This window comes from Lemur catta, chromosome 19 (assembly GCF_020740605.2).
Source record: "Lemur catta isolate mLemCat1 chromosome 19, mLemCat1.pri, whole genome shotgun sequence".
In the NCBI taxonomy this organism is placed as follows: domain Eukaryota; kingdom Metazoa; phylum Chordata; class Mammalia; order Primates; family Lemuridae; genus Lemur; species Lemur catta.
The window spans coordinates 17,114,537-17,175,484 of record NC_059146.1 but is presented as its reverse complement, the minus strand read 5'-3'; the positions used below and the strand labels follow the sequence as shown (position 1 = coordinate 17,175,484).

The 60,948-nt window shown below is 44.9% G+C and overlaps 1 protein-coding gene across 1 annotated transcript; it reads right to left on the bottom strand.

Annotated features, from left to right (window-relative positions):
• Positions 1–918: 918 nt before the first annotated feature.
• On the bottom strand, positions 919–56,088 carry SHROOM3 (shroom family member 3). Its single transcript, XM_045532863.1, has 9 exons — positions 55,961–56,088; positions 41,397–41,528; positions 31,162–34,378; positions 24,630–24,703; positions 20,018–20,887; positions 18,429–18,932; positions 15,830–15,980; positions 4,845–5,117; positions 919–1,904 (listed from the first exon to the last, which is right to left on the bottom strand). The coding sequence occupies exons 2-9, from the start codon at positions 41,453–41,455 to the stop codon at positions 1,536–1,538; spliced, it is 5,517 nt and encodes a 1,838-aa protein (XP_045388819.1). The 5' UTR covers positions 41,456–41,528; positions 55,961–56,088; the 3' UTR covers positions 919–1,535.
• Between the last annotated feature and the right edge of the window lie 4,860 nt (positions 56,089–60,948).

The following is a 60,948-nucleotide window of genomic DNA, read 5'->3' as shown; positions in this document are numbered from 1 at the left end:
TTTTAATAGGCTTAAAATTAGGGCTACTGTGTGCCCTCTGAGATCTTACTATTGAAACATGATAGTGGAAATCAGTCTTCAGAGGTTAAAGAGGGAGGTTTTAAATCTAAGTATGGTTGATAGGTTTGACGTTTAGGAAAAAAACTTTTTTTAAAAGCCTCATTAAGGCCAGGCGCGGTGGCTCATGCCTGTAATCCTAGCACTCTGGGAGGCTGAGGCAGGCGGATTGTTTGAGCTCAGGAGTTCGAGACCAGCCTGAGCAAGAGTGAGACCCTGTCTCTACTAAAAATACAAAGAAATTATACGGATGGCTAAAAATATATATAGAAAAATTAGCCAGGCATGGTGGCACATGCCTGTCATCCCAGCTACTCGGGAGGCTGAGGCAGGAGGATTGCTTGAGCCCAGGAGTTTGAGGTTGCTGCTGAGCCGGGCTGATGCCACGGCACTCTAGCCTGGGCAACAAAGTGAGACTCTGTCTCAAAAAAAAAAAAAAAAAAAAAAAAAGCATCATTAAAACAGCTTGATTACATCTCTCACGAAATAGGCCATATTTAGCCTCAACCCTGTGGGGAAGGACAGCATGAATTCAGGTTTGAATGGGCTTGGATTCTGGACTTCCTCCTCCTGTTAAATAGGTTTGAGAGTACTTGTTAATAAATCTGGCTTTGCTGCACACCACCACAGTGATGATGACAGGAAGCAGCAGAAAGTGATGCAATAACCCTGGTGCACGAGGCCTTCCTACTGGGGAAGGTGTGAGTACCTGTTTGACACATAAGAGGGGTGAAGGCTGGCAGCAGTGACAGCCTGGATCCCCATACTCAGTCTGAAGCGTGTGTAGAAGGTCTGCTCAGATTTGTGAAAGTGAGACAAGTCAGAGGTGTAAGAACAAACAAGCCTCCACGCTCAACGGGCTATCTTTGGAATTCTTCATTTCATTAAGATTTTCACAAAACACAAAGCTCAAACATAATTGTCTACGTCCACCACAACACAGAATCAAGTAAGTGGTTAGCACACAAACATAATGATCTTTGTCATTTTTAAAAATATAAATAACAACGTTCAAGGTTTTACAATTTTCTTATCTGTGTATGTGTGTGTGTCTTTAAGGCTTTATGTTGCAGACCCTTCATTAATGGTTACTTGTACCCTGTTGTCAGGATACACTGCCCACCAGCATGGAAGGCCACTGTGGATACATTCCTGAGGGTGACACACTGATCTACGTTGCCTCCGCCTGTTAAACACTAAACGATCCAACACCCTCTAGTCAGTTCTCAGAGTTTCATTAACTTTCTACTACGAAGCACTAATAGAAAGGGGCGCGTGTCCAGCAGCATTCAAGCTCTCAGATCAATCATGAAGGGCAAGAAGGGAAACGGGCTTCCTCCTGGATAGAATCCTTTTCCTTTATCCAGCAGAGCCCCGATAACTCCTAGAGTTTACATGGTGGTGTGTACTGAAATGTTTTTCAGATTAAATAGTGTTCACAGACATGGTGATCTTTTGGTCGGCTACTTTAGAAGAGGCTAAAGCGGAGAGGTTAACGTTGGAAAAGTGCTGCTCAGAGCGCACCCCGCTGCAGGGGCGGCCTCGCTCATGAGGTCTGGGGGCAGAGCGAGGGCCCCCGCCTTGGGAGTGAAATCGGAGGGGAGGCTCTCCAGCAGGCACCTGACCTGCTCCCGGCCCAGCTTGATCTTGTCGTCCAGCTTCCGCTGCTCGATGAGGAGCGTGGACTTCATTTTCACAAAATGCTGGTAATCCTGGAGCTGCTCCTGCGACAGGTAATTGGCCAGGATGTCCAACACCACGCGCTCCCGCCGGTCGAGGTTCTCCTTGAGCTCCCGGGCGTCCTCGTGCTGCCCGGCCAGGACCTTCCTCTTCTCGTTGAGAGAGCTCTGCCGGGGCAAGACGGGACAGGTCATCAGCACAGGCCCGGGGAAGGCAGAAAAGACCCAGACTCCCTGCAAGGAAACCTTACGGGCCTGCGACTTACCTAAGTTTCTATTTCAATTGTCACTCTAAAGTAGATTTTTTTGAAAAATCAGCTCATTACCCTTTACGTTGCATATTCTATTGTTCTCTGACTTGTAAAGTCATGTGGTAGCCTCAGCTGGAGAGGGGTTACATTGAATTGGGGTAATGGCTTGACTTCAGCGTTCTGAACTTAAGACGAACCTGAAGGAACCCTGAGTATTTTAACACGGTTGGTCTCAAAGTGCAGTTGCTGGAACAGCATCACCCGGGAACTTGTTAGAAACGCAGATGTTCAGGCCCTATTCCTCCTACTGAAATCAAAAACTCTAAAGAGGGGCCGGCGCGGTGCTTCACACCTGTAATCCTAGCGCTCTGCGCCTGGCTGATGCCAAGTCTTAACAGGAACACTTTTTCATATTTGCTTCAGATTAAAAATTAGGGATTTGGTTGAAGCCTTATAGATACTCCTCCCCCGTCCCAATCCTCCCCACCATCCCACTGATTAGTATTATCCTGAATTTGGCATTTACCGAGCCACTTATTCTTCCTTTTCTCATTTCTATTTATACTTTTAGTTTCCTAACAAAGACCAATCATGATAAAAACGAATACTGATGTAGTATTTTGCAGGTAGGTAATCACTTATTTGTATTTAAGAGTGTGTATATGCATTTAAGTATTGAGTTTAATTCTAGAACAACTCATCCTCCCCTAACTAGAAACTGCTCCACTATCTATCTACAATGTCTGCAGCGTCCATCCAAGTGGCCCAACAGAATTACCTTCTGCTCTACCCCCCCCCCATCTAACATGCCCCCTGCTGATTCAAATGCATTCTCTATCCCCATGACAATTGGCTAAATCAACAGCCTAAGCCCTTGTGGTCTAGACTATCACAGTAAGTCTCCCAACTGTTACTCTAACATCATTCTCACCCTCCCCGGGCTGAGTGTGTCATGCAGGTAGTTCATGGCTCTTCCCTACCTACAGTCTGAAGTCCAGAGCGTGGCCAGAGGCAGGACTAGAGGTAATAATGGCTGCCCTGCTGACGCTAGCCCTGGGTACGGAGTGAGGGGAGTCTTCACCTCAATCCTTCCTCCAGCTTCTTTGGACTTTCTTTTTTATCCCTTTTGATGGAGCCATCTACTCTGGTCAGTTTCCTGGCTACACACTCTTCTGATACCATTTCCAACAAGTCACTATTTTTAAAAACCAAGCGATCACTCTATGCTCTAGACATACCAAACCCTATGCAAATCAATTCGTAAACACTTCATATCTTTCTTTGTCCATAATATTCCTTCTAAATGCTGAGACCCTTCCCCTCTTAGTCCACTTAGAATTAAGAAATTCTTCTAAACTCTAGTTAGGAGCCCCTGTGTGAAGTCTTTCCTGACCCACACCCCCGGCCTGAGGAGTGTCCGTGGCTGAGTCTGCTGCTCCTTACAGGCTGCCTTCCCTGAGATGTTGCCAGTCCCTTGAGGGTGGGGCCTGTGTTTCAGTCGGCGTTCGTCCCTAGCACACGTAGCACCTGACCCTCGACGGGTCCTCATTAGCTGTTTGTCAGGTAGAAGGGACGAGGAAGCTAAGGCTCAGCACACTTCCGTGAGACGGACACTCACGGAGGTCAGAGCTGCGGAGAGTTCTTGAGTGCTTAGAGATGCAGTCCTAAATGCTTATGACCTGGACTTTTAAAAATCCTTTTAAAACCTATTTGAAAAAAGACACCTTTCCTTCTAATGCAATGTATTAGGAGAAATTATTGGAAAATCCATGACAGCAATAAAAAAGAAAGATGTGGGTAGCTATACACAGATCGAGACAGCAAAGGAGCCCCTGCATGGCCAGAGTACTTACCTTCTAGAGCAGTGGTCTCCAATGTTTTTGGCACCAGGGACCGTTTTCATGGAAGACAATTCTTCCATGGATGAGGGTGGGGATGGTTTTGGGATGAGTCAAGCACATTACATTCATTGTGCAATTGCTATTATTATTACATTGTAACATATAATGAAATAATTATACAACTCACCATAGGTTGGGGAACCTTGTTCTAGAGCATTTATAAATTAGTTACATCTATTGTTTGTCTGAAGTCCCTTGATAAGTTAATGCCACAAGGGCAGGGATCTGTCAGCTTTGCTCACAAATGTATCCACTAAGTGATACACAAGGGACCACGAAGTGGCACACTGGAGACACCTGGCCAATATTTGCTGTGCAGAGGAGAATGCTCTGTAGCTATGGAATTAAGTTCAGTGTAGTGATTAAAAGCTGGGGTCTGCAGTCAGGACTCCTGGCATACACTTACCGGTCTGCTGTGAGGATTCACTGAGACTGTGTACAAAGTGCACAAGCCCAGAGCCTACTCAGGGAGTACTTGCTAAAGCGTGTCCCGAGTGACTGCCACTGAGCTGCCTGTCCCCTTCCTTCCAGTAGGGGAGCAAAGGAGACAGCGCAGGGCTGGGGACGGGGATCACATGCAGATGCCCCGGGGCCTTGAGCTCCTGGTCCTGCTCCTTCCTGATCCACCAGATTTGTTGTCCCTTCTTTGTTTAATGTTACTACCCACCCTGCTTTTGTTTTGGGGGGAAAGAAAAGGAGGATGACAATTAGGAGGAAAGAAACTCTGGCACCTGTGTTCTTACTTTCCCAACTATCCCCTGAGCCTTCAACGTCAGCATCTTCTCTGTTTCTTGGTTATCTATACGTTCTATTCTCTCCTTGCCCCAAAGACACTGTTACAAATCTTTGGGACAAGATTTCCCCAAATCTTCTTGCGAGAAGAGATGTGTCCAGTGGCACGTCTGTGTGTGTGGCGCGGAGGGAGGACTTGCTCGCTGCACCGCTAGGCCACCTACCCGTTCCTCTTTGCTGGCGTCTTCACCCAGGCTGCTAAGGACATTCTCAACGCGGGCCAGGCGCCCCGAGAGGGAGAGCAGCAGGTTTACCACCTTGTCCAAGTCCCCTACGAACATCCTGTACTTGTCCAACTCGTTGGGCTTGCAGAGCTCACTGATCAGGGCCTCCACCTCTTCTCCCAAGGCGTTGTTGAGCTTGATGTCCGTGAGCAGACTCCGCTTCGCTTCCTGGAGGGTCTCGAGCTTGTGGGTGAGGCTTCCAATGAGCTCGGCCTGTGAAGACGGAAGAGAGACAGCAAAGATCAGCCTGCAGCTGTCAACGGCAGGACTCGCTTTTCCCAGCCCCGTCTGTCTTAGGCCTTAAGATCAGCTGAAGGCCCCCTTATTCCACAGGGACTGCCCCCCAACATTAGGCCATAAAACGCTTTCCCTTCCCTCAAGCTGTTCAGTCCTCATGGGCCAACGCCTGATTACACACCACCTCGTACTGTTTTCTACTAATTTTTAAAAGTCTTTTCAAGTCAGGCTCTTATTTGATCCTCACAATACCACGGGTAAGTAGGCAGGTAGGGTAAATATCATTCTTGTTTTATAAATGGAGAAGTCAAGAGGCAGAGGAGTCAAGAGACTTGCCCAGGGTCTCAGAGCTGAGTTGACCATTAACTGTGGCCACCATCTGTAGAGCAACCACACGTGCCGTTGCTATGGAGAAACTCTCCAGTGATGATCTCATCTTGACTGGCCAGCAATCTTGTTGTAGATCCTCTTCTATGCACATACAGTAAGTGAGAAAACTAAGACTTTGAGGTAAAGTGGCCTAAGACATGTGTCCCGCTGGGTGGGGCTGCCTTGAACTGAGGTCAGTCTGATGTTAGGCCCTGCCCCCAACTGTCCTGAATGTTGACACTGAGACCTTCATCAGAAAGTCAGGCCCTTGTTCTTTCTGCCTCACCTGACTCCAGGTATCAGAGCTATGCCATTGGACATGTTAATTACAAATTTCTGTACTTATAAAACAGGGTTACACGAACATCCAATATATTTAACTGAAGGAATGAAGTAAATGTCTTAGTGCTTTCAAATCTGACTCATTTACATTAAGTATCTCCTACTTCTTTTGCATAAGAGAAATTGAACTCTATGGTTTTTATAATTAGCCTTTCATTTTTCTCTTAGCCTAAAGTAGCCAAGTGGAAAAAGGACATAATCTTCGTTGGTTGAAACCTATTTCTTTACCAAGAGAGAAGGTTCCAGCTCAAAAATTGTGTCTGTATATACATACACCAAGTTGTGTGGCTTCAACTAGAAATGTGGTTAAAAATAAAGGTCACAACCTTGGTGTTGGAGGATACCTTTAAAGAAGGAAAAAAACCCCAGGGAAAACACATATTTTTGAATCATAGAATTAAAGGGTATGACAACTCTTTGTACTATTTCTTCAACATCAGCACCAGCATTAAGACAAAAATCACAAGGATATACTGAAATATTTATTTCTCCACGCTCTGCCCATTGTGGAGCTGGACCATCAGAGCTTACTTCAGTGTTAGAGAGGTTCATGATGTCCTTGAAATAACCCAGTTCTGGCTTTAATGCTGACGTTTGGTTGTCTCAATATGCCTAGTCCCAGAGCCTGGGTGGCTAAAACGTTGACGTCTACTGCACCGTCTCATCATGGGTTATAATTTGGCTTTCCTCAAGTTGTTTAGACTAAGTCAACGCGCAAAAGATGATTTTAGTAGTGGAAAAAAACATAGCGTATAGGCATATGAGCCCAGAAAAATGCAGTGGGAGAGAATATTGTTTAATGTTAAGTATTTAATTTCCCTTATCTTCTAAGAAAACTCCATTGTCTTCCAAACAAGCAATTCTGGCTGGCAGCTACAGTATCTGCCTGCAAGATGCCATGCTGGGTGCCTCCAGCAACATGCCTAGCAGAATGTGATCTTCATTGTGATATCGGTTCATATGAAAAGAACAGCAAGGATACTGGAGTGGAAAGCAGAAGGAAGAATAAACGCTGCATGCTGCTACGTTTCCCAACATTCTTGTTGGACCCGATTAAGACAAGTCAGATGTCATTATTTCTGTTTTTCAGCTAGATAAGGAGAGAGACTGACATCTCCATGAAGTCAGCCCAGAGGTTTTTAACCTTGTAGGGTGCATTTCTAGATGTTGCAGGATGATACTTTCGTACACAAAACAAAACATTCTTACCCCTCCAATCTCAGGAAAAGGCCTTTAGCTTATTCAAATTGTTGGCATCCATTTCAACCTCATGTCTTGAGAAGTATAATATCTAGAAAATGCTACTTAAAAACCAAATAGTGGAAAGAAGATGTAATAGCCTCATGTTTTTAAGGAATCCTCACGGCTCTCAGTGGCTGGTACCTTAAGGGACACGTGTGATGCTTATCAGTTTGCAAGGGTAAGTAGTTTGTCCTCACAGTGGCGGGAGAGGGGAGAATTCAGCTCCTTGATCAGCAGGGCTGGGGGCAGCCCCGAGTGCAGTTCAGGGGGTCAGAAGAGCTTGACGCAGCTGAACGGCAGCCCGGGATCGGGCTCAGTCTCACCCACTCGGTCTTTCCTTCCCAGAGACAACAATGCCCAGGTCTCTGTCACAGGAGCATGGTGTGGACTCCAGTCTTCATGGTATAAGGAAGAGCAGAATGAGATGAAAATGTCTAGGCGTGATACAGGGAGGCTTCTGTCGGAGGAACCAGTATACATTTTGAGGCATTTTGACTTTTTTTGTAGTGTGTGCGAGACAGGGTCTTAGTCTGTTGCCTTGGCTAGAGTGCAGTGGCATCATCGTAGCTCACTGCGACCTCGAACTCCTGGGCTCAAGTGATCCTTCATCTCAGCCTCCCAAGGAGCTGGGACTATGGGGCATGTGCCCCCACCCCCAGGCTAATTTTTCTTTTTTTTGTAGAGACAGGGTCTTGCTATGTTGCCCTAGTTGGTCTAGAACTCCCGGCCTCAAGCAATCCTCTCACCTCAGCCTCCCAAAGTGCTGGGATTACAGGCATGAGCCACTGTGCCCAGCCACACTCTCATTTCTGAAAGCTATCTGCTGGGCTATAAGGTGATACCTCATAGCTCACACACATATGCTGCGGTAAATATTACTGAGCGGTCACATCAGTCGCTCTCAGCTGAATGTTACTTATTTGGATGGTATTTGGAATTTTTTTTTTTTTACTCTACCAGGCCCTTAAAAAGAGGTATCTAAGTAATTGAAGGCAACATAGGACAGCTGGCTGTACTAAACAGCCATTTTTTTTTTTAGGCGACTTGCCTGGCAAATAAAAGACACAAACAAACAAAAAAACTACCAATTTCTACCAGCACAATTCACTGGGGGAAGAGGTGTGGGATTTTTTTGTTTTTTAAATAACACTAGTTTCTGAGGAGCTACTTAAGTGGATAAATGTCAATGATTTTTACAAATTAACTTCTCATCTGGCATAAACTGTTGACTCGCCCTGCACGGAGATGCTATTTATAAGGTTCTTTCTCTACACACAGCCGCACGGCCCTTCCCCCGCCCCGCACCCTCTGCATGCAGAAACACCCTGGGCCGGGCCCTTCCTCTCTGCTGCGGCATGAGCACTGAAGCAGGAGTCAGGAGACTGATAGAAAACTCACCATCAGGCAGAATTCTGGACCTTCTGTGTCTTGGTTAACCACAGCAAGAGGATAATAATGCCTGCCTAAAACTAATAATAATGTCTAATTATAGAGCTCTTTGTCTGTGCCAGGTACTATTTCAATGTTTCCCTATTCAGTTACTACTTACAACGTCACAGTGAGATAGGTATTATTACCATTTTACTGATGAGGAAAGTGAGGTAGACAGGTTATTTAACGTGCCCAAGCCCATACAGTTCGTAAGTGGCAGAGCCAGGCTTAAAGGTAGATCCTCTGGCTTCAGGGTTCAGATTTTAAATCACTGTATTAAAACAGCGCATAAGAATGTTATGAGGCGCAAATGAAATAGGCTGGTGCATGCACTTTGGAAACCATGAAACTGTTACACACATTTGCGTCTGTGTGTGGTATCACACGGTCAGGTGACAATGTGAAGAACACAAACCACTCCTTTTATGTAGACACCTCAGGGGAATACGCCACTTCTCCCCGACCGCCCCGCACAAGACTGGGTTGCTGTTGGCACAGAGAGCTTGTGCGGACAGTGTTGCCAACCAGTGTTAATGCAGGACTACTAAGCAAGTGGCTGGGGTTTAGGAATGGAGTGGAATTCAGGCTTCTGCTAGAGAAAGCCGTTTCCACCATGTGGGCTTGGTTGTTTCTTTGTTTGCTTTTACTTGGGAGGACCCGGGCGTTGGCAGCACGTTGCTGCGTTCCTTAGCTGCATTTCGCTGAGACAGACAGCAATTGCGTCAAACCTCCATCCCTTGTTGGGGGACCCGGCTGCTATTTCAAATATTCTGTGGCACATTCTCTGTCAAGAGTGGTTCTGGGGGGAAGGCTTGTGACCAGAAGCATGGTCTCTTGGTTCCAGTTATCTGGGATGTTTGATAACACACCAGAAACAATATTAAATCTCTTCCAATTCAACTAAACTCATCTCCCCTCCCCAGATTGGTCTCCCCACCTTCCTTGTTTGAGTTACAGCATCACCTAGGCCTGGGGCTTGGGAGGCATCCCCAACTCTTCCTCTCTTCCACCTTCTCCATCTAATCTGGCGTTGAGGTTCTGCCCATTTTATTTCTTCATTTTAGTAACTGCTCTTTCACTGCACTGCCCTGAGACCCCCATCCTCACTTTCCTGGATGGCTGTGAGACTACCACCCCAGGACCCTCCTGCCAGAGTGACTTCTCTTAAATGCAAATCTGCCAGGACCCTCTGCCTACTGATAAACCCTGGGGGGCACATGCTCACTATGCCTCTCCCCGACTTGTTACAACCGAAACCCCTGGATTCTGAAGATGTCTCTGGAAAGTTACCCATAGCACTGATTGGGGAGGGCAGTCAACCCTGCAGTGCAACCCATAATGGGGGTTAGATTTCCTGTTTCTTCCTCCTTTCTGTTGTGTTCTACCTCTGACCTGAAGATGACCCCAGTGTGGAGCTGCTCACAGGGTACGCAGCAAAATCTGAGAAAACCCTGCCTTTAAAACCAAAGGACGAGGAAGGGGCCTCTGTGGGCTGGAGTGTGCTGGAAAGCCTGTTCTATTCTTAACAAGAGGGGCTCCGCTGCAGGGCCACACTGCACAGTGGTGGCACTTGCACCCGAAACCCTAAGAGAAAAACCGTTCTTTCTGGTCAGAGAACTGGGGGAAAGGAACCCCCATTGTTTTTTCCCCTCTTTTCCAATGAGGGTGGTCCTGGTCACACAAGGCTGCTCTACCACCACAGGAACCTATCTCTCTAGCCAGAGCACTAGGAAATGGGGTCCCTGGGAGCGTGGGGACAGTAGTGGACAGGATAGCGCTGGGAAAGACACCCGTCACAGGCTCACCTTCAAGCTGCACGTGTGGACCAACTAACCCCTGACAGGGGCACACATGGGACAGACCGGTACGACATGGCAAAGTCTCTGAAAATGGAATTGACATCGGAACTTATCACCTGAGAGTGACACAGAACTTGCGGTCTGAACCTAACTAGGTTGACTGCCTGCTGAAACAAAAACATTATCCCCACTCTTTAGAGGATTTTAACAGGACCCAGAGTCTCACAACATATTATTCAAAATGTTCAATGCAAAATTACCCAATATACAAAGAACCAGTAGCATGATGACCAATTCTCAGGGGAAAAGGCAAATCAAACAACAGGTGCTAACACTGAGATAACCCAGATGCTGGGATTCCCAAAGTCTTTAAAACAGCTTTTATAACCGTGTTCCATGATAAAAGTAAACACTTTTGAAATGAAAAGACAGCCAAATGGAAATTTTAGAACTGAAAACTATAAATTAAAAAGAAATCACTGGCAGGATGAAGATAGGAAAGTCAGTGACCTGGAAGACAGACCAATAGAAATTATCCAATCTGTAGAACTGAAAGGAAACAGATTTTATAAAAAAACAGCTTCAGGGACTTGTGGCGCAACATGAACAGGTTTAGACATATTGTCACTGGAGTCCCAAGGAGAGAGATCAATGCGTGCAAAAATTTGAAGACATAATGACTGAGAACTTCCAGAATTTGATGTAAGAAATACGTTTACAGAATGAAGAAGGGTTAGCAAACCCCAAATAGGATAAACTCAAAGAAAACCAGGCCCATACACGTCATAATCAAAACACTGAAAATTAAAGACGGCAGCCAGGAAGGAAAACACTCGGCACGACAGAGGAACAAATATTTAAATGACTGCACATTTTTCACCAGAAGCCATGGAAGCAAGAAGAAAGTTTTCAGGTACTGAAAGAAAAGAACCGTCAACCCAGAATTCCATATCTACTGGAAATATGTTCTTAGATGAAGAAAACTGAAAGAATCTGTCACCAGCAGACCTATTCTAAAAGAAATACTAAAGGATGTTTCCAGGCCCAGAGGAAGTAAGGCCAGAGGGAGACCTGGAACTTCAGGAATGAAGGAGGAGCAACGGAAGGGGGCAGCTGAGAACCAGAGGGCTCACATGTGATCTCTTGTAGGAAGGCAGTTCCAAGGAACAACAGGTTCTTTTTGTCTTTTGAACTTATTTTTGTAAGTCTCTGAAGCCAGAGTCTTTCGGCCTGCAGATTAGGGAATCATGTGATATGTTTAAGTAGAATTCTCCTTAATAGATACGCCAGGATTTAGCCAAAGAATGGAAGCTGTAATCATTACACTGTCTTTGGTTTTTATGTATGTCAGCAGTTCAGACAATAAAAGTGTTTCCTATTTTAGTAATACTTACTTGAAATATTATTTATCATGTAGGATTAATAGAAAATATTATCAAAGTAGAATTTAAATGCTATTTTCAAATTTTAAAATACTTAGTAAAAACCCAAACTCTAGTTTCCACTGAGTTTCATGCCTAGAAATACATCCTGAGTTATTAATAACTTTAAATATTAGATAAATTATTACTTTGCAGAAGTTGGTAGAAGGCTATATTCTGCCTTGGAACAATCTTGGGGAATGAATATTGACCAAGCATTGTATTTTTAACCATCATTAGAAAAGCTTGTACATCAGGAAGAAAATTACCTTATGCTGAATATTTCAACAGATGCTTTCATTATTATTTAAAGCTCACGTTTTTTGTTTCCAAATCAGATATGTAAAAGGTGAAGCTGTTGAAAATCTATTACACATGTGTAACTAGCAGTTCATTAACGCAAACAAAAAAAATCTCAAAGGATTCTCCACTGCCACATGGTAAAATCCAAACTTCAGCATTTCACTCAGTTATGTGACCTCATGACCTTCTGGCCCCTGTTAATCCTTCCAGCCTCATCTCCCACCATTCATGGCCTGCCTTTGGTATTTTCTAAATTTGGCAACTTTTTATTTAAATATCAAACCACCTGAAGCATCTTTCTTCACTATCCATACATTCTCTCCGCTTTTTCATATTTCTAGCTTTTCTCCCCATGCTTTTTCCCCTTTTCTCCTGTCCTGACTCACTCTGACACATTCTTCAGTACTGAGCTCAGTTTTCCCCTCCTCCAAGAAGCCGTCCCTGACTCTGCCCTCTTGGGTTGGGCACTGCTCCCCTGGGCTCCCCTAGCACATTCCATCTGTCTGTCAGATCCATAACCTTGTACTACAATAATCCATCTCCCTCACCAGTCCAAAAGCTGCAGGAGAGCAGACACTGTCTTATCCGTGTTTGTATTTCCCAAGGCAGAGCAGAGTGGCTGGAACCAAGAAAAGAGTGTTCTGTTTAGGAGCCTGACATCTTACACTTACAAAGCGACTTTAACCCCCAGGCCATGTGCAGCCCTGGAAGAAAGAATCTAAGGAAGCAAGAACCAGAGGAAATTCTAGGCAGCTGCTGAGGCTCTCGTTAACTATATACCCTATTCTCATCTTTCTTTCTCCTTGAAGAGTCAGATAAGCCCTGAGGGCAAACGGGTATTCCTTCTGGTGCTGTGGGCAACACTCTCCAGGGTAAAGAGAGAAAGCAACTGAGCGTTGCTTTTCCTCCTAAGACCCAGAAAACTGATTTAGAGTAACAAAGAGCTGCCTACAAGGCACCTTCTTACTAAACATCTTAACGTGGAAGATACCAGATGCCACCAACATTGGAATATTTATATGACATCACTTTAAACACTTCCCTATTAAGAATAAGATATGACAGTCATGCTGTCTTACACCTTACAGCTTAAAAGGCTTAACATGTTGTAGTTAATTTGACCCCACAACCACCAAGTGAGGAATCATCACTTTCCTTTTATAAAGAGGGTCAAGAAAATTCAAGCTACTTGCTTCACTTTATTCGAGCCCAGTTTTTTGGTTTTTTTTCCCCTGAATTCTCATCCCATGACCTGCCATCCACGTACTAACCATGCCCAACACTGCCTAGCTTCCGAGACAGGCGCTCTGAGGGTGGTATGGCTGTAGACCCTAATCCTGTGATCCTTCCACAGTGGCGCTCTCTTGCTATTTTTCTTCAGTTAAATGATAAAATCCAACTTGGGAGTTTTGTACTTTATAATTCCCTTCAACGAATGTTTACTGAGCACGTGCGAAGTGTCAGGCCCTGGACTATGTGGCTGTGTCCATTGGGGGAGATTTCCTCTCCCTAGAGCCCCTTTCACCCTGGCTGTGAGTGGGCTTTGTCCCCTGTAGCCTGTTACTCCGCAGAAAGGCACTGCAAAAGGCTTGGGCCTCCTCGGTCCTCAAGTCACTAATGTGACTGTCCTCCTCATGCTTTTATTTTAAAATTGGTTTTAATTTCAATCTCTAGCTCTGGTTAGTTAGACCCAGAGAACCTCTGTTTCCGCTCAGTTTCCAGGGCAGCAAAGCTTAGAAGCAGCTGACTCTTAGAAGCAATTTTTAGCAGGCTCTGGGGTCAGACTTAAATTCTGACATTACCATCTATTAACTGTGTGGGCCCAGCACTTATCATTACTTCAGCATAGAATGTGGCAATACAGGCGTCAGAGGAGTTTTGTGCAAATAAAGACAATACAGCACTGTGTAAAAAAACATAGCCCACCCTGGAATGTAACAGACGCGTTATTTCCCATGAGGATGAATTAATCTCCTAGTCCTTCATAGTCTCAGTCTAAAAATACTTTTTGCCACATAATGCTCAGAGTGAAAGGGTGATAATGAAGTGATGGAACAGCAGTTAAAAAATAAGATGGGGAGGGAAAAGCAATGAGCAATTTGCCACACTGCTTCTGTAAAGCAGGTACGTCTACAGCAGAAAACATAACAACAAAAAACTCTACAGTCTGCTCAGTGTAAGATGCCATGGCAACCTGGTCCATGTAATGGTGTATATATAGCTCTCTCTTTGGGATAAATATAGCCAGACCAGGAGCAAAGTGGTCTTATTTACATTTGGAGGACCCATTAAATGGGGCACTCAGCATTGCTGAGGTAGGAATATGGCGGGGCAGGGTGGGAGGGGGTGAGGGGGTGTGCCCACAGTGGCTGCATCAGCATGTTACCTGTGAGCCCACAGAGCAGGAGCCAGAGGGAGAAGACCACTGACGAGGTGCTTCTAGAATCCCTGTCCATTGCTCCCTGCTCCTAGGGTCCCTATCCTGTGGTTTCATCCCAGCAGACAAGCAAGAAGGCTTGGGGCACAGAGAGAATAAAATAGAGGGGCTTGGGACACATACTATAGAATAAATGAAACAGAATCACATTAGAGGCTGGGCACGGTGGCTCACGCCTGTAATCCTAGCACTCTGGGAGGCCGAGGCGGGTGGATTATTTGAGCTCAGGAGTTCGAGACCAGCCTGAGCAAGAGCGAGACCCTGTCTCTACTAAAAATAGAAAGAAATTTATATGGACAACTAAAAATATATAGAAAAAATTAGCCGGGCATGGTGGCACGTGCCTGAAGTCCCAACTACGCGAGAGGCTGAGGCAGAAGGATCCCTTGAGCCCAGGAGTTTGAGGTTGCTGTGAGCTAGGCTGACGCCACAGCACTCTAGCCAGGGCAACAGAGTGAGACTTTGTCTCAAAAAAAAAAAAAAAAAAAAAAAAATCACATTAGAAAGTTTCTCCTGGAGTCAGTGCCACTGAAAAGCACTTACATTCCAGGCTCAGCAAGAAGCAAGCGAGTTTTTGCTTTTGCAGTGTGCTGCCGGGCTGCATGGAGAGCCTGGGCCCAGCACAAGGCAGCCCCTGCAGGGCTGTGGGGAAAGCAGAATGGTGAGAACCTTCCCCTGCAGACGCAGCTGGGCCTCGAGCTCCAGGGTATGTGGGAAGGCGGCGGCAGCATGGGTCATTTTAAAAATGTCTAACATTTGAAATTTCTGTAGGAGTATTAAATGCTAACAACTGAATTCCAATACCTCTCTTCTAAGCTATTCATTTAAGTATGGCAAAGAGAGCTGGGGAATATATAAAGGTTAACATTGCCTTTTCTCAGAAGTGTCATTTGACAATTGGCCTCTTTCCCTAAACAAAGGTTTTAGATTTTCTAGTTTTCATTCTGGCCATGAAACTTGAAATGGCAATTACACAGACCGTTGGTACTGGCCGATCACGTGCTAAGAACAGTGCCAGTGCTGGACTCGGAGGTTGGGACTTGGGTTCTAATCCCAGTTATAAGACTTTTAGGAAATAACTTAATCCCTCTAAGCTTTACTTTTGTCATTTGTGAAAATGGAAACAACAACAGCTTACCTGCCCTGTCTACTCGCAGGAGAGCTGTGAGGAAGTTGGTTAAAGTGCCGTGAAAGTCCAGAGCCTAATCGTGGTTTGGGCAAGTTTTGGTGACGCAACAGGTCCCTTCCCCTCTTGCCTTACGGGGCTGCTAACCCTGCTGGTCACAAGGCCCTTGACCGTCCCTCTGGGGAAAGCAGAACAAGGGCACCCCTTTCTTTATTTACCTTCTTTTCATTGACATCTGCCTGCTCCTCTTCCTCATTCACTTCTGCTGGCATCTCTTTGATCTTGTTCAGAAGTTCAGCCTTGGGCGCAGACACGCTGTAGTAGGCAGGGCAGTTGACCAGCACGCCCACGGCCTCCTTGTCTTCACTCCTGGACCACAGAGAACACAAAGTACAGCCACACACGTCACTGGTCAGAAGCTTCATTTCACTGCAGACGTCCGTCCATTCAGAAATGCGTAAAATTCTGTTTCATTTCTTTCTCAAAAATCAGTATGAATTAGTAAATATTTACTAAAGAGTAATTACTATGTACCGGGCTCGTGAAGCCAGGCAAACACGGGATAGGAAGCCACCAAAGGCAGTACTGGGGTTGGGGTTGTGGCCTTCCAGCTGACTCTGGGTGAGACATGTAACCTCCCTGAGTATTTTTCCTTTTGTGATAAACATGAGAACGATACTGACTCCTTATTTCACAGAAAGGCAATGCACAGCCACGACTCAATCAACGTGAAAGTTATTTTCAAGGTGCTGCACAAATCTCAGGTTTTAGGTTAATTATTTCCTACACTTCCTTGGTTACCCATAATCTTTCTTTTTTTTTTTTTTTTTTGATACAGAGTCTCGCTCTGTTGCCTGGGCTAGAGTGCCGTGGCATCAGCCTAGCTCACAGCAACCTCAAACTCCTGGGCTCAAACGATCCTCCTGCCTCAGCCTCCCGAGTAGCTGGGACTATAGGCATGCGCCACCATGCACGGCTAATTTTTTTTTTCTATGTATATTTTTAGTTGTCCAAATCATTTCTATTTTTTTTTTTTTTTTTTTTTTTAGTAGAGACGGAGTCTCCCTCTTGCTCAGGCTGGTCTTGAACTCCTGACCTTGAGTGATCCTCCCACCTCAGCCTCTCAGAGTACTAGGATTACAGGTGTGAGCCACCACGCCCGGCCCCCATACTCTTTCTGATGCCTACTATATTGTTGCTTGGACACTTACCAATTTTCCTTCTCAAGTGAGCCTGATACACCGTATAAGCCTGGGAAACCTAGAGTTTGCTGGTCCACAGTGAACACAGGATGTAAAATCTACTCATTGATTATACCACAGGGGGTTTTCAAGACCAGAAAAAAAACTACGAATTAAGAAACCTGGTATCTAATGTTCTCTGTTTTACTGTAATCACGTTGCATTTCAGACTATAGTTCAGATGCTGCCCACTGAATAAATGACTCTCTGGGAGTAAGTTGATTCTCTTGGAGAGGAATTAACTTTTTGATCATGCGATACTATTTAATATTTAGCCCCTCATTTTACTATGGAATAAAGAACGACAAAAAATTGTTTCCAATTTCCTGCTTGATGACTATCCCTCTAAATAACATAACTACATTTAATCCAGCAAATTAAAAAATATGAAAAAGGTCTGATATATGTTGTTTTGTTTTAGTTTTCAGATACATCCATTGCATTACAAATAGGCTTGTTGGGCATCTCACCCTTACAATGGCTATTGGTTGACAGTCTCACATACAGCAGGACAATGCTTATTTTCACCAGAAGATGGCACATGCCCCCCTTTTGAAGTCCTCAGGAAGGTCTTTGCTGCAAAAGCTATGTGACCGGTGTGCTTTTTTTTTTTTTTTGAGATGGAGTCTCCCTCTGTCCCCCTGGCTAGAGTGCAGTGGCATCATCGTATCTCACTGGAACCTCAAACTCCTGGGTTCAAGTGATCCTCCTGCCTCCGCCTCCCAAAGAACTGGGACTACAGGCGTGTATAAACACACCCGGCTAATTTTTCTATTTTTAGTAGAGATGGGATCTCACTCTTGCCCAGGCAGGTCTAGAATAACTGACTCAAGTGATCCTCCCGCCTTGGCCTCCCAGAGTGCTGGGATTACAGGCGGGAGAAACTGCGCCCGGGGGCATTTCACTTCTAAATGGACTAAGAACATATATCCTCGATGGTAATGCTAGGAAATGCTTTTCTAAGGAAAACCACTAAACCACTTTGGTCTTTCTACAGCAAGTGGTCAGAGGATGTAATGAGCACGGTACAACCACCCACGTAAACTGACTGGCACACCCAAAGCAGCTCATCTCTGGGGCCCCTGTGGCACCTGGTGGATTGCCTCATACACTGCCGGTGCTCAGTGTTTGACAAACACATGACCCTGGATAAGTCACTTCACCTCAATTTGTCTGTTTCCCAAATCTGAAAAAGGGGATGGGCACCATGATGAATTAGAGTTCTGACAGCATAACAAATAGCTTGTAAATAGTGCATAGCTCTTTCCTCTCTCTCCTCCACCAACATAAAACGTGGTGTTCCTGTGAGTAATTTAGGTGGGATCAGTTGGAAATTTCTAAAATGCAAGCCCAAATTAGGATGAAACGTTCTGTTTTTATTTAGTCTGGAAGCCACTGACTGCTCAGTCCCAGTCTGTCAATCCACATAGTTTTCATTGAATATGAAAAAGAAAATAAAAACCACTCTCCATCTTTCCCATAGTCATCCTTTAAGGAACTACCAGCCGAGCCTGGTCATCACCCCATGGACGGAGCTAAACTGTAAGGCTCTTTGGGGACATGACCAGGGACTCACCTCTTGCCCTCACAGCCTGGGAAGCTGACAGTTCTTGGCACGGCCTTCTTCTTCACGCTGTTTTCCCTCAGCAAGTTACTATCTCGGGGAAACAAACCTTCCATGAGGTCCATAGTCGTCTTCATTCTGGAGTCTGGATCCAAAATGTCTGCCAGAGATTTGTCCTGGTGGACAATTTCCTTGGCCAGAGCCTCCGTTCTGATATCTTCTGAACTCTTCTGAGGATCAGAACTGACGTTCTTTTCGAAACCCTGAGTTCCACCAACTGGATCATAGCTGAGGTTTTGAGTTCGGACGGAAGCTGGCTGCCCTGGGCTTGGCTGCTTGCCAAGGGACCCGGCAAGTTGAGGTTGAACACCCATGACGGAGGGTGGGTTGGACTCGCTGGCCTCTGAACCCTTGACAGAAGACTGGGGTCTGGAAGCCAGTATCTGACTCCCTTCCAAATGGGCTGCAGGCATGTGCCTTTCCCTTGCAATTGTCACCTTGGAAAATTTGCTGGGGCTGCTAGGGACACAAAAACACAGAGAAAGTGGTAAGAAGAGAGTCAAGAGAAGGGTGACAATGAGAGAGGGTGGCGGAAGACTGAGGGAGAAGCTTCCCAAAGGGCGAGGCAGTCATTTCTGAGGTTAGTATCCCCTCTAAACTGCAGCATTCTACAGCTCAGCCTTCCCCTGAGCCCAGGAGCTGGTCCCAGGGAGGTTGTCATCTCCTAAGGAAGATGGAACCATAGGGACTCAGTTTTGGTGAAGACTGCTGTTAAATCCCAGAGTTTTCTGAAAGGTCTAGGTGAACAGAGGCTAGTGGTAGTCAGTCACTCTTTCGGTGTTTAGAGAAAGCCACTCTAAAGGTGGTATCAGACAACGTGTTTTGGTGTTGTGTGAGATCACTTGTCCTGGGGGCTATGTGTTGGGAAAGGCTTCTTCCTCATTCTTCTGGCTTCCCAGAAGAGGTTTCCCCTAAACATTCCTGACCTTTAGTCTACTCTTTATTCCGCCCTGCGAACATGGAGGGACTTTGGAAAGAGAAGCTGACCATTCACAGCCCAACCTCCGAGAGTGAGGCTGCCTTGAGGCTGTGTGTCTGTGTCCAGCGTGGCCTGTGACTAGGTACGTAAACCCGTTTAATTTGGGGTTCACTATCAGGAGACCTGATACTTAGGTTCAGATAAAAGCCATAGTCTTTGATATCAGCTCTATCCATAATAGAAGTGATATTTTTGTCTTCTATATGCCTTCCTCTTTTGCCTTTTTTCTTAACTGATTCAGAACTTGAACAAGGAAGAGGGATTTATTTGGACCCCTTGAACCAATTGTGTCCAGAGAAGTGAAACGTGCCCCTTGGTTCTGGCTTTCATGATCGCTACCCTACTCCTTGGTACCCACTCAGCACTAGTATAACAACCTCCCCAGGCAAACAAACAAACAAACGAGCAGTTTCATGAGCTCAGCTTGTATAAACATCTCCGTACCAGGGCTCTCTGGGGCCAACAGAAGCAAGACCCGGGCCACCTGGAACAGCCAACGTCCTGCTAGTGAGGGGAGCCCCTTCCCCTCGGATAGGGGCTGTGGCTGGAGCCGCTCACTCACCCCGCAAGCTGTGCCTCCTGGCCCTCAAGGTCCAGCTGCGCCTCACGCAGAGCCAGGGCAGGGGGTGGAGGAAAGCCATCCCAGCCACCCACCGGGCTTTCTTGGCTCAGTGGAGGAGGTGGAGGTGGCGGAAGAGCTTCAAACGTGGGGCTGGAGGTGGCTGTGGGGTGCAAGTCCTTCACAAACACTTCGTCATCGTAGTCCTCCCGAGGTGGTGGGGAGTCCGGCAGGACCGACTCAGATATTCGCAGGGAGATCCTCCCTGGAGTGCTTGGGGCCCCAAGAGGTGTGTCTGGGTCAGAAGTCCTGCATGCACTTGGAGGTCTCTGCTGCTTTCTACGGTGCTTCAGATTTGCAAACTCGGGTGACGAGGATTCCTCGGGAAGGCTGTCCTCTCTGACATCGTGGGCCCACGTCACCTGGGGAGGAGGGGGTGGCCGCTGAGGCAGCCAGAGCCTCTTGCTCCCTCCCTCTTCTGTCCCACGCTCGGGGCCGCTGACCTCACAGTCTCCTGCACTGGGGGGCTGGGTCAGGGTGTGACCATTGCTTCTGTGGGTCCCTGCAGGAGGCTGTCGCCCCGCCTGACCGTCCCTCCCGGCTTGATCCGTGGTGGCCTGTGAAGAGTAGCTGGTGGGAGCAGGTGAAGGCAGAAGGGAGCCAAGTGGCGTCAGTGGCACAGCCCTGGAGTCTGCGAGATGCCCCTGCATTCCTGCCGGCAGCGGCCTGGAGCAGGGCGTCCTGCTGGCTTGCCTCTGATGGTCCAGGGTTCCAGAACATTCATTAGGAACTGAGGATCCACCCCAGCGTGGGGTAGGATGGTGTGGGAGCAACGGCATCTCTTCTCTGCCTCTCTCTGAACAACTGAGTGACCTGCAGCAGGACAGACACGAGGGTTACAGCTCTGAAGAAGGGCAGGCAGTGAGCCCAAGGTTCATACACAGATGAGAAAAGCATTTAAGGGGAAGAAGGACCCTCCTCCCCACCTGCCAAGGCTGCACACCGTTTTCCCCGGCTGCTCATAGAAGAACCAAGTTAAAGCACTAGACGGGCATAGCTCCTACAGGAAAATGTCACATGCAATGCCTGGGGTCACAGGCATTTCCTCTTCCTACCCATCTGGCACTGTCCCACCTCCCGCACACACCAGGCACACAAGGCAGCTTCTGAGGACAGGCGTCAGGATGTAAAAGGAAACAACAGTCCATTTCTCCAGCCCCTTTTAGGGCAACTTCAGGGAAATAGCTCCTGGCTCTGGGGAAAAAGAACTGCCTCGTTCTCTCCCAGCGTGATCCCACGGGGAGGTCTGTTTGGAAAGCATCTGCACGGGCTGCTGAATTTGAAGGTTTTATTTACAACCTTCTCTTAGTCTCCCAGTGTTTTCATTTCATGAGTTGAAAAATAAAAAGGAGGGGAGAGTCTCGCCTAAGGAGCTAATAAGCAGTTAACTGGAGAAAGAGCTTGGCAATAATAAGCAAACACGGTACACGGCTATTTAAACAACGTCCTCTATGCGCCACGGAAATACCCAACAATTCGCAATACTTTGGTCATTGGTTCTGAAGGAAAAAGAGGAGAACCTGCCAGAGAAAACAGTCTGCGGCGCTGCCTGCCCTGCAAGAGTTAACGTGAGGATGGAACCATCGCCAGCAAACCCCTGCCTGGCCACGGGAGGGAATCTGGAGAGCAGATGGCAGTTTTCATTTCACAGATCCGACTCCTCTGCGGGAGCTGTGACTCAGTCCCATGTCAGAGCAACATGCAGGGCCTGCCACAAAACCACCTGAGTGCCAGGCAAGCACAGGGCAGCATACGGCAAAGAACCAAATCAGCTCTTCTCGCGCCTTTGTTTTTCCTTTATTACAGACGCAGAGCATTGAACAAAGGGCCCATCTCTCTCTCTCTGGTTCGGCCTCTCCCTCCCATCATTTAGACACCGTTTCTCGTCCAGAACATCTCCAGACCTGTGCGCTTCTGGGAGGCTTCCCCCCGTGGGGATATCAGAGACCCAGAGGCAGAAGGTTCTCTGGGGGTGCTCCTCACTTGCCTTATTCATTCTCATGTCCCCCGCACCTAGCAGGACCCTCTCAGTAAATGTCTGTTGAACAAACGATGTTTCTTCTGCTCGGCTGCTCTTCAGACTGTAGGGCATGAACTACTTTTTTTTTTTTTTTTCAAAATTTTTATGGGGGTACAAACATTTGGGTTACATCTGTTGCATTTGCACCGCTCAAGTCAGAGCTACAAGCAGGGCACGAACTACTTTTAAACTCAGCATCCTCTAACTGGAGCTGGAGCCAACTGGAATCTGATGTTTTAATGATTGATTTGGATGCCTTTATTATTATACTTGTCTCTTGAGGCTTTTAAAAAAAGGGGACAACATCACTAAAACGTACAGTAAAATAACACGTATCCTTTAAAGATCCAGCCCAATAAACTTTGATATGATGTTTTTAGTTTATGTTTGATCTTAGTTTATGTGAACCATACTAAAGTTGTATATTTCTTGAAGATCGTATTTGAGCTGAATGCTTCATTTGATTGAGAATGCTTCTCCATGGTGATTGTTTTGTGTTTTTCAGTAACAAAGTTTAGGATAAGAAAAAGATTTTGTTCAAGTCCTTTTTATAATAGGGTGTGAGAAGCTCACATAGTCTGCTGATAAGTATCCAGGAATCCTAATATTCAAAAATGGATTTTGAGAGCAATTAGTCTCACCTTGTAAAAAAAAAAAAAAAACGCAACATAAAATTTTATCTTAACCATTTTTAATTGTACATTTCGGTAGTGTTAAGTATGTTCACACTGCTGTGAAACAGATCTCCAGAACTTTACACCTTGCAAATCTGAAACTCCGTACCCATAAACAGCTCCTGCTTTCCCCTTCCTCTCACCCCGTGGTAGTCACCATTTCTCTCTGTGAATCTGAGTACTCTAAGTACCTCATGTAAGTGGAATCCTAGAGGATATGTCTTCTTGTGACTTGCTTATCTCACTTGGCATAATGTCTTATTGTAGCACGTGACAGTTTTCTTCCTTTTTAAGGCTGAATGTATGTATATACATTTGTTTATCCATTCATCTGTCAATGGACATCTGGGTTGTTTCTACCTGTTGGCTAGTCAGTGCTGCTATAAACATTGGTGTGCAAATATCTCTTCAAGGCCCTGCTTTCGACTCTTTTGGATACAGTCTCAGAAGTGGCATTGCTGGATCACATGGTAGTTCTGTTTTTAAGATTTTGAGGAACCTCCATGCTGTTTTCCATACAGTTGCACCATTTTACATTCCCACTAATAGTGCACAAGGGTTCCAAGTTTACTACATCCTTGTCAACACTGTTATTTTCTGGGTTTTGGGTTTTTTTTTTTTTTTATAGTAGCCATCCTAAGGGGTATGAAGTGACATTTGATTGTGGTTTTGATTTGCTTTTCTCTGATGACTAGTGATGTTGACCATCTTTTCATATGCTTGTTGGCCATTTGTCTACCATCTTTAGAGAAACGTCTATTCAAGTCCTTTGCCCATGTATCAACAGGGTTACTTGATTTTTTTGTGGTTTAGTCCCACCTCTAACTTGAGAACAATTGTCTCTTAGTGGTGCTCTAGTTCACTGTTAGTTTTCCCTTGTCTCTAGCTTTTAATTAACGCACCCAAACTAACCAAAGTCCTCAGCCTCACCTTGAATACTTTCTTCCCTTTTACCACAGCTACAGGAGCAAGAGCACATAACCATGGAAGGCTACTCTTGGCTGTAAAGTAGGTAACTTAATATCCACTTCCTGACCATGCTGGCTGCTTCTCTGTGACAGTATTAGATTGAGTTACTAAGAAGGTGAATGTAGAAAGAGAAACAATGATTGAATGAAATATAAGAAAAATTAAGGAACTGGCTTGAAAAAGCATGGAAAGTAGTAGGGAGGGCTTAAGTATATTATCATTAGTCATAACAGATTATGGTAGATAGCTCTACCATATGATGTGGCATTAAAATGGACATACACGGAATGTGGTTCAAGGATAACTTTGTTTGGAAATTTCTACTCATTAACCCCCATGTTTGTCCATTACATTTTCCACTTAGGAGATATATTTTCATAGCAAATTTTTAAATGACTTTCCTGCTACTTTCTATTCCTATGTACATAAAATTATGATTTTGAACTTTATTTTTCAACTCAGATGCTTCCTGTGAGTTTGTCTTGCTTTGTGACGCTGTCGATGAAATGCCCTAGCACTTCAGTCACCAGACTTGATCCTCTGCACACAGAACTGGAAGAGATCAGCCACGCAGAGGGGCTCCGGGTGAAAGCCACAGGACATGCTGAGAAGAGCATCTCTAGTAATCATTCTGATGTCAAACTTGTTAGAACTCAACCATTTACTCAATAGCACACATTCAAAACCTATTTTGAACAAGTATCATTCTTAGAGAAAAGTCATGTACAAATAAATAAAAAAAAAAGCTCTCCATGGCCTACGCCAATCAAAAAGGCACATGACAATATACAACATCGCAACATAACATTTTGATTTCTTATAGAAAGGAACAGAAGTAACTTAACTCTAGCAGCATTTATAGGCAGAGGACATCGTAAATACACATACATACCTAGATCCAGGGCCAGCCAAATAACATGGATCCTTCATAAGACCAAAGCCATTGTCTTCCCCAAAAAGCACATCCTTGAAACACAAGAAAGGCACAGCATTGTTACCAACAAACAGGTGTTTAAATTTACCAAGGGGGTGGAGGTTAAAGGGAGAAGCAACACTTATTTACTGGCGACCTACTATTGTCAGGCACCATGGTGGCAATCTTACGTAACCCCACTGAGTGGATAAGGAGATAGGCCCAAGGTCAAAAAGGAAAGTGGCAGAGTCAGAATTTGAACTTCAGTCTGTCTTATCAGCTGCCTCCCCTAACAAGGATGTTTCCTAAGTCTCATGACAGTTATCTTCAGAGTTCAAAACCGATGCTATACTTGAAATATGATAACAACAGTGAATTCAATGGGCCAAGCTTTTGAAATAGCAATAGGGAAATACGGGAGATGACAGGAGAAGGATAGTTGATTGAATTTCTCAAATGTTCTAATTAGATAAAATATGAATCTGGTTTGTAATCAGGTTGCAATAAATTCTCTCTGGGAAAAATTTCACCCACATGTGGTAATAACTCTGGGGACTTTTCATTAGTAGTCTTTCATTTTGTTTCAATATGGGTAAATACTGGTGTCCTGAAAGGGTCATAGGTCAGTTTTTTTGTTTAACACAACGTCTAAAAATTTTCTTTCTTTTTTTAATGGGGAAGGAGTCTCTCACTATGTTGCCCAGTCTGACTGGCCTTAAGTGATCCTTGACCTCAGTTTCCCAAGTAGTAGACTACAGGCATGTGCCACCGACCCTGGCTTATAGGTCAGTTTTTGATGGTATAATCTGGCCCATGTGATCACGTCCATGAGGAAAATGATGATGTTGCTACTGATGATAATATATTCAACTCTCAGTTATTTATGATAATATAAGTAGAAAACAAGAATTAAATCCATATGTAATCCCTAAACTTAGTTTCAGTAATTTACTTCACCATTTACCCTGTCCAAAGGGCAACTTTCATTCCCTCATTTTTTATATGTTTTGGCCCATCAGTGGTAGACGTGCTAATAAGCAACAGAGAGAGTGAAAGGTGGTCGCAGGCAGAAGAAACAAACACCTGGACATAATGAATAACTGCAGCTGCCCCTTATTGGTATTCACTGTGTGCCAGACACCTTGCAACCCACAAATTATGTGCCTGGAACATTAGGCATTTGACATTTCTTTTGTAATTTAATCTTTGTAACAATGAGGGGGGGGTTATGTAACTGCAGCTTAGTGAGGTTACATGTCTTGTCCACAGTTAAGTAAGCGGAGAAGGTAAAATTAAAGCCCTGATCTCTTCAAAGCCTAAGATCTTTCCATGGAATCTTAATAAGCTGAATGGTAGCTGGGCTGGATGCAATCAGACTTGAATGGCTAGAGAAAAATGAGTTCCATGTGTTCTGATTTACACAAATATCACTGTAGGGAATGGGAATTCCTGTTCTCCACGAAACCTTATGGGTTCTTTTAAAGTCTTTCTCCACTACCTTTCCCTCTGTTGACATGAATGTGCCACTTTGCCAATAATTAATTAGAAAAGCCTATGCCCTGTTTGAGCTCCTAACACAGTCAAGTATAAATATACTTCACATTCTATTACATCCTTTGCATTTCAGTTTGAGAATGAATCTAACTTCTAATATTCACATGATTTAGCCCCAGAAATGTCAAGCTTAAATTGATATTTATGTGTGTGTGAATAAAATAAAGGAAATTAGATCCAGTAATAAACTACTGAGAGAATTCTCTAAATCTCCTGTCAATCAAAATTCCATTTGGACAGAAGGAAAATAACTTTCCAACCTGGAAGCCCAAGGAAGATAAATTCCTGTTGTATTTTCTTGCTTTAATATGGGCATATATCCAACTGTCAAAGACTTTCTATACACTGGTAAAAAGTTAAAGTACTTATGGCAATATAGGAAAAACAGTGGCTATGGGAGAAATACTAGGCATAGAATTATGCTAACTTTTTAAATGTCTTATTTGCTTTTGTTAATTATCTCAAAACCAACTTAAAACACCAGTTTTAGCATAGTTAATACCTTAAACCTAAAAACCTATTGAATCCCAATCCTCACTCTTATTTTGGGTTCAAGTTAGATATCCTAATATCTCTGTGACTGATGAAATATGAAGACAACAATATGCATCTAACTTTAGAATATTAGTTTCAAGTATCTACTAAAATTAGAAATTCTATAAAAAATCTTATGTGATTCAAATGTAAATACAGCCATGTGTCGCTTAGCAGGGATGCATTCTATGAAATCTGTTGTTGTGTTGTTCTTTAGGGGTGATTTTATCCTTGTGTGAAAATCACGGAGTGCACTTACACAGACCTAGATGCTATAGCCTACTGCACACCTAGGCTATGTGATACAGCCTATTGCTCCTAGGCTACAAATTTGTACAGCACGTTACTACTGTACTGAATACTGTAAGCAATTATAACACAATGGTAAGTATTTGTGTGTCTAAACATAGAAAGAGTATAGTAAAAATAGGGTATTCTAATCTTATGGGACCAACATTATATATGTGGTCCATCTTTGACTGTTATGTGGCATGACTAAAAGAGTAATTGATAAATGAAATCAGTTTATTGGCTGGTATTTTCAGATATAAGATGTTTAACTTTTGCCTCCCTCTCCCCACCCCAGCCTCTTTTTATTCAAGGAGAGAGCATGGCATAGTGACTTAAAGACTCTGGAGCCAGACAGTATGGGGTCAAAACATCATTCCCTATTGGCTTGGGCAAATTTCATACCCTCTCTGTACTTCATATCCCTCTTCTGTAACATGGACATAATAGTAGTATCTACCTCATTGCATAGATGTGAGGACTGATTTTATATGTATAAAACACTCAGTATAATGACTGGCCCATAATAAAAATTCGATTATGATTAGCTGTTTGTAACTTCACATTTTGTAGAACATCGATTCTGTTACTTTCACCTAAGCTTGAATGAGTTGCTTGTGGAGAGGTGCTAAAAAGGATTTACAAACTGCATCCCACAGAATTAAGCCTATATCCAATATCGTGGTTCTGTGCATTGAGCAATTTCCTCATCAATAATGTTTGTCACACCATTGCAAAATGAAAGTCCCTTAAAATACAGTGGAAACCAGAGAAGCCTCTAACTTAGCATCTGGAAAAAAAAAAAAATCACTATCAGGAATCTTATTTCTCCAAAGGGTTTCTTATAGGCTCTGCTATAGTTTAGATTTATGCAATGAACAGGTGTAAATTTCTGTCTCTAAGGCAGAAATGTTTGGATATTTTTCCACAGCTCTGCAAGACCCACCTGCTTTTAAAAGGTTATGTTTTTTAAGGTCTCACAGCAAGTAAGTGGAAACGGGCAAGAGTCTGATGTGCACTTAAGCTCCATCACTAATATGTATTTGTTCTGCAATGAAAATGAATTAAAGGAGAAAAAATGGGAGGCTGCATGTTTCAGAGAGGATCTCAGGCTGGCTAAGGAGAGGCTCTGTCCTGCCAAATATCTGAGCAGGTCTCAGGCTACAAGTGGTTCGAAATGGCCGCCCTCTGCAGTCATCATGTCAGGCCAGAGAAGGATCAGCTGTCATACACAGAGGAACTGATTTCCATAATGACCCTGTTTTTAGAAGCAGAAAAGTGTCCTCACTAATGGAATTTTGAAAAGGAGCTAACTCCTTATAAAAAAAAAAACCTGTAAAATCCTGCTTTCTCAGCATGTGAATGGCAGAAGCAAGAAACATTTGTTGGAAATGTCAACAACTAAGCCAGGAGCAGAAACAGACTCCACATTTTGGTTTTAACTCAGGCAGACAGTCTCCATGATGTTACTTAACTTCTTGGAATTTTCTAAAGCAAGGATGAGAAAAACTTCTTTATTAATAAACCTTCGCAAAAGCTTAATGATAGAGTTCCTGGAATTTATTCAAATAAGAAAAAAGAGAATATAATGTTTGGAAATAATAACCTATTGTTATTGTTATGTGATGAGATTAACTTTGTTTTTAACTAGTTTTAACTACAAATAAGGTAGATGACAAGAGGATGCAAGACCTTGCCGTGGGCCACTTCTCTAGTCAGATAAGGTCTGGTGGCTGGGCGGGGAAGGAAGCTCAAGCACACTGACAGTATAGGGGATGATGGCCTATTTTCAGAATCTGTCGGACCAAAGCAACACAAAAGAAGTATTTCATTTTGAAATATTTCCCCCTTTGGCTTCATATTCCCCCAATTAAATAATATTTAAATGTGGCATTCCTTTTATGAAAAGCGTGCCTAAGTACTATTCTGTATTCAGTTGTTTTCCTAAAATGTTTTCCAAATAATATAAAGTAATTGGGATTTGAAAGAATTGCTTCACTTCTTTACAACACTAATGTTTTAGCTCTATTTCCCAATTAAACAGGCTTGAAAAATATTTGGGAAAGGCAAAATAACATTCATAGCCATCCAACCAATTCCCTAAGACAAAGTAACAACATCTAATACAGAATAAAATAGATGATTTGGTTTTCACCTAAGCATTTCTTTTTTTTTTTTTTTTTTTTGAGACAGAGTCTCGCTCTGTTGCCCCAGCTAGAGTGAGTGCTGTGGCATCAGCCTAGCTCACAGCAACCTCAAACTCCTGGGCCTAAGGCGATCCTACTGCCTCAGCCTCCCGAGTAGCTGGGACTACAGGCATGCGCCACCATGTCCGGCTGATTTTTTCTATATATATTTTTAGTTGGCCAGATAATTTTGTTTCTCTTTTTAGTAGAGACGGGGTCTTGCTCCTGCTCAGGCTGGTCTCGAACTCCTGACCTGGAGCGATCCACCCACCTCGGCCTCCCAGAGTGCTAGGATTACAGGCGTGAGCCACCACGCTCGGCCTCACCTAAGCATTTCTATTTTCTTTAGAATACAGGGAGAGAAATGAAGAAATCAGATTGCTATGTGGTAAGCTACTGAAGTCCATCAAGCTAGCTGAAATTGTGCATTACATATATGGATTTTAAATGAGTTTTAGTGGTAGGAGAAGGATTAGGAATTAGCTCTGTTCTTTATTCCGAAGGGAGGGAAATGGCTACTGAAGCCTTATGGAGAAATGCCTCTAGATTGTGTGTGTGTGTGTGTGCGTGTGTTTATACCAGGGAGAAAACATTGCTGGACAATTCTAAACAGAAAACATCTGGGAGGGTGCAGTGTTTTCTCTCAGAAGGCTGTGTCTGTGTTTCAAAGACAATGCAGCAAACTTCTCAGCCAGTAGCTGCTTAATCTATGTCTGAACTGGTTTCCTCTGATCAACGCCTCCTCCCACACCCACCCCAATCCCCTGTCATCTGGTCCTTGCTTTACAGCCTGGCCCAAATCCCATTTCCTTCAAGAGAAGCTCACCCTCAAGATCACTCACCTCCTATAGCACGTTACATATCACCATCCCCCAAAACATTCACTAGTCATGCTAGTTATATATAAATTCATGTTCTTTGCTTAATTGTGAACCCCAGAAAGGGATGAACCATGCTTTCTTCCTTTTAATCCTGTAATGCAGTGTTTTTCATACAACATATGTGCTACAAATGCTTGCTGAATGGCTGACTTCCTTGGACAGGAAGATGGCAGAATCTGAGAAGGGGCAATGGAGGGGTGTTCTTTCTCCCCTGTGCTAAAACAGATGTGAATTCCTAAGGTCTTCTCAGGTGAGAAGGGAACCATGAGGCAGGCCACTGATCTCCAGTGGAAGTGGAGCTTGAGGACAGGCTAAGAATTTGTTAGGGAAATTAACAGACTCCTAGCAGAATGCTCAGCTTCTATTTCTAGCTCTGCTTGAAATTTCCCATGAAAAGCACTTCATAATCTTTGCATAGTTTGGTACCTGTATTAGAAAATCCTTTTATGTGAGATTCTGAAAGTCTCTGATTTTCCTACCTCACTAGGATAGTGTCCAGAAAGAGCTCAGATGGGAGTCAGAGAGACACAGGTTTGATTTGATTATAATAAATTCTACTACATAGGGTTATTGTGGGGATTAAATGAAATAATAAATGTAAAGCATACTTAGCTAAGGGCCAGGAACTCAATAACCAATGACCACCAATGTCATTCATTCTAGTTATTTTGTAGATGCAAAGTCCAATAGAAACAGAGAGGATGCAAAACTAAAATCTTTAAAATACTCAGACACAGTCTCTATTCCATGAAAAAAAAAAACCAAAAAACAAAAAAGGTAATCCATAAATTTTCTAACCTTGCATTCTTGCATTGAGAGGTAGCTGACTTCCTTAAATTGGGTTAAAAATATGTATATGTAAAGTCATATAAGATACCTATATAACAATATGGATTATATATAATCTCAGTAGGGTCACCGAGAAAGAAATCAACTCCTGAAAACAAATGCTACTTTTCCGCCTTTGCAAGGAAATCTGACCGGGGGTGGGGGGAGATAGGGGAGACCCACTAAAGCTTCCAGGGCCGAAGAGACAGGCCTAGGCCCGGACCTGCCGCTTGCACATACCTGGCGCTTCTTGTCTGCGGTGGGAGATGACCTGGACCTCACGTGGACAGGGACCGCCAGGACGTCCGAGCGCTCCAACAGGTCCTCGGCTGACATGGACTTCCCGGCCCTCCTGGCCGCAGCCCCCCAGGAGGACGGCTCCCCAGGGGTCCCCTCCACCCTCTGGGAGCCTCTTGGCCCATTAGCTCCAGCGAGCAGCTCCCTCGGGGCTTGCGGGTCCCAGCGTCGTCGTTCCCCGAGGCGGCCTCCTGCGAAAGAGCTGCTGCGATCCCGGGGAGCCCGCCGGGTTTCGGTGGCCGCGGCGGGCAGGGGGGCGGCGTCCCTGCGGGGCTGCAGGCTCGGCTCCCGCAGCGAGCTCAGGCTGGAGGCTGCGGCGAGGCCGGGGCGTCCGGGCGTCGCGGGGCCGGGCTGCAGGAAGGCGCTCTGCGCGCGCTCTCGCAGCCCGGGCTCCCGGAGGCCGCAGCCGGCCGCGGAGGCCGGGCGCTTGCCGGTCTTGCGGTGGACGTAGGCGGCCAGCGCGCTCTGCTGGAACTGCCTCAGCTCGGGCCCCGACAGGCCGAGCGCCGCGCAGGCCCTGCCCTCGCGCTCCAGGCCGCGGCGCCGGTCGGCCGCGGCGCTCTCCTCCGGGAGGCTCGGCCCCTTCCTCTGAGGGCCCGGGGGCGCCGGCTCGGCCTCCTCCGAGACGCCCACCTCGTTCATCTTCTCGGGCTCCGAGTAGGAGCGCTTCTTCTGCTCGGGGGTCAGGCGCCGGCGTGCCCCTCGCCGGGAGGCGGACGCCACGGGCCTGGCCAGGCCGCCCGCAGCCGGGCTCACGCTGTGCCGCTCCCGCGGCGTGTGCGGGGAGGCCGCGGCCGGTGCCTCCGGGCTCCGCAGCCCCACGTGGGCCGAGGAGGGCCGAGGCCGCCAGGGCCTTGACGCCGCGGGCGCCCCCAGCTCCAGGTCTCGGCGTCGAAAGGAGGTGGCCCCCAAGACGCGGGACTGCGCGTCCTTGATGCTGTTCCGGTAGGCGCGGCTGAAGGGGGCATCCTGCACGGGCGACTCAGGCGTGCCAGGCCTGTCGTCAGGCCACGCGGCCTCCTCCCCGGCCTGGCTGAAGAGCTGAAAGGTGCTCTGGCTGCGCAGGAGGCGAGTGTCTGGCCTTCGGGGCTCACTGCCTCGGAGCGGGGCGCCGAGGCCGCCGTCCGCAGCCCTCCTCCGCTGCTGGCCGCACGGCTGCCAGGAAACCTCTTCCAAGTTTGGCTCCCCATTTTTGAAGTGCTGCTCCCCATTGTCTAGGGGTTCAGCTGACTCGGAGAAACGGATATTGGCTTTTGTCTCCTCCAAATCATTCCCAGAAATTTTGGAAGTTGGGGCTGTCCTGTTGGGCCTATAGTTCTGGCTGTAACTGGAGCTGCCCACACTCGGGGGTCTCTGGCTCCCTTGCTCTCGCTGCTCGATCTTGGAAACCTTCTCCAGCACCGAGCAGTGCGGCTTCCTGTTCTGAAAGCCCTGCAGAGCCGGGGCGCTGCCTGAGCTGAGGCCCCTCCAGCCCAGACTGGATGATTGCTGGTGTGCTGGGGGGGTGGACGGTTCTCCATACCTTGGGTCTAAACTGTGGAAAGAGGCTGAGGCACTGGCTCTCTCCTCCGGGGCTGGGTAGGAAACCAGCCGGTCCAGATGGCTCCTGTGCTCAGGAACGGCTTTCCTTCCAGGGTCCCCAGACTTGGTGTTGACTGCACAGGTGGGCCTGCCCCCAGTGTAACCTTCCTGGGCTCCCCCTCCTAGCTCCAGGCTGCTCTGCCGCCTCAGACTCTCGGGAATGTTCTGGAGAGATGAAAAGGCTGACTTGGTCTTGCCAAAGTAGCTTGACAGGCTCTGGCCTAGGCCTTCTCTCTCTAGCCTCCGTGGGAGGTTGGCATTGTGGTCTGCCTGGAAATCATCCTCGCAGGGCTCTGAGAGCCTGGAAGATCTCCTGTCTTCACCCATTTGCCAGGCCTGAGCCTGAGGGGATTTGAGGCAGTGGTGATTAGGACATGGTTTGTTGCTGTGGGTGCTCTTTCTCTCACCAGGATGTGGGCTGTTGCCTTGGGGAGGTGTGAGATGTCTCTTCAGGGAGGTAGCCTCCTCATTTTCAGGCACTGAAGAAAAATGAACTTTGGAGGGGACACACTTGGCTGGAGTTCCTGGTTTCCTCTCCACTGGGGACAGTAAGTCATGTTCTAGAGGCTGGCAGAAGGCAAACCCAGGCCTGCTAGGTCCATTTTGGTTCCCATTCTCATCGAAGGCAGCCATCTTGTTGCAAGCTCCCTGGGGGGCTATATATCCACTCTCCTTGGCCAGGGCAGGATAGACCGTCCCGTTACTACTCACGGAAGGCTGAGGCACCTGGGCAAAGTGTGGCTCCAGGGAAGGTACAGGGTAGATGCCAGTCGGCAGCAGAGGTTGGCCAGGTTGGGCCTTGTGGGTATAATTATGCTTGGGCTTCACCGGGGGGCTGCTCTCGGGACTGCTCTCTGGTACGGTATGCAGCTGTTCCTCCATGAACGGAGATTTCAGGGAGCCTGAAGAGTTTCCCTGAGGCCGGCAGAAGCGTTTCTGATCAAGGCTAGACCAGGAGCTGGGCCGCTCGCGGTGCCGAAAGGCTGCGTAACTGTCACTCCGAGCTGGAGGCAAGGGTGCACCCACTTTAGGAGGCAGGTTGTCAGTGGCAGTCTCCAGGGAACTGGGGCACTGCTGGCTCCAGGATGGCGGTGGCACTCCCTTGCCCCGAGGAACATTATACCATTTATCGTAGCCCTGCCCACCTGCTGATGCTTGGGCCTCCCTGCCTGGAAGAAGCAGGGCTGAAGAGTTCACCTCATACTCCGCCGAGACTCCTCTCCTGGTGTCGTAGACTGTCTTGACATAGCGGATGTCTGCCTGCCTCATCCCTTCTAGCAGGCCACCTCGAGCAGAAATAGCGTCCATGGAGCCCGAATGTTCCCGGCCAGAGATGCCAGGGGGCGGATACTCTAGGATGCTAGAGCTGGTGGAGAAAGAGCTGTAAGCAGAGTCTCTCTTGTTATGGAAGTGGCTGAGCTGGTCGATGCTGCTGGTGGACTTGGCAGGGGACAGAAGATGGCAGGGTGGGTAGGCCCCGCTGGGCTCTAGGCTCTCCATGCTGCCCTGGGAGCTGCACTGGTCAGGGCTCCGCCTCAGATAAGCATGGCCGTAACTGGAGAGGTCACTTGTAGAGGAGCTGGAAGGAAGGGAGACAGCAGTCAGCACCACTGAGCTAGTATTGTTTGGCAGGCATACAGGCACAGGACCCAGCTTATAAACATGCTCTTGTGCAAGATGTTTGGTTTCTGGAAGAGTGGGTAAAAAGAGCCATATTTGGGCCTTGCTCAGCCTCCCTGCAGGTCATCACTAGAGTAACTGCCCAACACTCTAACCTATGTGCCTCTAATTAATCACAGGCTTGCAAGAAGAGGAACAGGGAGGACAGAGGAAGCCATGGGGCGTTTGGGCACAGGCAGCACGTTGATGTGATTTGCTACACGCTAGAAATGACATTCTGCATGTGCCAAGAAATGAGAGAGGTGAGGGAGGAAAGAAGACCAGAAGAGGAGGAAGAGTGATTGAGACTGAGATTCTGTGTCTGTTGGGGATGTTTGTGGGAAGAGAAAAGCTTAGTAAGAGAATAGGCACATGAACGGGTGAGGGAGACTGTGTGTGTGCATATGTATATGTTTTTCGTTTATCTCTCTTTCCTTTTTATGGAATTGAAGGCTGCACCCTGGCAATCTTCCTGGAATCTCAACTGTACTGGAGACTGTTTGTTTGTGGTGAGAGAGCTAAACACAAAACTGAATGAGTGGAATAGAGAGAGAGAAACTGGAAAGAGGGAGGGAGAAGGAAGCTTTATAAGGAGTCTTAATCATGGGTGGCTCTTGGGTGCCAGGAGGATTCCATCACCTATGGACAACTTCCCAAAGCCCAAGCAAAGCCTCCTTGTACATTTAGGAGGGTAAGACCCTCTCATTTATAAGCTCCTCCAGGTAGTTTTCAGAGCCTGGGTAGAAAAGGGGGAAGACTTTCTCAACCCTGGCAATGCATACCCCAGAAATTTTCCTCAAAGCAAAATTACTTAAAATTAGCTTTAATTATAAACTCAAAATATACTTCAAAAAAGAACTCTTAAAACTCAACAAAATAAGCCAAATACATTAACAGACACCTCACTAAAGAAGATACACAGACAGCAAATAAGCACATGAAAAGATCGTCATAAGTCATTAGTCAATTACAAAGAAAAACAAGCTACCACTACACACCTATCAGAATGGCCAACATGCAGAACACAGACAACACCAAGTGCTGGCGAGGATGTGGAGCAACAGGAACTCTCATTTATTGCAGGTGGTGATGCAAAATGGTACAGCCACTTTAAAAAGACAGTTTGGCAGTTTCTTACAAAACCAAACATACTCTTACTATATGATCCAGTGATCACACCCCTTGGTATTTACCCAGAGGAGCTAAAAACTTATGTCTACACAAAAACCTGCACATAGGTGTTTATAGCAGCTTTATTCATCATTGTCAAAACATGAGGGCAACCAAGATGTCCTGCAGTAGGTGAATAAATAAACTGTGGTATATCTAGACAATGGCATATTATTCGGCAATAAAAAGAAATGAACTATCAAGCCATGAAAAGACATGGAAGAAACTTAGATGCACATTACTAAGTGAAAGAAGCAAATCTAAAAAGGCTACATACTGTATGATTCCAACTATATGACACTCTGGAAAAGAAAACTATGGAGACAATAGAATAGAAAGATCAGTGGTGGCTAGGGCTTACGGGGAGGGAGAGATGAATAGGTGGAGCACAGAGGATTTTTAGGGCAGTGAAACTACCGTGTATGATACTATAATGGTGGACACACATCATTGTAAATTTGTCCAAACCCACAGAAGGCACAACAGTGAACCCTGATGTAAACTACGGACTTTGGGTGATTATGATGTGTCAATGCTGATTCATCAGTTGTCACAAATGTACCCTCTGGTGGGGGATGTTCATAATGGGGAAGCTGTGCATATTGGGGGACACAGATGGGAAGTCTCTGGACCTTCTGTTCAATTTTTCTGTAAACCTAAAACTGCTCTAAAAAACGAAGTGTTTCTACATATATATGTCGGCGGGGGGACTATACTGGAAGGAATAAGCGGTTCAAAAGTCAAACAGCAATCTTGATATTGCAAACGTTTGTGATTCCCTGTTCTCTAAAGAATGGTAAATCACTGAGAGTTCTTGCCTAAGATTTTCCATTTTTAAATGAATAGGCTTTTAAGCACTATTAAAATTCATGGAGCTACTGTCACGTTTCCAGACTCACGTAAGGAAATGAGTGTCTCATTGGTCAAGTACGTGGTAATGCGTTACAGCTGCAGCATCTACAGAGAATGCCAAGAGACTCCAAGGACTATACTCTGCGTCAAAACTTGTGCTGGGATTTGAGGAAAAGACAACTACATTTTCAGCAACTCACCTCAAGAATATAATTTTTCTCTATCAGAGAAAGTCCACTTATTGAATAGAGCCTCCTACTTTATGAGGGACAGGTAATTCAAGGGAGAAAGGAAGGGAAGAGCTCCCAAGCCAGCCTCATCAGAGAAACCAGACCTGGCACTCAATGGCATGGCATAGGTCACATTTTTTTCCTCTAAATAAAGGGGTTGAGTTAAGAAAGTACCAGACAGACTAGCTGAGGATAATCCCATGTGACCCACTGTGCTGCTTTTTCAGGGCTAATACTTCCAGAGAAATGGACGCAGTAGATCCCACATGGGCTGTTTCACTTACCAATTAATTCTACGCAGGTAGTAAACACTACTTAATCCTCCTCTCAACTGCTGAGAATTTTAGCAGTCTTTCACTAAGAGGATAATTCAAACCTAAACTAGGACATACATACACACACACAAACTGATGATTAACTGAAACACTTCTGAGTAGGGAATATGTCATGGCTAACATATCTCTAGCCAGACCGATGCAAGGATATGGTGGGTTACCTCCTGTAGCAAAACTCAAGGGAAAGCATGATATGAGGCCTTTGTCAGGTGTTCTCCTCCTACCCGGGGACGGCTCGGTCCCTTCAGAATTCCCGTTCCCAAGCTGCCTGCTGAGGAACATTGGCTGTGATATCACCCTCCAGGAGCAAGTTCTTCTACCTCCGTCTGGAACTATTCCTTTTGATTACCACCTCTGCCATTCCTGCTTCCACGATGGCACTTTTTTTTTTTTTTTTGAGATAGGGTCTTGCTTTGTTGCTGGGCATGAGGGCAGTGGCATGATCACAGGTCACTGCAACCTTAAACTCCTGGGCTCCCAAGCGATCCTCCTGCCTCAGCCTCCCGAGTAGCTGGGGTTACAGGCACGCACCACCACATGTGGCTCATTTTTCTATTTTTTGTAGAGATGGGGTCTCGCTATGTTGCGTAGGCTCAAGATGGCGCTGTTAAGGATGGGTAAGAACAACTCAGAAAAACAGTCTCAACCCACACAAAGGCAGCCTTCCTATCAAGAGGAAGGCCTCTAGAGCGGGTCAAGGTTCTTACCACAGCCTGGCTACCTCTCAACCTCATTTTCTATTGCTCTCCTTCCTGCTCACCACACTCCAGCAAGATGGCCTCCTTACTGTGACTCAGGTCTGTGAAATAAGTTCCTACCTCAGGGCCTTGATACTTGCTGCCTCCACCCCTGGAATGCTCTTCACCTGGCTCACTCCCTTCTTTATTCAAATCTCTGCTTCAAAGATGACTTCCTGGAACTAAACTCAAGAGCATCTCTTCTTTTCCTAGTCCCTGTCACTCTGCTTTATCTTTGTAGCACTTACCATTACCTGACATTACATCAGACCCCTTTGGTTATATGAGACTTCAATTGTATCTATGTTTAAAGAACTGAAGCAAATATAAAATGTCTGTTAACAGTTTTACTCTATTTTGTGTGTTTAAAAGTATTTTTAAATACTTAAAACATAGTAAAGAATACAAAACAAGCGTATGAAAATATTTCCTACGGTGTACTCACAGAACATTAATTCCTGAGATGATTAAGTATGTTTGGAAAATACTGAGCTAAATAAGTTAATTTCATTTACTGCAAGACTTCTGTTGTTCATGTGCTGTTCTCAAAGGGAAATAAACTAAGCAATGTTTTCTAAACTTACTTGACCCTCGAAATTTTTTCCAAAGAGTATTTAATGGATGATTATTCTGTGGAACACACTGTGGGAAACAAGTATTATAGGGTGGGGGCCTTTTATGTCTTGTTCCCCACTGTACTCCCAATACCCAGATGTCATCTGAGACATACTCGCACGTTTGTTGAATGAATGAATCACTAAGTACTGGTACTTTAGTATTTTGATACTATTATTTTAGCCTCTTATCAGGGGACTAGACTACATGACTTCAAGGTCTCTTGTAAGGTCTCTTCTAAAGTAGGTCAATACTTCAGAACCATTGTGTGAGATTTCTGCAGTGCAGCAAAAAGACCATGACAAGGGTCTGACCGGAAGCAGCTGAAATACAATGTCAGGGAAATTCCACATCCAACCCAGCTTGCAGACGGTTAAATTTCCTTGTCTTCAGTCTCTCTCTCTACTTCTGTCTCCCTCTCACCTCACTCCTGTCCCTCACTGCCCTCCCTCTCCCTCATACTCCTGCTTCTTAATGAGAAACAGCTCTGTACATTTAGGACTGAGATTGGTTTCTGGAACTAAACTAAGTCTGGCAGAGGGATACCAGCCAGCCGATTTGGCACAGTAGACCCCTAGATGCCACCGTGTGCTTCAGAAACACACCAGGAGCACTTCTCCCTCTGCAGCTGCCAAGATCAGACCTCAGAGTCAAGGTGAAGCCCTCTGCCAGGGCCGCACACCTGAGGGATGGAATGGACAGATCACAGGTTGATTTGTGCTGGGGCAGATGCTACACATATCTGTAGCATTTTGGGTAAACTGAGATTTTCTTCCTCCTTTTGTCCCCACATGGTGCTTCTGTACCAACAGTCTTTGTTTCAGGAGGAACTATTCTGAAGCCGGGATCAGAGGAACAGAGTGGAAGATACAGCACAAGGGCAGATCCACCTGCCTAAACTCCTCTGGGGGCAGGGGTGGGGAGGAGGTGGGAGACGGGGCCGTGCAGCCTTCAGAATCCCATACTTCTGGTGCCGACTGCACCATTCCCCTGGGCCTGCCGGGCTCACCACGGTTACTGCAAGCAGGTATTCTAAGCACTGATGCAGTAGTCTTACTCCTGCTGTCGGCCCAACATGTATTTTAGGTCACAGTATGACTTCAGATTTAGGGCTTCATAAGAGGGTTAGGAGGCTTCAGAGGATCCCACTGTTGAGGGGCACTTGGTTAATACACACCTGCCTTTATAAGTGTGTGCTGGTTTATGCCACTAACCTTCAAGTTCATTACTAGGTTTCACGGTGTCCCTAAGCCTTCAGCCTGATTATTATCATTTGTTGTCATTTATTGAGTGCTACTATGTACCAGAAACTACACAGATATTATTTCATTTAATCCTGTAGTAGGTACTATTAATTTCATTTTACAGAAAAGGAAGCCAAAATCAAAGAACTGAAATGATTTGCTCAAGTTCATGAGGTAGGTGGTAAAGTGGAGATTTAAACCTAGGTCTGACTTAACAGCCCAAGTACCTTACCACGGTGCCATTCTTCCTTCAAACTGGTGGATTCCCCACATCTCACCTTCTAAAGGCCTTCAACACCTCCCTGTCTGGAAAGCAAAAGCAGTCTGCCTTCACTGAGGCAGGCTGAGGGGCTGAGGGGGCTCTGCTAGCAAACCTGCTCCAGAGAACAGAAGGCTCAGAGGGTGAGCACAAATTCTTTCAGGGTGACTGCGAGGGACGTGGGCAAGGAAGAGGACTATCTGTAACAAGGACGGTAACCAGGAAACTGTCTCTTCCTATGGCCTGAAGCCTACCCAGACATGCTGAGAGGTTTGTCCACAGTCCACCAGTGAGAGGTCTAACATTTGGCCTTGACTTGACCAGACATGAGCATTGAGGGCTCTGATCCAGTCCTGGCCTTGCCAAGGCACAGCCGCCATCTGTTAGTTAAGTAATCCTTCCAGAAGCTGCCTGCCTCCCTGCCCTCCCCCCGACACACACATGCACTCACACACCAACATTTGTTGGTAAGGGCTAAGTGAAACTCATTCTCTTGACCTTCCCATCTTCCTACCATTAACCTTATCCAAGCATTTCCCAAAAGTGATAAGCTATGGAGTCTGACTCCCTGGGATCCGTGGATAGATTCAGTTTGCATGGGTTCCAAGCCTTTAAGTGTAGAGGAATCCTGCCTTAGTTCTCTCTTGAATATGTCTGGGTGGTCCGGGCTGGCTCCCTTCTCTCCGCGTCTTCTCAATTTTGTGAGGTCTGACTGCTGTAAGAAATCCCTTCTCCCACAACACTCATGGTGGCTCTGCTTCCTCCTGACCAAACCTTGACAGCTACAACAGTGACTAGGGAAGCAAAGGAAGTATAACCTGGTGGTTACATGCAACAGCTTTGAAACCTGGCTTGGATTGGTCCTGACTTGGGTACCAATCAGTTGTTTGAGCTTGGACAAATTAATCTTTCCAAGCTTCAATTTCTCGTTCTACACAACGGGGTTAATAATACTGTATCTGTTGTAAAGAAGCATATGAAAGGTTATGCAAGATAGAGTATGCACCAAGCAGTCCTCAGGATGCTAGTTGTTGTGTTGTTGGCGCTAAGCTGGATAAATTACCATCCCACAGTGAGGAAAACCAGGTGGGCAGTTTAAATACATGAATGAAATCCTTCAGATGAAAAAGATACCATTTTGACTAAAGTAGAAAGGACATGTAACTAGTAAAGGAAGGGGAATGTCAGCCTTTCTATTAATAACACAGTGTCCAATGCGTCACGGAGAAATGTCTGGCTGAGAATTGGTGGGCCCCAGAAATATCTCAACTGGCCCCCAGTGCTCCAGATAATTCTGCCTTCAAGTTGATCTGGCCCCAGACATGAAGATGACTCGTATGTACATTGGGCATTTTAAGAGGATGAGGAAAGTAGTGGGTAGAGATTTAATATTTGGGGTGAGTGTGAGAAACTGTTCTGAAAACAGAGGAGAAAGCTTTCTTTTCTGGGAACATGACATTAGAAAGGAACTCCCAATCTCAGCTACAGCCACTTACCTGGAATGATAGCTTTGGTGCCAAGGAGGGCCAATCGTGCCCTGAGATATCTGCATCATGCTGGCATCGGGTTGGTTCTCCCCAGGTTTGGTCGTGTGCCACGAGTGGGGGCGGCCTGCAGGGTCACTGCGCCTGGGGAGACACGGGAGAGGGGACGCCCTCAACATTAGCGGCATTCCCAGCTGATGCGACTTGTGGATTTGGAAGCAGAGACTGCTGCATCCTCAGAGATTGAAAAGCAACCAAGTAAATACTGGAAAGAAGATTTTACTGCTTCTCTGAATACTCACTGATATTCTTTGCTTAATTTATTAAAAGTTTTACTTCTTATGTGACATAATTTCAGACTTACACAGAAAAGTTGCAAAATTAGTATAAAGAATTCCCACATAAACTTCACCTAGATCCTACATGTTAACATTTTCTTCTTTATTAACAGAAAGTCGGGCCTCTACCTCTCCATATATAAAAACACGAGCACCAATTCCATCCCACTTCCCAAGGGACTTTGTGTGAATATATGGTAAAAAGCTTTCTGGGACTTTTGAAGTCTTCTGTCACATCCTGACGCTGGAAAAATGATACTATGAATATTATTTTAATTTCTTGGAAGAATTACACAACGATTAGCAGCTCCCCCAATGGCCACTGCTCTGAGCTATGCAGTCTAGGGAACAAGGTGCTCTACAGAATAGTTTCTCATTTTGCAAGTCAATGACGTCAACTTTTAAACATCCTTCCCTTACAACACAAAGAACTGACAAAGCCGAAGGGAAAACGTGGGTGTCCTTCCGCCTGTCATACGGAAGCATGAATTTGGTAGGGAAGACTGCACTACTCTAGAAGGTCAGAGTCAAGAGAGAGTTGCTGTGCTTTATTTTTGGCAAAAGAGTGAGGTGATCTATTAGGCATTTCATGCTGAAAACTCTTGAACTGTAAGACTGTACGAGAATTTTATGCAGTTTAGAAACACTTTTATGGGCCCAGGAATTACTTTGATATGGTAGAGATAATAGGTGTAAGTTATTCCAACTCATTGTACTTGGTCTTGTGGCTAAAAACCCACCTATCCCTTTTCTGGGAAAAAATACATTAACTTTTATAATATAAATGAAAAATAATTCCCCTGAAGCCCATAAAATTTCATGCTTTAAGCACATCAGAATAATACTAATACTAGACCAAGTGTCAGGAGACTTGGGTTCTTGCCCTTCCTTAACCTTTGCTCATCTAAAAAGTGAAGAGATTAATCAAAGAGGCTCATTTTAATCTGAAATAACTTTTAAGATGTATAAGAGAGACACTGAAGAGCGTCTCAAAACAGATGATTTCCAAAAAATAGATCTATTTCAACTCCCTGAAGAGAGATTGCGGGGACAGGAAAATGGTCTTGTGTGAAGCAAGGGAAATAGGTGCACAAGATTTTTTATAGCCAGTCAACAAATATTTATTGAATTGAAGGAGTTAGTCAGGTGGACTAATCCCTGGGTTGCTAGTGAGAAAAGAACTTTTATCTGAGGAATGCAACTCCTTTTACATTATAAAATGAGAGAGCAATCGCATCCTACCTCCTCCTTTGAGCTATGTGTTCATCTCTGGACACTGCTTGCAATTGCCACAAGTAGCTATAAATTAACCTAATAATGCCGCAACCGGTTACTATAACCCATACCCTGTAGCTAAACAATGTAGCCCAGCACTACTGAAAGTTATTCCTGTAAGCCAGTGAGAATTCCTGACACACAACTTTGTCTCAGCCCACTCCCTGTGCCCCCTTTTTGCCTTTAAAAACTTGCTTGTGACAAACGCCAAATCGAGCTCATATCCAAAGTCACTTGGGTCTGAGACTTCCGGGCAGCTGTCCCTCTCTGGCTCAAGTAAAGGCTTTAAATCATATTTTCTGCTTCAATTTCTTCCTAGTCGACACTAGACAGGCCAGGAAAAGGGGAGAAAAATTTAGATCTCTTGAGATGTAGAGAGGTTAGAAGGAATCAACCCTGAGATAATACAAACCCGGATTCTACTCTAGTTTTTAAACCAGATTCTACCGGCTTTTAGCTTTTGGATTTTAGGTAAGTTTTATAACTACCCTGAGTTTCCTCATCTATGAAAGGCAGATTATAACAGAACCTATTCGCAGGGTTTTTGTAAAAGTGAGCTAATGTGCCCGGCACACAGCAGGCACTCAATAAATGCTAAATGTTATTATCATCAGTCACTCATTATTAATGAACTGACAGCAGAGAGGGTGGGGAGACAAGCTTGTCAGAGATCCCTAAAAGGAAGGGCAGAAAAGGGGAGAGAGAGGCTGGGGGTGCGTGTCACGGCAGCTAAAGACCAAGAGCAGCCGGCGTGACAGAGGTGCCCAGCTCGGAGCTCCCGGCGAGGCGCGGGGAGCCAGCACTTACAGCACCCGAGACTCACGGTGGCCCTGGCCTGTGGGCCCTGGCCACGGTGGGGAGGCAGGGAGCCACCAGGGCAGTGGCTGTGACCTGGAATCAGGGGGAAAACCACAGGCCAAAAGGAAACAGACCTGGCCTGCCTGGAAACGACGAGAACTCAAGGAAGCAGCAGCACAGCCTCGGGCTGAGGAGAGGAAGTAGGACGCAAAGTCAAGAGATCAACTACAGACGTTGGAAAGATCACAGCCTGTTAGGCTTCTGGTCCCCCAGCCTCTCTAATCCCTGTCACAGGCCCCGCATAACCACGGAACCTCTGGATTCCCCACTGCCCCGAAGTTGAACCAACCTTTTTCTCAGAGGGGTAGTCAGGGATCCTGAGGGCAAAGCTCACTATCTTAGCAGTTGGGCATTCTTGCTGCTGGTCCTACTCTGATCTTGGATATCGAACTGCCCAGAAACCAGGCTGCTGCATCTTTCACCAGTTCCCTGAAGCTGGGCTACCCGCCTTGAACGTCAGTTCCCCACGGACTGAGCTCCTGGTGTGTCACTCTGCTCCACCCAGTGATTAGATATCCTTCCTCGTGCTCCAAGCCCTCCGGGGCTGGCCCACATCACACAGCCAGTTTTGTATGACTTCAGGTACCCAACAGATGTTACTGGTTAATCACACAGCAAAAGCCCAGCCCTCAATGAAGAAATAAAGTCTCTTTTGCATGAGGCACCTAGAAGTATTTCATATGCACATCATTTTGGACCCAAAGGGGCTCAAAATACATTAGGAGAAAGAACAAACTGTCATCTTCCCACCACATGTTCTGGCTCCCTAGGGAAGGAGCTGGCAGGACCGCTTGGGGGTAGGATGTTAGCCCTGGGACGAGGTGCTGGCCTTGGGACCGATGGACGCCAGTGAAGAGTATCCTCAACCCAGCACCGCCCTCACACTCAGGGTGGCTCTTTGGTGGCTTCAGCCAATGTTATTTGTCTACACGTAGCTAAAAAGACTGGTGCCGAGAAGCTTTTCCCGCCCAAAGGAAACAGGCCCTGGTAAATCCCACAGGCTCCATAGAAAGAAGACCCCTCTTCCTGTCAAGAAGACGAGGCATGAGATGATGTTTACCAGGAACTTCAGGGGTTTCAGAGAAGCCGTCTGGTTTGAAATCCTACGAGAGACAGGAGGTACCCTGAAGAACAATACTTAACACCGGTCGGCACACCTCCTTCCTAAATGATTGGACTCCTGACTGAAAGCTCTGAATCAGACTTGAAGTATAAGAAGAGACTGTGCCTAGAACAATGAAGACAAGACAAATGGAGTTGCTTCATCTGCAGGAGGATGCTAGTGCCACAGAAATAAGAAAAAAGGAGGATGCTAGCTAGTTTGAGAGGCAGTGGATGGGACAGCTGAAGGGGCTTAGCACCAATGTCGTCTACTTTCCTGATGAAGCCTAGCCTAGAAGGGGGAAGAGTGAGGGGTTCACGTAGTGTGTTGGGGATCCGGAGCAGTAGTAAATGAGGACTAGAAGAGTTGAAATTGATGTTCTGAAATATTTAAAAGATGTTTTAAGGAGACATTTAAAAGAATTAACGACTAAGATATTGTCTCTGCCCTTAAGGAGCGCACATTCTGCAGGGAAGAACAAATGAAATAATTTCTACAGGAAAGATACAGTAAGTGCTTTAGAAAGTAACCCCGAGACTCACAATGCCAAGACAGGAAACTCAATACGGGAGCTTGTTCTTTGGAGGAGACTGGGGAGGTGACTATTTGCGCTGGCGAGAGCACTGGGTCTCAGCACAGGCCTAACAGCTAAAGAACAGGATGATTTTGAAACAAACAAGCAAATCAGGTCTTAAAACAACTTTCTTTTAGATGCAGAACGTATGTTGGGAGAAGGCTTCAGAGATACATCTTTGTTTTATTAGGTTTCTTCCGTACTGTACATATAGGAATTAAGTGATGAAATAAGGAAAAAGAAGAATGGGAAAAGATGACCAAAAATAGCCCACCAAATCTCATACCTTGCTGATGGAAGTGTCAATCAGTACAATCTGAATGAAGAGCAGTTTGGCAACATCTAACAAAAAATTTTAAAAATAACTTATCTATCAAAGGATTGAAAAACAACCTAAATGCCCATCAATAACAGACTAGTTAAGTCAGTGTGGTACATCATATACTGGAATGCTGTGTGGCTACTAAAAAGAAGGGAAAGCTAGGTGTGGTGGCTCACACCTGTAATCCCAGCACTTTGGAAGGCCAAGGCAGAAGGATCACTTGAGGCCAGGAGTTTGAGACCAGCCTGGGCAGTTAGACCCTGTGTCTACAAAAAATAAGAAAAATTAGCTGGGCATGGTGATGTGCACCTGTCGGTTGAGCCAGTAGGCTTGGTTTAGCCCAGGAGTTTGAGGCTGCAGTGGGCTATGATGGTGCCACTGCATTTCAGCCTGGGTGATAGAGCAAGACCCTGTCTCTAAAAAAAAAAAAAAAAAGCATTAAATTATGTAAATTACATAAATAAAAAGAACAGAGTAGCTCTATATATATTGATATGGAAATATCTCTAAGAAATATACTGTTAAGTGAGAATAGTAAGATGCAGAATTATATGTACTATATGCTACAGTATGTGAAGGAAAACATACATAATCACATATATATAAATGTAAAGAGTATTTCTGAAAGGTATTTAAACTAGAAACAGTGACGGCCTCTGGGGAAGAAAACTTCACTATATTTTATTTTGTAGATTTCAAATTTTGTACCATGTACGTGTATTACCTATTGAAAAATCAAAGCATTTTACAAACAGCCCCCCATTTTGAAAATATAATTCATCAGATCTTGAGATAACCGAAAAGTCAAATAGTTGTTTACTGACTTTTTCAATGATGCAAAAAATTTAATAAGCATTCCTACAGAGCACAACATGCTTTTACATTTTGGGATCACTTTGATCTTTAAGATAAGGACATATTTTCCTAAAGCACATTACATCATGAACATATCAATAAGAGTCAGAAGATGATTTAATTTTAAAATTCAGCAAACTAAGTTTTGTGTGTGGGTGTTATTCAAACAAAGTCCTTTTGTTGCATTCCTAACCACAAACAAGGAAGCTTAACGGCGTGGGATGGGTAGGCTGATGAAACTGGAATTAGCAAGTGACACGATGTCCTTCTTGTATGATTTTGCCCTAACAGAGAGATTCGGGAATGCAAAACATGTTTCTGAGAAATCTACAGTAAGTAGTTCAGGTATTTCAAGCAGTATTTACTGACCACCTACTATGTGCCTTCTACCTGGCTAAATTATAATTGGAGCTCTGCAAGGTCATGGAAGGCCTCAAGGAGTTTATAATCTTGTTCCGGAGGCTTAGATGCAAGAAATGCAATTAAAAAAATCAGGATATTATTCATTTACTCAAAAAATATTTGAGTGCCCACTGAGTGCCAAGCACCATTCTAGCCATGTGACGAGTATTTTCTCATTTAACCTTTACATTATCTATGTTACAGGACTATTAGTGAGGAAATGAGGTATGGAAGAGGGACAAAAACAATGGATCCACCGTCAAAAATGTAGTGAGTAGCACAGCTGATATTAAACTCAGGCACGTGTCTCCAGAGCCTGTGCTCTTCATTTCTCAGCAATGAGCACAATGCAATGAGGTGGGACGGGCAAGGCTGGTGACACGCAGTAAGCAAGTGATCAAATAAAAAAGCAACATATTTTCATATAGTTATAAGGGCCCTGAAGGAAATGAAACTGGGTGAGAGTGTGATGGACCAAGACCTAAATGATGAGAAACAGCCAACCATGCAAAGAGCTGGGAGAAGGATATATAGCACACAAGGACCAATGAATGCAAAATCCCTGAAGGGGAAACAAGTTTGGGGTTTTCAAAGAACACAACAGAGTGTTGCCAGAGTCTTGTGAGTGCAGAGCAGATGGTATGAAACTTAGACCATACAAGCGGGGCCATCTCGGCTTCAGAGGCATTTTTGATACAAGCACCAAAAGCTCACATCACTGGGGTCTGAAGTTAGCCAAAAGACTTGGTAGTAGAGTGGGACTTTGGATGACCCTGAAGGATTGGTATGTTTTGGATAAATGGAGAAGGCGATAACCATTAACTTGGAAAATAAAAAATCTAAGAGCTAATTTTTTTGTGGAAGCTGTTCTTTGATGAGCTGAGACTTTGCATGGGCTCTTCTGGGTGCACTAACATGATAAAAACCATGCCAGTAACCAGCTGGACATGAGTCAAATGTGTAAGAATATAAAATATACTCAGACTACCAGCAGCACCACAAAATAAAAATTATCTTATTTCTTAAATCCACTTACTAATCCATCTACCTGTCAAATACTGTAATAGAAGACAAAGTCCATCATAACAAAGTTGTAGTCCAATCCCCCTATGCCCTCCATAAAAGGAAGAAAAAAAGAAACAAAATACAATACATCGATATATTCTGTAAATTAGGTCTTCTAAATGAACATTTCAAGGATTTGAATGGAGGGTCTTTATGATATATACTGAACACTGTGCTTAGCTGGGGATAAACCATAGTTTTTTCAAGGTTCTTTTTGTGTGTCACTGCTGTGTTTTCCCCATTTTTCCTCTATTTTTAAATTAGGAAATATTTCAAACATATATTTTCCCCATATTTACTTCTGGTGTTCCCCCTCCACACCCATTTCTCTTGCCCCTACAGCTAACCACTGTAGTTGATTTCTTATGTACCCTTTCCAGTGTTTTGTCATGCAAATACAAGCAAACATGAACATAAAATCTCATTTTGCCCCTTTCACAAAAGGAACTATATGTGTTTTACCCCTTGTTTTTTGTACTCAGCAATAAATACTGGAAATCATTCTATATTAGTGCTTACAGAGCTTCCTCATACCTGTTTTTCCTTTTAGCTGCCTAGTATTCCATTGTGTACATATTGTATCATATTTATCAGAACTTTTGGTAGAGACATTTTATGATTTTCAGTCTTTCACTATTACAAATAATGCTGCAGTGAATAACCATGTCCATATACTATTTTCTACGTATGTTGACATGTCTATAGAAATTCCTAGAAGTGGAATTGCTGGCTCAAAGAGTAAATATACTTGCAATTTTGATAATTATTGCTAAATTACTCCCTTCACATTTTAAAGAGGAAACAAACTCAATATGCATAATTAAATGTCACTGTACAAGTAATTTGGGAGGAGTTCCCAAATTGTTTCTGTGTATCTTCTTCAGTATAGAAGAATAGATATTTCATATTTGAACAATGCCTTTTTAGGCATTTCCTATTTACAGAAAAAGTATAGGCCCCAAATACTGATGATAAAAAATAACAGCAACTGAAAACTCAAGCTGCACTGAGCCGCACTCATAACACGGTTTCATTCCCAGAATCCAGGTGGAACTCTCTGGAATAAAACTCACTTTTTGTTGAGATGTTTTTTACATGCTCATCGGAGACAGAAAATCTCTCAAGAATTTTTTAAGAGTTTAAAAAAAAAAAAAAAAGCATCTTCCAAAATATAAAAAAAGTAGTCATGTCCTTTAACACACTGTTGGCAAAGACGTTATTTTTGAGAAATCCTTTGGCTCTTCACAGCATCCCTAATCCCTTGCTTCTACAACGATTTCTGGGACCTCAAGCCTCCCCCTCAGACTTTTTAGATTCACAAAAAAATCTAAAAAATATGCTTTTCCAAAGATTTTTATAGTTACCTCACTAATATCTCTGTCTTTACAAAGCGGTTCAGTAGGTAGAGAGGTATGTATTAGGTAAGATACCCTCACAGCAATACACAGTCCCTTTTGGAAAGGAAAGTTCTTTTTAATTGTCACATCCTGATAATATGCCCTGCGGACTTTTGGCTTTGACAACTGAGTCACAAGTAAGTGTGAAGTCTGCTAACATGCAGACATAAAATTCTACCACCAACAGATTGGCATAAAAGATAAAAACCCTTTTCTTGTACCTTACTTTACCTCATTCCTCCACACCTGTTCCAACATTCCTTTTACTACTTGTTTATCTCTTTCCCATCCTCCAATCCAAAACATATTTTGAAGATTAAGTTTTGTTCATTACTGCACAAAAATATTACTATAAACCAGAGAGACCAGCAATAAGGTGTCTTTCACTTAGTCACCAGGGATGATTAGATTGCAATGTTCTTTTTCTCAATATTCTCCTCTTTCTACCTTTCCCCTCAACTCTGATACATACAGAAGAATCAGAAAATTCAACTGTCCTTCCTACATGTCAACATTTGCATATAAATCATGGCAGAATTTTATGCATACACTATAAGACCTATGATCTGTAATTTTAATAGCATCCATCTTTGCCTTTCATTGACTTAGAAACTCAACTACAATAGAATAGCATAGCGTAAACAGAATAGCACAAACTCTAATTATCAACAAATAATTTCTGTTTCTCAACTCTCAACTTGGAACCCGGCATTTTATTTGTTGGAGGAAGGAGGGACTGGTTCCTACCAATTTTTTTTTTTTTAACTTTATCAACTAAATGCTTTTCAGTTATTTCTTTTTTTTTATTTTAAAATATTACAGGGGTGCAACCTACCAATTTATTTAGATAACAGATATGATTTTAGAATTTTCTTCACTGCTATTTCTCTGTGCCATAGAATATGTTGCTAGAACTCAGATAGGAAAAAATCACCTCCCTGCGGGTTTGTTGTTATCTTTCACATACAGATACGTGTAGACACCCGCAGACAGGCTCTCATGGATCTCAGAGAGGCTCAGATAGCTTCAGAGAACTAGAAATATTATGGGCGTCCCTGAATTATACTGCTTTGGGGGGGAGAAGATGGCTGGGGGTTTCCCAGAGGATTCTTGTTGGCAGAAAAATTAGGAGCAGCTCAGCCAGGCACAGCAAAAGGTGTATAGCTTCTTCCCCTCCCCCGGGGGCTGCAAGGTTGAGGGTGGGAGAAGCCGACCCTACTACTACAGCTGGAAACCATACTCCTCAATGTATAAACCCACAGAAGAGTTGAAAGTCTTTGAGAGTTGAAAGTCCAAATACCAACCAAAATATTTCCAAATCAAGCTAATTAATTTTTATACAATGCCAAAGAATAAATTAAACTTCATTTGTCAAAACAGATGAAGGGTCGTGTTTTCTGCATGTGTGTACGAGGCAGAAGCCTCACCTTTTGGCCATGCTTTCTTGCAAACACCAGTCCATTAAAACAAAAATAAACCACCTCCCAAACCTCTAACACTGAAGAAACTGAATTCTTTTTTGGAGTAAGTCTGATGCACTGTGCTGTCTTTTTCTCTTATCTATTTCACTGTCTGCCTCTTTATTTAAAGGAAGAGGCTACAAATAAGAAATCAATGATAACAAGAAAACAAAGACAAGGGTGGAAAGGATTAATTTCGGTTAAAACATTAAACAACGGTAAAAAGAAGAATCTGTTTTCAAATCACACTAGAAAAGAAATTGCTCATTAAAATAAAGTTTACAAATCTTACTGGAACCTGAATAAAAAGAATAGTGAAAGTTTTAAGGCAGAGCAGATGAAAATGTAGAAAACTTTAAGAACACTTGCTCCAGCTCCTCAATTTCTAACTACCAATATTTCCGCAATAAATCTTATAATAGGGAGGTGTTTAACCTGACACTTGGGGAAAATATAATAAAACTCAGAAGAATGCTCTCTTATTCACTTTCAGATGAAAGAATGCCAAATAAAACTTGAAAAACCAGCCCTATAATCTCTCTCTATATGAGTATACTAATATTTTATAATATAAGCAGTTCATATTTTCTGTTTTACCTTTTACATGGTATCATACTAAAATGTATGCCTATAATAACATTCAAGTCAGCTTGAGATGTTGAACATTACCATGACTGTTGCATCTACTATTAACACTTTTTCCATATCATGTCTTCTTTTAAGCATCCCTACAAGCATTGGTATTAAGCATAACTGTGAACAAAAATTTCAAATCAAGATTATATATGGATAAAAGCTAAATTCAAATTACTTTAAAGAAGGGAAAATATAATGACATATTTAAACCTTTAATTGTGATGGAGTTAAATACTGTACAATTGACAATTTCAAACAATACTTTTCATGTATGACTATAATCTCTAAGTTGAAAGAGAAGACTATACCTTTTCTTTAAAATTGAGACTATTCTCACAGGTTCTGTTTCTATTCCTTCATTTTTTTTTAACAGACTTTATTTTTTAGAGCAGTTTTAGGTTCACAGCAAACTTGAGCAGAAAGTACAGAGATTTCCCACATACCCCAGGCCCCCACACCTGTGTGCTGGACACAGCTGAGGAAAGAATCTCTGAGCTTGAGACATCTCAATAGAAACCTCTACCATCAAAAAGCAAAGAGAAAACAACTGAGAAAATTCCAGAACAAAATAACCAAGAACTGAGAGACAACTACAAAAGGTAGTAACATTCACATAATGAGAACACTACAATGAAAAGAAAAAGAGAAATACTTGAGACAATAATGACTGAGAATTTCCTCAAATTAACGTCAGACACAACCACACATCCAGGAAGCTCAAAGAACGCCAGGAAGGGTAAATGCCAGAAACATGACACCTAGGCATATCATTTTCAAACTACAGCAAGAACATCAAAGATAAAGAAAAAAAGCCTGAAAGTTGTTGGGGGACCAGTTGGGGGGCAGAGGAGGACCCTACCTAGAGGAGCAAAGATAAGAATTACATCCTCAGAGATCATGCAAGCGAGAAGAGAGTGGAGTAAAATATTTAAAAAAGTACTGAGAGGAGAAACAAAACCCTACTAACATAGATTCTGTGTCCTGTGAAATTATTCTTCAAAAGTGAAGGAGAAATAAAAACTTTCTCAAACAAACAAAAATTGAGGGAATTTGCTGCCAGTAGACTTGCCTCGCAAGAAGTGTTAGAAGTTCTTTGGAGAGAAGGAAGATGATACAGATCAGAAACTTAGATCCACATAAAGAAAGAAAGAGCCTCCGAGAAGGAATGAGTGCAGGTAAAATAAAATAAAAACTTCCTTTTCTTTATACAAATGTCAGCAAGGAGAATAGAGAAGAACTTTCCTAGTAAGAAACACAAATAGTTACTTTGAGATTCCCCAGGGAAATGGGAAAGCAAAACCATGAAGTACAGAACATAAAGCATTTGCTAACTGGAATAGGATAAAAAGCCACTCTAGATATGCACAGCATAAGAAATAAGGCGACTGTACTTATATATAGGAGACTGATTGCAAATTCCCAAACAGAAATACTAGTACACCGAATCATGTGAGATACTCAAATAATGAGAATTTTCATGACAATTTAGACAAACAGCCTGAAATTTAACATGTGGCTGCTATTTTTCTTTATAAACAGATACATCAAGACATCAAAAATGCACCGGTTAAAGGCTCATCAGATGAGAATCCTGCCAGGAAAGCTTCTGAATCTCATTCCAGCACATTACTGCGCTTACCTTGTGGCAAACAGAAACATCCTGGACAGCAACCCTCTGGCCAAGTGGACGTCATATTCCGGAGTGGGATAAAAAGCCATTTCACTCTGCTACTCCTTCTGCTCCCCCCAGGTGGTAAAGGCTTCCTGATAATTCCATGTGCCTCCAGTTAGACAGCCTGAACCGCCCTGAACTTGCCGAGCTCAGTGCCAGTGGGAGGGGCTCTCAGGGACAGTCACCTCTGTGAACTGCCCAATTGAAATTCAAGTCCTCCTCTGTAAGAGGGAAGAAGAGAAGGTGACCCTTAACTTTTCCTGAGAAGGACCAACATCTCGGGCACTGGCACACAGCTTAGGAATGCCAGAATTCCATTCTGTGGGCAGGAGGAGGAGGAGGGAAGCAAGGGAAATCATCTGATGACAAAATGCGTCAAACTGACATCAGGAAGTCTCCTTAAAGGATCTTCTCTGCTCAACACATGCTCTCCTCCAGGTGCAAAAATGCCACTGTCTGCAAAAGTGTGTGCTGACTGCTTTCAGCTTCCCGCAGTTTGGGAGGCACCTGAAGCAGCGGCTCTACAATGTCCCACGGCAGCGTCCTAAAGCAGCACACTGTCCCGAGAGCACCAAGTCAGCAGCACCAGGGCAGAACTCACCGCCAAGGGCAAGTGCCAGCGGAACTAACCTTGCTACGCACTTGAGAATGAATAGGGAGTCAAATCCTGAGCTTCTACTATCCTTTCAGCTTGATTTACTTTACAGAGCACATAATCCATCACACCATGTACGGGCGAATGCTTAATCATTAGATCAGTTTTTATAATGATGGTGGTGACCAGCGGAGAAGTAAGGAAAGAATAAGAAGTTTCTGGAAGAGAGGGCTGGCTTGGAATATCTTCCGTTTTAAGCTGAAACATTTTGTTTCCTTTACCAATTCATTGAACTACGCTAGCCCAAGGCTTGACAGGTTTTAAGGAGAAGTTTCTGCCGAAATAAGTGACAGCGTAAGAATTCCTACCGACAGGGCAGGGCGAGGTGGCTCACGCCTGTAATCCTAGCACTCTGGGAGGCCGAGGCGGGAGGATCGCTTGAGCTCAGGAGTTCGAGACCAGCCTGAGCAAGAGCCAGACCCCGTCTCTACTAAAGATAGAAAAATTCACCGGGCATCGTGGTGTGCACCTGTAGTCCCAGCTACTCGGGAGGCTGAGGCAGGAGGATCGCTTGAGCCCAGGAGTTTGAGGTTGCTGTGAGCTAGGCTGACGCCACGGCACTCTACCCAGGGCAACAGAGTGAGACTCTGTCTCAAAAAAAATAAATAAATAAAAACAAACTTCTTTTAAGTCAGTTTTTCAAATGCAATCTCATGTAAACAACAGATACAAGCATTGTTTTATTATATAAAATATAACAAATTCTTCCATGTATATTTGTAGATCCATAAACATGGATAATCCAGATACGCAAATTGGGGATTGCATTAATCTACATTTATGTTTACTTATTTAGAACGCAAGTTGATATGTCTATATGAAAGAACCCCCCCCAAACTGAAATTAGGAGAATTGGTCACAACAATAACCAGCATTTGTTATACTCATGACATGTACCCATGACATGCCAGGCACTGCCCTGAGTGCCTGGCATGTATCAGTTCTTTAAGTCCTTGCAAGATCTACCTAGCAGGCAGATCAGTTATTAAACTCATTTTACAGACTGGAAATAGGGAGAGCTTCTGTAATGGGCCTGCAATTCTGGTTCCACTGCAATCAAGGTTTGAATTCTAGGTAGTCTGACACCACAGACTCCATCTTACCCCCTGTCGTATGTGCCTTTCCTGCTGCCACACAGACTTCTGTGATAATGAGGAGAACAAGCAGGATAAGGATACCCACAACAGCACTACGCGGCCACCTGACATTCACTCCTTCCCTGTGAGTGGGCTGTGCCAAGTGCTCTGAGTACTCATCTCCTTGGATCCCCACAACCGTCCTATGAAGTAGGGTCTCTTATGCCGATGTTGAGGCAACAGAGTGCAGTGGCCGTGAGCTGACTCAGACTGCCTGACTCCGAATCCACCAACTCCTAGCTGGATGCTCTCCCACCAGGACAAGGCTCACGGGACTGGGGAGAGCATTCGACGAGCACATGTGGAGCCCGAGATGCCTCCTAGCACACGGGGAGCTCTCGGGTGCACCCACTCTCGCAATCTGACTCACACAGGTAAGCAGCTCAAAATCTTTGTTAGGCTAACACTGTAATCTTGGGACATTCCTCAGAGAGGTTTTAAATGAAGTTAAGAAATTAATTAATCTTGCTGTACAATTTAAACACGCTGATGGTTTCCAAAGTTTTACGTGGGTATAGCTCTTTGAATGTTTTCAGTTATAGCTCTGCAAACAATTATGAATGCACTTTTAAAATGATGTTTGAATGGAATGATTTAAGGGACCCCAGAATTACTTCCCAAGAACTTTAAGAGTTCTTCAGAATCTAACTGCCATTGAGATTGCCATCCTTCTACACGCTGAGCTTCTATCCGACCTCCCTGCCCCACCGCCCCTGACCTCTCTGACCAGCCGCCCCCTCACCATCCTCGCCCCAGTGCCATCCTCACCCCATTGCCCTCTTCGAGCAGCCGAGTCTCCGTTCTGAACTGCTCGGTACTGGCCTCTTACCTGTGCCTCAGCCGAAGCTTAACCCCTCCTGGCCACGCTGCTTTCCTGTGCTGGGGGCCAGAGCCGAGGTGCTCTGCGCGGACAGACTTAGAGGCACCAGTATCTGCATGACCCGGGTCTGCACACACATCTCTGTCAAAATAGGAAAAGCAGCAGCTGAGCATGATGGTGTTCACAGGCAATACCACAAATGAATCTAGCAAGAAGGCCTGAAAATGAACCCCGGAGCCCGAACAAAGCAGCACAGCTAGCTGCAGAGGCCTAAGCCTGCACCTGCCAAAGTTCTCTGCCCGGGGAAGGCAGATCCAGACAGACTGCGGAGGGTCTTCCTCCTGTCCTATCTATGTTTCTGTGAACCAATAAAGCATATTTCCCGACTTCAGAGAACCCAGATTTTCTAAGCAAGAGGGAAGAAAGACACATGAACTATTACAAAGATAAATCTCCTATAATTCAGCGTTGGTAAGGATGGAAAAATTGGACTCACTGAAGCGAACTGTCAAACAAAGTGGTTCCCTGAAACCAAGTCACTGTCCCCTCGCTTCTCCATTTCACTGTAAGGGGCGCTCTTCGAGGGTGACCACCTCGCTCTCTATTCAGTGGGTGGCGGCTCGGAAGCACATGCCAGCTTTCGAGCCTGAGCTAGTTCAGATTGTTTGGATTCCACTGCGTGGGGAGGCAAGGCTTCTGTGTGTCCCTTTCCATCCACGCTCCCACCCCCGGTCCCTCACACCATTCCCGTAACTCTTTCCCTCCGGACTCCCAGGGAGTCGGGGGGAAATGGTAAGCCCCACATGGCCAGGGGGTTCCGCCATGGGAACAGCCGCGTCTCTTCTCCTCAGGAAAAGGCTGGGACCCAAACGTCACATGCCCCGACTGCGCTCTTGATGCCTCCTCTGTGTCAGACTGTCCCTGCATCAGGCTTCGAAGTTTGTCATCAGTCCAGTTTCAATTTCTGTCTTCAAGGGTCTGTCCAGGCCTCTGGCCCTGGCTGGTGGCCTGACAGGCAGGAATCTGGAGGAGGCACCAATGAGGGCGGTCCCTGTCCCCACCGGCCTTGGCTGCGGGGGACGGATTACCCAACAGCTGTTAAGAATAAGCCGCGGCCATCTGGCCTTATATTCCCGGGAACACGGAACGGAAGTGAAAGAGCTTTCTTTCTTAAGTCCTGAGAGGCAAATGAAAAGATTGCTTTTTGGTCTCGGGCCTGGGGGACATGGCCAGGAGGCCAACAGGGAGTTTCCATTTCTAAGCTAAAGGCGGCATCTTTGCCTCAGTGATACCTCAGCACCACCACTTCCTTTTGTTCATTAGTTTCCTCACCAAATTTAGGATTCCTGGCTCTGATTATATATTCAGTATAATTCCAGACTTACAGTCTGAAGACTCGGCTGAGGTCACGCCACTTACGAACCTGATGCCCTGGGCAAGTGTGGGTCCCAGGCTCCCCACCCGCAGCAAATGAAAACGAGAGGCAGCGCACCCAACAGCCAGGGGCCTGGCCCTGGAGTCCGAGTCCTGGCTCTTCCACGGACCAGCCCTGTTTTCTAGCCTCTCTGTGCCTCAGTTCTCCCATCTATGAAATGGGTGCAAAGGCACATACAGTGACCGGAAAGTAGACTGGAAGGTATCTCACCATCCAGTACCTGAATGTAAATATTACGTGAGTGCAAACAGCACACTCCAAGACCACCCACTGGTGCAACACATTCTGACGGCATAAGCGGAGGGCTTTTCCTTTCCAGGCTTCCTCCAAAAACCAACCGAGACCAGGCCTGAGCTTCCTCAAAACCTGTGCAGCATTTAACAACTTCCTCATTTTTTGCCTCAACCAAAAATTCTGGCTCCGTCCTTTCTTGCACAACGGCTTAGGCTCCAGAGGCTGAGTTCTTTCCTTTCCTTTCCCACTGCCCCTTCCTGGGAGGCACCTAGAGACAGAGGCCTGGGACGCAGGCTGTCACGGTGCAGGGCTGGCAGGAAGAGCAGGCAAACTGGAAAGAGATGGAAGCATGGGGAACATGAGATCACCTTACTGTCTAAGGATTTTCAATGCATGATTCCTTTCAAGCCTAGAAGAGCAGAGACCAGCACTCCAGCACTGCCCCCCCAAGCCGTGTTGTTCTGCCACGTGTCACTGCCAGGGGACCAGCTGGGGTTAGCAACTGGGTATGAGAAATCGTGAAACCTACTTCGATTGCTGCTGATTGCAACCCCGAGGCTAAGTCATAGCACAGCCTCCCTGCTAACCACCTGCCCCCTGCATGGGGTGGCTAACGAGGCACCTGAGTGGGCTGGTGGGACACACCATGCGAACTAGAAATCGGGCTGGATAGAGCATCAGGAGAATCGCCACCACCCAGGGCACACCTTTTCTGCCTTAAACTGTCTGTGGAATAATCTGGACAACAAATAAACATTTTTAAATTCGTATGTTCTAATGAAAACCAATCCTATAGTGAATCTAGGTGGAAAAGAAGCCTGACATCCCAGAAACCCTCGCTCTGGAATTGTCACTTTGCCCTTCTCCCCCCCGCCGTATCTGTACATTGAACATTTTGTCTGTGCATTGAGCTCATGCTGTCTCCAAACGCACTTTCTCAACCTCAGGTTGCTACACGAACCGCTGCACGACAGATTGGAATCGACAAAGTCCGCAAGGGGCTTTGATCTCATCAGGGAATGGTGCCCCACCAGTGCCCCAGAGGCACCACACGCCTCGGGTAGATTGTTGCAATTCTTACAAAAGAACATGGGTGCTTTTCCGTATGTCAGGAGTTATTCTTGCAACCTCTCTATGAAGAGAGAACTAATGAACTGGCGCTTTTAGCGGCATTTTCCAGATGGACAAACTGAGATACAGATAGGTTGTGCATCTTGGCTCTAACCGTACATGGAATCATACTCACCTGGGACTGACAACCACTCGCTCTTCTTCCTTTCAGTTTAGCAGTTTCAAAAATTTTCAGTTTATGCCACAGATTCTGTAGGACTTAGAATTATTGGCCCAGATTTGGTAGACAATGGTGATGGTGGGGCCGTCAATTAAACTGCAGTATTGCCAAAGGAGCTCACTTGTACTTCAAAGATACTCAAAGGTACATTGTTTCACTTAAAGATACTCAAAGATACACTGTAGAAGCCTTGGAATCAATGAAACAGCTTCAAGTGAAAAATACTGGAATAAACCATATGAGTCTCCAGCCCCACTGGGCTCTTTGAGATCCCTAAAGGTACCATCCTCTCCTTGCTTATCCACACTCATCCTTCAGGTGTCACTTTGGACATCATTTCCTCTGGGTAGCCTTTCCCAACTGGGCCCTTTCCCAGTTGTGCAATCCGGAGTGCGGTGGCCCCCGTGTGCTAGCAGAGCAGCGTACTGGCTACAGATGTGCATATCACGGTACAAATCGCACAGAGATAAGCAGGCCCAGCTGGGTGCCTCGCACAGAAAGTTGCTCAATAAATACTTGTTGAATGAATAAAGCACAGGTGACCCTTGACCAACACGGGTTTGAACTGCGCAGATCCACTTACGCTCAGACTTTTTTTTTCAATAAAAGTTCCATTAAGTGTGCCAGCCTCTGCTGCCCCTACCCCTATCTCCTCACCTCTTCTGCCTCAGCCCTCCCAGGACAGCAAGACCAACCCCTCCCCTCCTTGACTACTACATGTGAAGATGATGAGGATCAAGACCTTTCTGATCCACTTATACTTAACGAATAGTAAATATATTTTCTCTTCTTTATGATTTTAATAACATTTTTTCCCTACCTTAATTTATTGTAGGAATACAGAATACACACAACACACAAAGTATGTGTTCACTGACTATATTATCAATAAGGTTTCCAGTCAACAGTAGGCTACTAAGTTTTAGGGGAGTCAAAAGTTACACGTGGATTTTCGATTATGTTGGGGGCCGGGACCCCTAACCCATGTTGTTCAAGGGTCAGCTATACTGCTCAATGTTCAACAGATCTGTAACCTTTCTTCTCTCCTAATTCCTTTTAACTCACAAGTTAACTTTAACTCACAAGTTGGCAGAACTGATGAGATATCTCTTGAGGCTGTTTTATGCTGTTGTTTTTTGCTGTTCTCCAATCTCAATATCACAATTAGGAGTGATAAACTAGGAATCAAAGCTGACCTGGTTTTGTCTATTACATTCAGCCATTTCATCCTTTTTTGCTGAGTTTCATCCAGTTGGGAACAGCTTTCTTGCTGGCCTCCCCCTGCCCCTTCTTTCCCCTCCAATCCAGAGTCTACCCAGCAGCCAGCACAACCAACGTAATGGATCACGTCACGCCCTAATTAAATCCCACAGCTGCCCTCTGCACTTTGGATAAAATCCAAGTTCCTCGCCTTGGCCTGTGAGGCCTCGAGTGACACAGCAGCTCCTGCCCATCCCTCAACCTCTCTCGCTCACTGTGCCCGAAACTCACCCCATCCTCAGGCTCCCCAAACCTGCCAAATGCTTGGCTTTCCCACATGCTCTTCCTTCCACCTGGAATATTCTTCTTCCCAGCTCATGACTTGGCCAAATACTCCTTAGTCTTTCTGGCCCCAGGTGCAGCATCACCCCCCTCAGAGACTGCCTCACCTAACGCTAATATTCTCTTTCTCAGCACCTGGTCTTTCCCTTCATTGCTCCGCCGCCACATGTATTTGTTCTGCACTGGGTCTGCTTCATCGTTGAGGTTTTAAGTGCAGCCGGGTCAGGTCCACATCTAGCTTTTCTTCAGCTTTGTCTTTGTAAACTGCTATCCACCCAGGGCCCAGCACAGCGAGTGGCTCGTGGTAAGAACACGATGCACCTTTGCTGGAGGAATCCCAGGAGCTTGCAGAGGGAGTATTAGTGTGATGCATCCAACACGGAGCTCTATGCCTTTGAACTCTAAAGGCATTAAACTGTTCACATTACATGTTTGGAGGGGGATGTGGGGTCTTCTTTTCTTCTAGTCACTTTCTAGGTAAGGCTCTGCATCCAT

What these genes read in the sequence shown, in the direction of transcription:
- SHROOM3 (XM_045532863.1), bottom strand. Translation starts at nt 41,455, where the DNA reads ATGATGCAGATATCTCAGGGCACGATTGGCCCTCCTTGGCACCAAAGC. An exon ending in CCAGGCTGTGAGGGCAAGAG is followed by an intron (nt 15,981 to 18,428) that starts GTGAGTCCCTGG and finishes TCTGTGGTCCAG; the next exon opens with GAGTGAAGACAAGGAGGCCG. An exon ending in ACGCCAGCAAAGAGGAACGG is followed by an intron (nt 1,905 to 4,844) that starts GTAGGTGGCCTA and finishes TTGCCCCGGCAG; the next exon opens with AGCTCTCTCAACGAGAAGAG.